Below are 72089 nucleotides of genomic sequence, written 5' to 3'. Positions count from 1 at the left end.
TACGGTTGGGCAATGGTTCAACCGCTTCCCTATGGTGGCTTCAAGTGGGTAGAGAATGTTGATAATAGTTTTGATTTCAATGTTGCAGACGATGCGCCTACAGGTTACATTTTGGAAGTTGATTTGGATTATCCAGATCACCTTCACGATAAACACAGCGATTTTCCATTTTGTCCGGAACGCTCGAAGCCACCAGGGTCAAAAGGGGAGAAGCTCCTAACTACCCTCCTACCGAAACGAAAGCACGTTCTCCATTATCGTGCCTTAAAACAAGCTATTGACAACGGTCTCGTGTTAGTTAAAATTCATCGCGTCATAAAATTCGAACAATCCACATGGTTGAAAACTTACATAGACTTTAATACCACGCGAAGAACAAACGCTAGTAATGAATTTGAAAAAAACTTGTTTAAATTGATGAACAACGCGGTATTTGGCAAAACAATGGAGAACGTGCGAAAACATGTAGACATTAAACTTGTGACAAAGTGGGAGGGTAGATATGGAGCTGAAGCCCTAATAGCAAAGCCTAACTTCCACAGCAGAGCCATCTTTAATGAGAATTTGGTTGCTGTGGAACTTAGGAAAATGGAGGTACTAATAAACAAGCCGGTGTATGTTGGCTTGACTGTTTTGGATGTGTCAAAAACGCTTATTTATGATTTCCACTACGATTACATGTTAAACAAGTATGATGAAAAAAAATTGAAATTATTGTACACCGACACCGATAGCCTGATTTATGAAATCAAGTGCTCAGACATTTACGCTGATATGAAGCAAGACATTATGAAATTCGACACTTCTGATTATCCGGTTAATAACGTGTACAATATTCCGCAAGCCAACAAAAAGATATTAGGTCTCATGAAGGATGAATGCTGCGGAAAAATTGTAACAGAATTTGTTGGCTTGCGGAGCAAAATGTACAGCGTCCGTGTAGAAGGGAAAGATATTATAAAAAAGGCTAAAGGTGTCAAAGCAGGAGTTGTTAAGAAAAATATCGACTTTGATGATTATGTTTATTGTTTACGAAATATTAAAATGCAATCTAGAACGCAATATTCAATTAGGTCGAATCTTCACAAAGTACAAACTTTGAAACAAACGAAAATTGCACTAAGTCCTTATGACGACAAGAGATACTTGATAGAAAAAAGCACCGACACCCTCGCATGGGGTCATTGTAAAATTCTTGAAATCGATGACGATGAGGATAAACTAATGTAAAAAAGAGAAGAGGAGGAGGAAATGGTTGTTTAAATAAAAGATGTTTATTTTATTATATGTCTACTTTATTTAAAAAACCTTAATCTAGTTACATTAACTTGTTATAATTTTTTAACTACATTTAAACTTATTTTAACTATATTTTAACTTATTTAAACTATATTTTAACTTATTCTAACTTATTTTAACGTTACTTTAACTATACTTTAACTTATTTTAACGTTACTTTAACTATACTTTAACTTATTTTAACTTTACTTTAACATTACTTTAACTATACTTTAACGTTACTTTAACTATACTACATATCAGATTTTTTTATCCAACTATTATGTGAGCTATCGAATCCAAGCCATTTCACGTATACATTATTACCACGAGTCTTGAGAATTTCTTCTACGAGGTAAACATCTGGATATTGGACTTTCAGCAATTCTTCTTCATAGAAACCACCTTCGATGGGTTGATTTTGGTAATCTTTCAGCTTGTATGTAACTGGTTTTGTTGATTTAACTTTTTCCACAGTGAATATTTCCGTTGTCCAGTTGGGAGTATATCCTTTTTCAAAGATATTTTTAAATTTGCTAACTCGAACTCTGTCTCCAACTTTGAATTTTGATCTTTTCAGCGGAATTCTACGTAGTTTACGAATACGTCTCAGCAGTTCTCTTGTATCTTCTACGGTGACATCTTTGGGTTTCATACCAATAGTACGATGCTTTTTATTATTGTACTTTGACATGAGAGTTGGTAAAAGATTAATCCATTTATAATTGCCTTGCAAGCTGAATTCAGGCCACATCATATTTTTTAGAGTGCGGTTAAATCTTTTAACAATTGAGGCTTTCAAATTACTATAGGTAGAATAGAGATTAATGTTAAATTCTTGCATTAAACTCTTAAATTCAGAATTGTAAAATTCTTTGCCTCTATCAGTATGCAAATTTTTTGGAATTCGACCTTGTTTGAGAATAGTTTTCATGGCCAAAGAAATATCCTTTCCATTCTTACTCTTTACAGCTACAGCCCAGGCATATTTGGAAAATATGTCTATAACTGTGAGCATGTATTTGAAACCTTTATTAGAATAAGAATAAGGTATCATTTCAACCAAATCTGCTTGCCAGGTTTCATCGATGCCACGCATTTGAACTTTTCGACGATGATAATTTCTTCTAGCTTGTTTATGCAGTTCAGTTACAACTGTTAATTTTTGATCAGCCATCACTGTTGAATAAATTTAGCCTCTTTGATGATATAATTTTGCTGTGATTCAATTTCTTTAAGTTTTTCGTTTACTCTATCCTCGATAATTCGGATATAAAGATTCAAATCATCAATAGCTGATCTTAAAGAAGATGTAATTTGAAAAACTGTTTTTATCTCGTTTTTAATAATTTTCTGTGCAAGTCTTAAATTTACAGCGTCTCGTTGCTCATCAGCGTCTTGAACGTTGCAAAGTCTTTTGTTATCAATGTCGTATTGTTCACTTGGAGTAATTTTAAAACCAATTCCAGAAGGTCCAGGAAGTCCACGACTTGCAAGAGGCCGTGACAAGGGATGTCCAAACACATCAATGCTCATTTTAATACTAAGCTCTATTTGCTTGTACTCTCTTAATATATAATGCGAGCTTCACGTAGTTCTTCGATGATTGACATAATTTCATTATTATGGCTTGGATTACCAGCTTGCTGTGATGCTACTAGCAGACGTAAACGGTCAACTAGTTCATTGGGATCATCCCAATAGATGTAGTCTGGTTCAAATTGTTTCTTTGAAATCATAAATTGAGGTAATATCTTTCCAAGCCTCTTCTTCTTTAAAACACCACTACCTTTTTTTGGCGTACCCTTAAAAAGTTTTGAAATGACAACAGTGTATTTAGAACTCCTGGTTACGTTGACAAGTCCACTGGAACTATAATTTTTTCGGTGTGCATTTGTAGCTACAAGAATTTCTTTATAATTTTCCAAATCATCTGAACTTATTAATGCATGATTAGGTTCTTGTCGAAATAAAAGTTCAAGCAACCCAGCAGTTTTTAAATATTTTTTCTTTCCAGCAAGTTGAATATGTGAACCTTCTTAATCAACTGGTGTATCACCAATAATAAAAGAACCATTAGGAAGCTTACGTACTTCATAAACCATGTCTAAAAAATTTTTTTGTTTTTATTCAATAATTGAATAAATTTATTTGTCAAATTTTCATAATTAAGTTCTTCTCGTTCTTCTTCAAACTTGTTGCTCTTATCAAATAGACTGTCATTGAGTAGTGTTTTATCAAATTCCTCTTCCTCATCAACAGCAGTTGAGAAAGAAAAATCATTTTCCTCCTTTTTAACTTTTTCTTTCTTAATATTTTTGAAAGGTATGTCAGTTATGTTCACCAACTTTTCCAGAGGTGTTACTATTGGTTGAAAAGTTTCTTTCAATACTGTTTCTGCAGCCTCTTTACCCATTTTGAGTAAACGATGTTTCCGCCTAATAGCATCACTTGCTTTTGCTATTTGACGAAGCGTTTCTTGCTCTTTTCGATACATGTTTTCTTCGAGACAAGATAAACTATACTAATGAAAAATTCAATGAACTTCTTGTATTTATAGTGAAATGAAGCAATCAAATCCTCTTCTATATCTTCCTTCATTAAAATTACGGTCCTTATCAATAACAACAAATCCATATTTGTCCAATTTCCAACATTCTGAACATAAATCGCGAAATTGAGTATAACTCATATTTGTATTAACATGATCTTCGTATACATGTTTCAGATTCTTTTCATCTTGTCTAAATAGAACCAATAAATTAACATTATCTCGAACTAGATGTTTAGGAATACGAGCATACGTTTGACATAAATAGAAACTGTCAACGTTTACATGTCTGCCCATACAAAAGAAAGCTCTAACATTATCTTGCTTTTCACAAGCAATGTCATTAAAAACGAATATTGAATTTGCTTTAGCATCTTTTGGAGATACTACTTCTTCATGTTCACTAAATGGAAAATACTCAACACCATCTACCTGACTGATTACATTTTCTAAAAATTTATATTTCGGTTGCTGTAGAGATTTAGAGTAGAGGTAAATATTTTCAAAACTTAGACCATTTGGATGTATTATTAGGGAAAGAAGAGCATTTGTTTTACCACAATTTGAGGGGCCACAGAAAACTGCACGAATGCTGTCTGAAAACAGACTACCGTGACGTTTAATCTTTTTTTCATTAGTTTCAACATCTATACTAGAGATTGGCAGTGCGACAGGTTGTTTCGTGAACTGCATCTTGACAGTAACTGCTCGAAAATCTATAAATACCTAGCTTTTATAGTCAATTTGTCAGTTTCACGTCAACCATTGTAGAGTGAAGTATGATTCTGCATCAGGAGGTGAAAAAAGAACGCTATCAAGGAAAAGGTATAATTAATCGTATCATCAATAGTTTACCGTTTGAGTTACATTTACCAGGATACCAATTCTGTGGGCCTGGTACAAAGTTGGCTAAGCGTTTGTCACGAGGTGACCAAGGAATTAATCCACTGGACGCTGCATGTAAACAACACGACATTGCTTATTCGCAAAATCGTGAAAATATTCAAGCTAGAAACGAAGCAGATAAAGTATTAGCTAAGAGAGCTTGGGAACGTGTTACAGCTAAAGATTCTGGTGTAAGTGAAAGAGCAGCTGCTTTAGCTATATCCGGAACCATGAAAGCTAAATCAAAGTTAGGCATGGGAATGAGAAGAAGAAGAAAATCATCTATAAAGAAGAAAAAGAGTAAAACAATGTGTAAGAAGAAGCAAATAGCGCTAAGAAAAATTGTTGATGCTGCACGAAAAAGTATGGCTCCTGGTAATAATGTTGAAGAATCAATTCGAGCAGCTATAGTTGGTGCACGAAAAGCAATAAAAAATGTTGGTGGTAAATCCAAAATTTTATCACCTAGAATTCTTCCTGTACCTACTAAAGTAGGTGGAATTTTACCGCTAGTTCCAATTTTTGCTGGACTTAGTGCTTTAGGAGCACTTGCTGGTGGTGCTTCAGGAATAGCAAGGGCTGTTAATAAGGCTAAAACAGCTAGTGAACAACTCGCAGAAGCTCAACGTCACAATAGATCCATGGAAGCCATATCACTTGGAAAGGGATTACACCTTAAACCTTATCCACAAGGACTTGGTCTCCACTTGAAACCCTACATTCAAGGAAAAGGAATTAAAAAACGAGCATCAAGAAAGAAGAAGAAACGAGCATCAAGAAAAAAGAGAACAACAAGAAGGAAAACAAAAAACTTGTTTTGAAGCTACCTCACCGTCCATTAACTGACTTTGATCTGTTGAAGTATGCCAAAGCTGCCAAAATACCTCATTTTCGTGGTATTTTTATGCGAAATGAACTACCTGTAAGTGGTCCTTGCAAGTATGAATCGGGAATAATTAATCTTGATAATAAAGAAGGTGCTGGAACACATTGGGTAGCATATAAAAAATTCAAAAACGAAACAATGTATTTTGATAGTTTTGGCAACCTTGCTCCACCAACAGATCTTGTCATTTACTTGGGTGATGGTAGCTTAATAAAATATAATCATAAAAGATATCAAAATTATGATACATTTGTATGTGGACACTTGTGTCTCAAATTTTTGTGTAATCAACTAAATATTAAGAGTTGTTTTAACCTTTATAAGACTATGTAACACCTGTAAGCTTTCAGTATAAAATCTGACAGCAACATGAGTGATTCGTTTACTTTAACGTTAACAGGAAATTCTTCAGTTCTGGGAGCTGAATATTTCCCTCCAATAGAACTAAATTCAAATAAAAGTTATGTACTTGGTCTTGTTGAACTATTGACTTTTAATTCAATTCCCAATATTGATAAAGGAAATAACAAGTTTTACGTTGGAAATCAAGTAATTGATATTCCAACTGGAAGTTATGAAATTAAAGATATTGAATCATATTTACAAAATTCTGTAAAAACTGGAACTGTTATTAGTATAAAACCTAATAATAATACATTACGCAGTATTGTTGAATCTAATTTACCAATTGATTTTAAACCTAAAGATTCTATTGGTAAGTTGTTGGGATTTACATCACAGAAACTATCATCTCATAGAGCACATAATTCTGATTTACCTGTAGCCATTTTAAAGGTTAATTCAGTTAGAATTGAGTGAAATATCACATCTGGAGCGTATATAAATAACCAAAAAGTTCACACTATCCATGAATTCTTCCCCAGCGTTCCACCAGGATATAAGATTGTGGAAGTGCCTGCACACGTCATTTACCTTCCGATTGTCACCAAGACAATACATAATATACAGCTGCGAATTTTTGATCAGGACGGTGATTTAATCAATTTTAGAGGAGAAACTATAACAATTCGATTGCATATAAAGTCTTTGTAATGGGAATCGTTTATAATCAAAGAGCTGTTGTTGGTGGAAACTATAAAAGTCAGACAACATGCAAGAATCCAATCAGTCTAAATTTATCTCACAAGGTGTTAACACCTCAGAATCGCCTCTTTCTGCAAGAACTAGGTCTAAAAGTTCAAGGAAAGAAAATAAGACAACAAGACAATTAATTTACATATTTTTTGGTTGCTGTTGCAATAAAAATGGACGAACTCTCAATATTCCAGCAGCAGTGAATTTTGATGAGTCAATAGCTCATTATGAAATTCATGCTGATCAACCATACGCATCTTCATCTTTTAACAATAGCGATGAAATTCGAATCGCAGTACAACATCAAGACTTGTGCATTTTACCTAGTAAAAGTTCATTACACATTTTTGGTAGATTAACTAAAAATGATGGAATTACTCTTACACAAAACGTACATTTAAGTAATAATGCTGTATGTTTTTTGTTTGATGAAATTCGCTATGAACTAAATGGTATTGAAATTGATCGCTGCAAATACGTTGGACATACTACAATCATGAAAAATTACACCTCGCAAACATCAAATCAGCTAAATTTTATTGAAAATGCTGGATATTCAAAAATTGCAGCTGATGCAAGACTTACTTTGGAAAATGGTTATTTTGATGTCACAATACCACTCAACATGATTTTTGGTTTTGCTGAAGATTATAAAAAAATCATTATGAACGATAAACATGAACTTATTTTAACAAGAGCACGTTCTGACGTGAATGCCGTAATTCAAACAGGACAAGGAGGGGATGAGGAATTCAAAATTTCTATCAATAAACTTGAATGGATGGTTCCATACGTTTTACCTTCTGACAATAACAAAGTTAAATTGTTAAAATATATTGAAAAGGATCCATTAATTTCAATAAGTTTTAGGTCGTGGGAAATGTATGAGTATCCTTTGATTCCTACAAGTTCAAAAGTTTTGTGGCAAATTAAAACATCAACGCAATTAGAGAAACCTCGTTATGTTATTGTTGGATTTCAAACAGCGAGGAAAGATAAACGAAAAAAATATGCCTGTCATTTTGACCATTGTAATATTATAAATGTTAAACTCTTTTTAAACTCACAATATTATCCTTATGGAAATTTAAATCTAAACTTTGATCAAAATCAGTACTCTCTACTTTATGAAATGTACGCTAATTTTCAATCATCCTATTATGGTAAAGATTCAAAACCTATTTTAACAAAGGATATTTTTAAAAGTCTATTTCCTCTAATTGTTATTGATTGTTCTAAGCAAAACGATTGGTTTTTGGAACCACCAAACCAATATATAAGTGCTATTTCTAATGGAATTGATGAAGTTGACTCTACTTTAAAATCTTTCTATGAAAATTGTGAATCTTTTTTGTAAAATTTAGTTATTAAGTTATCAAAAATAAATGTTATTAATTTGAAACAATGCTTCTTAATTTCAAAAACAACCTTTCCTTTAAAATTTAATTTAAATTCTTTTATAAATTCTGAAAATAAAAATTATTCTAATTCTGAAAAATAATATTATTCAACAACATTATACGGTCCTCCAAGATACTTCATTTGAAGTTTCTTCGATATCGCAGCTTCTTTCATCATGTCCAAGGTGGTGGGTTCATCCTCAAAGAGCTTGATGAATCTTGTTGGTAAGTATGTGACGAAATCAGCATCAATTTCGACAATGATCCTTGGTCCATATTTGGTCTGGACCTTCTTCATCTTTGAGACGTAGTACAGTCCATCTTTCATCAATTCCGCTAGCGGCTTCGTCGGCAGGTAACCTTCAAAACGCCCTACGGAGTAGCTGAAAAAGAAACTTAGAAAATAAAGCTGAAAAAGGAACTTGGAAAATAAAGCTGAAAAAGAAACTTAGAAAAAATGTAGCTGAAAAAGAAACTTAGATAATAAAGCTGAAAAAGGAACTTAGAAAATAAAGCTGAAAAAGAAACTTAGAAAAAATGTAGCTGAAAAAGAAACTTAGAAAATAAAGCTGAAAATGAAACTTAGAAAATCAAGCTGAAAAAAGGAACTTAGAAAATAGATTAATGTTTATACTTACTGCTAATTCAAGAACCTGAAATAATAATGACTTGGTGGCTTTGAAACTCGCCTTATATTGCTGCAATCCCCACTCTTTCTCTAACCCCACTACATTTTTGATTGCGCACGCAAATTATCCCCACCTTAATATGCGCTTACACCATGCGCGCTAAAATTTAAGGAAATAAAATTAATGCTTTAATTTAAAAAATATTTCTTTTTATTTAAAATAAAATTTAATAATTTTCAGGATAATCTTCAATATACTCCGACATCTAAAAAATTAAAAATATGGTTAAAGTTAATTTAAATGAAAGTAATATTTTTTTTTTAAGTTAATTTAAAATAGAATAAAAAGTATCAACTAACTTCTTCCGGATCGATGTCTATAATTAAAACGTCGTGGTCGTCGTCATCATCATCACTAATGATGATTGTCTCCCCCACACTGTCGTATCCGTCATCGTTGTCGTCATCGTTGTCGTCGTCGTCGTCATCCTCATAATTGTTATGGTCATACTCATCATAAATTATGATCATGGACGCATCATCATCACCATCATCATCATCCTCATCATGACTACTATCGTCAAAAATATTAATTTCATTTTCTTCTTCCTCTAGCTGATTTTAACAATTGGATGGAGGATTAAATGGATTCATTATTATTATTTTTTTTCTAAAAGAAAAGAAATTTTTTTTTAATAAAGAATAAAATTAATTTTAGAAACAAAAAATTAAAATAAACAGAAAAAAGATCTGTAAGAGTGAAAGAGAAACAAGATCTATACGAGAAAGAGAGAAAGACCTGGTGAAGAGAAAGAAAAAATTTAGAGAGAAAGACCTGGAGGAAAGAAAAAATTTTGAGTGAAAGACCTGGTGGAGAGAAAGAAAAAATTTAGAGAGAAAGATCTGGTGAAGAGAAAGAAAAAATTTAGAGAGAAAGACCTGGTGGAGAGAAAGAAAAAATTTAGAGAGAAAGACCTGGTGGAGAGAAAGAAAAAATTTAGAGAGAAAGACCTGGTGAAGAGAAAGAAAAAATTTAGAGAGAAAGACCTGGAGGAAAGAAAGAAAAAATTTTGAGTGAAAGACTTGGTGGAGAGAAAGAAAAAATTTAGAGAGAAAGACCTGGCGAAGAGAAAGAAAAAATTTAGAGAGAAAGACCTGAAGGAAAGAAAAAATTTTGAGTGAAAGACCTGGTGGAGAGAAAGAAAAAATTTAGAGAGAAAGATCTGGTGAAGAGAAAGAAAAAATTTAGAGAGAAAGACCTGGTGGAGAGAAAGAAAAAATTTAGAGAGAAAGACCTGGTGAAGAGAAAGAAAAAATTTAGAGAGAAAGACCTGGAGGAAAGAAAGAAAAAATTTAGAGTGAAAGACCTGGTGGAGAGAAAGAAAAAATTTAGAGAGAAAGACCTGGTGAAGAGAAAGAAAAAATTTAGAGAAAGACCTGGAGGAAAGAAAGACCTGGAGAAGAGAAAGAAACAAAGACCTTGAGGAGAGAAAGACCTGGAGGAAAGAAAGACCTGGAGAAGAGAAAGAAACAAAGACCTAGAGGAGAGAAAGACCTGGAGGAAAGAAAGACCTGGAGAAGAGAAAGAAACAAAGACCTAGTGAAGAGAAAGACCTGGAGGGAAGAGACCTGTAAGGAAGAGAAACCTACAACGATGCAATCTGAAAGTAGAATGAGTGTGGTGGCTGGCGCACCGCACTCATTCACTGTGGCGATCCCCACCACGGCGCTCCCCACTATGCATCGCTACAGTAGTGAAAGCAGCATCTCTATGCGGCGGTTCTCCGTAACTATTATTTGTATTGGCGCGAACTTCAAATCTTCCATACATTTAATTTGCAAAGATTTATATTATAAATTCTTTAAAATTATTCTTATTATATGCATTTACAATTTTTAAATTTCAGCACTATGTATGATAAAAAGTAATTTTGAAACTTCGTCTTCATTTTTAGATTAAAAATATATTTTAATGTTTAATTTAATATTTTTAAAGAATTTAGAATATTGTTTTTCTTTTAATAATCATTGTTTTTTTTTAAATAACACTGTAAAAGAAAAGGACTAATTTACTACCAATTTTGGTTCTATTATTATGTAAGTAATATTCACATTAGCATTTATGGTAAATATTCAAAAATAAAGTTTGAATTGTTTATTTAATCAAATTATAAGTTAATTTTAGGTTAAATTTTGTCAATTATACAAATAAATTTTGTTTTAATAAATATAATTTTTCTCTTCTTTTTTAATGAGAAATTTATAATAATTTATTGGAAATCAATTTTTTGTTTTTGAAATTCAACTACTTTTTTAGTCAACTGAACTAGTATTTTTAACTATGTCAAAAATAGTAAAATCAACTACAAAATTATACAACTTCTTTCCACACACTACATAATAGAATTTGCATTCCAAAGTATATTATTTAAAAATAATTTCAATGGAAAAGAGTATGTATTTTAAAAATAAATTGAAAATTAAAACAAAGAAGAAGCATTTACTTTATTCAAAATAATATTCTTTTTTTTTACATATATATTCTTAATATACAACCAATTTCATATTGGTGATAAAAAATAACGAAATAGAGATTTTTTTAAAAAAATATACAACATTTTTACTTTCAATTTCTTACAATGAAGACATTTGTAAAACCACCGTAATACTGAGTTGTATTTTATATAATAGAAGTTTCTCCTATCAAAATCGAACATGTTTCACGTTTAAATTATAAAAGTAAGGAACTGACATAAAAATAACGAATGAAAATAAAAGTAAAATGAAAATAAAAAATAATGAAAATAAAGTAAAATCAAAATCAAATTTTTTTTTCCTTGTGACAGCCCTTTCTTTAACTTATATTTTAAATAATAAACTCTATATTGTTCAAAATAAAAATCTTCCATATCACCTATTTTTTTAGGTTTTTTTTGTTTACTCTTATCATCCTTGTTCTCCTTATTCTCATTATCATCCTTATTCTCCTTTTCAGACCTCTTCCTTTTTCCAGTTACCGTTTGAGGTTTCGTCACTTTTCTAACATAGGGACTCTGAATTTCATCATTGGACTCTGAATTTTTCGCAGGCTTTACTTCCATGGGTTTAACAGACCCTGGAACTTTTTCCGTAGGTTTAATCGACGTTGAAATTTTTTCCGTGGGTTTAACAGACCCTGGAACTTTTTCCGTAGGTTTAATCGACGTTGAAATTTTTTCCATGGGTTTAACAGACCCTGAAACTTTTTCCGTAGGTTTAATCGACGTTGAAATTTTTTCCGTGGGTTTAACAGACCCTGGAACTTTTTCCGTAGGTTTAATCGACGTTGAAATTTTTTCCGTGGGTTTAACAGACCCTGGAACTTTTTCCGTAGGTTTAATCGACGTTGAAATTTTTTCTGCAGAGAACAAATCTTCAACAGAAGGCAATGATTTTAAAATTGGTAATTCTGTCACTGTTGCTGAACTTTTAGAGGAGGATGATGACGATGAACTTGAGGAAGAAGATGATAATGATGATGATGAAGACGATTTTTGTAAGCTGGGCTGATCTTCAATTTTTATTTCTTTTTTTATAGGTTTTGGAATGTAAATTTCTTCTTCATTATTTGTTGTTGTTGTTGATGATGATGATGTGGACGGTGGAACATAAGGTTCTATTGGACCCCATCTAGAGTTTTTTTGTCGACTGGAGTCCGTTTTTTCTTCCTACAAATTTAAGTATAAAATAATTATAATTAAATAAATTAATAATTAAACGCAGATAAAAAGGTAAAAAGTAAAAATAAATAAAAAAAATTATAAATAGGATGTAAATAAATAAATAAATTGTAAATAAAGTGTAAATTAATTGTAAATAAATAAAGTGTAAATAAAGTGTAAATAAATATTTAAAAAAAAATGTAAATAAGATATAAATAAATTGTAGATAAAGTGTAAATAAATATAATGTAGATAAATTGTAAAGAAATAAATAAATTGTAAATATAAAAAAATGTAAATAAATCAATAAAAATGTAGATAAATTGTAAAGAAATAAATAAATTGTAAATATAAAAAAAATGTAAATAAAGTGTACATTAATGGTAAATAAATAAAAAAATGTAAATAAGATGTAAATTAATTGTAAATAAATTTGATATTTAATTAAATTTTTATAATTTACCTGGTCGACTTGTTTAGTTTGCAATGGCTGTCGATGATGCAATTGCTGTAGCTGGTGCACTTGTCGGGGTTGCTGTTGCAAGTGAACTGGTTGCTGTTGTTGGTGCACTTGTCGGGGTTGCTGTTGCAAGTGAACTGGTTGCTGTTGTTGGTGCACTTGTCGGGGTTGCTGTCGCAAGTGAACAGGTTGTTGGTGCACTGGTCGGGGTTGCTGTTGCAAGTGAACAGGTTGATGGTGCACTGGTCGGGGTTGCTGTTGCAAGTGAACAGGTTGATGTTGCAAGTGAACAGGTTCAATTTGTGGAGGTTGCATTCTAGTGCATTGGAATGCACCCATCATCTATAAGAAAAAATAGATTAATTAATTTTTAAAGCGATTTAAAAAATAGGAGAAACAATAGAAAGTAATTTAATTGTTAGATAATAAAATAGGGGTTAATAATAATTTTTCTTAACAAATGTATAATGAAGAATAGTACTTACAAAAGGATTTGATGCCATGTATAAGCAAAAGCAACATCGCCCGCAAAATCTTATCATTTTTGAATTTCTTAGAAAAGAAAAAGAAATGGTTTATTATAAGAACACATGAATATTTAATGGGAAAATAAATATGTATTATTACATAAATAATTATTAATTATAAAATATAATAATAAATTTTTTTTTTAATATAATATATAATTATTATTTATGTAATAACTAAATATTAAAAACAATAATTAATATTTTAAATAAAACTAACCTCTATTTGCACTGATGAAAATTTTTAGATTTAATCCACGTGCTCTCAGGAAGAGGTCCAATAGAGAAAGAATATACAGAGGAGTATTATTCACTGTTTGCTGCTACCAACTTTGTATTATTGAAAATCTAGGAAAATTCATTTTCCATTTGAGTAACTATACATTTCAATTTTTCCAATCATAAGAGTTCTATCACATGTAGCAGATTAAGGGCCAAACTTATTGGCGGGAAAATTCAAAAAGTTTAATTTCTAAAAAAAAAATTTAAACAATTAAAAACAAATGGTTTTATCTAATAGTTGCAGACTAAATTAAAAGATTTTAGTGTTATTTTCTAATTGATAGTAGCGCCATCTGTTAGTGGCTGCCTAAAATAATTAACCACCAATAGACTTGAAATTATTAAATAAAAATTAAAAATATCCTGCCAAGGGGTTTGAAATCATGAAATTTAGGCGCGAAATTTAAAATCACCTAACACAAACAGGATTAAAATTATTAAAATAAAATTTAAATATCCCGCCAAGGAAGTTCAAATTCACATGTGGCGCGAAATTTAAAATTATCCCTTCTAACCCACTTGAAAGTTTGAAAATAAAAAATTTAAATTTCCCGCCAAGGGGGTCAGAATTCACATGTGGCGCCATCTCTCGGTGGCAGCCTGAACATAGATGTCGGTAAAACAGAACATCCCTTCTAACCCACTTGAAAATTCAAAAATAAAAATTTTAATACCCCTCTAAGGGGGTTTAAATTGAACAAAAAATAAAGTGGCGCCATCTAGCGGTGGCAGCCGGTACTAAAAACTCGGTCGGTAAAACAGAACATCCCTTCTAACCCATCTGAAAGTGAGCTATTAGGAAATCTACCTTACCGACGGTCGGTAACTGGGCCAGAACCCGCCTAGCTCTACTACTAATATCAATTTTTTCGAAATTCAATTTACCTCGTACAAGAAGTTTTCAATTTTGAAAATCTGATGTAAAATTTAAAATTAGTATCAAAATTTGTTAAATTTTTTTTATGTACTTTAAAGTTTAAAAATATAATATAATTTGAAAATTTAATTCTAATTATTAGTTTTTTAGTTATGTGTCATAATAAGTATTTCTTTAAAAATTACATAAATTAAAATGGTTTGAAATGGTTTACAATAAACATTGCAATACAACATTCCCGCGCGCGGATAATTTGGCTAGTTAAATAATAGAAGTAATGACTTATTATTTTTGTTGATCATCTACGTCCCTACACTACCATAGCGTAAACACTTTCATCACGAAAACGGTGCAACCTGTTATGGTCGGCCATGTCCTACATCGAGCTGTTGCTTTGTTTTGTAAAACGCGGATTCATATTTACGCTCCTAGAAACATCTAATCGTCATAAGTAAGTTTGAATTATATTCTCTATTAAATATTATTTTTCCTTAAATCGCCCTTTTTTTCATTTTCTGTCTAAATTTTTAAAAATTAATTATCAAAGTCGAAAACTTCCCCTCTTTTGGTGTAATTTTTGACTTTGATAATTAATTTTTAAAAATCCATACAGAAAATGAAAAAAGGTCGATTTAGGAAAAAATAATATTTAATAGAGAATATAAAACAAGCTTTCTTATGACGATTAGATGTTTCTATGGGCGTAAATATCAATCCGCGTTTTACGAAACATATCAAACCGATACCCTGTAAAAAAAGAATTGGGTGGTCCGGGATTTCGAATTGGGATGTCGTTTCTTGAATTCGAGAAAACGACTTTTTCGAATTGGACTGATTTCTGAATTCAGAAATGTATGGTTCCGCGATCAACCCAATTCGACAGATATTTTAAAGATGAAAATAAAGAGTTTAACACTTCACTGGACATTGAACAGTAGTTAATTGAGACGGTGCACGTTATTCACGTAGGTGAATACATTTCTTTAAGCAATAATGTTAATTTTCAATAAAATAGAGAGAATTAAAAATTTGATGTGGTCTTTGTTTACAATAGAAAAAGTTTTCTACTTTTAGGGTTATTAAAACAGCTTACTTACCGACAGCTGAGAAGTATTATGATAACAAATCAAATGATGATTTCTATACGAAAGTATCATTTACGTCGGTAATTGAATATTAATAAATTAATTTTAAATTTTTGTTTTTTAAATGTATTTAAAAGTCAACAAGTTTGCTATGCAAGTTTTAAAAAAGTCTATTTTACTTTACGAGGAATTTTTCTTTCAACATTTTTAGTTTTGTTTCTGAATAAATAATGAAAAGAAATTTACTTCCGTGAAGGTTTGTTGTTCTAGGACATTTCGATTTCAACTTTGGTGCTCATTTTAGTCTCCATAATTTTTTTTAAATTTGATTAACAAAAGCTTATTTTTTAAAAAGAATTGGCTTTACTGTACAGCTTGATTTGATTTTTTTATGTTAATCAAGAAATGTTAAATTAAATATAAATTTCTCTTTAGTTCAAATGGAGCAAATAACAATAATTGTATCATGAAAATAAATGAGGCTAAAGCAGAATTATTTTTCTTTACTCTTTATTTCTCTTGTGAATATTTACATTTAGGAATCATCTATATTAAGTATATTTAAGAGAGCATCATTGTTGTCATCGAAATGTATTAAAATAAAATATTTTTTTCATACTGAATAGAATTTAATTTTATAAAACTTCAGTGTCACAGGAACCAGAAGGAGAAAATTTATGAATTAACATTTTATGCAGAAATTTTTTTTAAATTTATATATAAACGTTATTTTAATTGTTTAACAAGATTTTAAATAAACGAAATATTTTAACATTATTTACTTATACTTAATTTAATCCTAATTTATAAAATTGAAGAATAAATAATTTAAAAACGTTTTAATTATGAAAATCAAGAAAAGAAATTATTTTTTTGTTGATTCAAATAAATTGTTTTAAAATTATTATTTTTATAACAATCATATAATTATATTTTGAAGAAAATATTAATTACAGTAATTATTGTAAATTTTTTTTTAAATATTCTTAATAAAAAATTTTTAATCTGTTTAAAAATTTAAAATTAATTTATTAATATTCAATTACCGACGTAAATGATACTTTCGTATAGAAATCATCATTTGATTTGTTATTATAATACTTCTCAGCTGTCGGTAAGTAAGCTGTTTTAATAACCCTAAAAGTAGAAAACTTTTTCTATTGTAAACAAAGACCACATCAAATTTTTAATTCTCTCTATTTTATTGAAAATTAACATTATTGCTTAAAGAACCCACATAGCACAATAGTATGAGGTAAGGTTATGTTCAGTACTAATCGTAAGGCTCATAAGGTTACACGATATTGCTGTGGTAGACCTAACGTGAACTAAAAACTTCCGCCATGGAGGTAAGGTTATATGTTAGAGTGTGGTAAGTATATATGATAAGGCTATGGTAACCTTACACGTTAAGGTTGAGATAACCTTACACGTTAAGGTTGATGTAACCTTACACGTTAAGGTTGAGGTAACCTTACACGTTAAGGTTGAGGTAACGTTACACGTTAAGGTTGAGGTAACGTTACACGTTAAGGTTGAGGTAAGGTAATTATTAAGTTGTAAGGTTGAGGTAAGGATAAGGTAAGGTTGTGATAAGTTTACCAGTTATGGAAAATATTGATAAAATAATTAATAATATAATAAATAAATATTAAATTAGAAAGTTAAGTTTGTTGCTCTTCTCTATTTTGGAAACCTGACATGAAGCAGAAAATTTTGAAAACAAATTTGGGGGGACTGGGATTCGAACCCGGGATCGACGCGCATAAACCAATCATTCTAACTAACTGAGCTAAGTGCAGAACTGTCAGAAGGAAAATCAATTTTGCCTTTAAGGTGAAGCAAGAATATGATTAACTCCTTAAAGGCAAAATTAATTTTCTTGCTACCAGTTCTCCACTTAGCTTAGTTAGTTAGGATGTTAGGTTTATGCGCGTCGATCCCGGGTTCAAATCCTAGTCCCCCCAAATTTGTTTTCAAAATTTTCTGCTTCATGTCAGGTTTCCAAAATAGAGAAGAGCAACAAACTTAACTTTCTAATTTAATATTTATTTATTATATTATTAATTATTTTGTCAATATTTTCCATAACTGGTAAACTTATCACAACCTTACCTTAACCTTACAACTTATTAATTACCTTACCTCAACCTTGACATCTAACCTTAACTCAACCTTAACGTGTAATGTTACCTCAACCTTAACGTGTTACGTTACCTCAACCTTAACGTGTAAAGTTATCTCAACCTTAACGTGTAAGGTTACCATAGCCTTATCATATATACTTACCACACCCTAACAAGTAACCTTACCTCCATGGCGGAAGTTTTTAATTCACCTTAGGTCTACCACAGCAATATCGTGTAACCTTATGAGCCTTACGATTAGTATTCAACATAACCTTACCTCATACTATTGTGCTATGTGGGAAATGTATTCACCTACGTGAATAACGTGCACCGTCTCAATTAACTACTGTTCAATGACCAGTGAAGTGTTAAACTCTTTATTTTTATCTTTAAAATATCTGTCGAATTGGGTTGATCGCGGAACCATACATTTCTGAATTCAGAAATCAGTCCAATTCGAAAAAGTCGTTTTCTCGAATTCAAGAAACGACATCCCAATTCGAAATCCCGGACCACCCAATTCTTTTTTTTTACAGGGTAGCTCAATATGAGAAGTTGGACATGGCGGACCATAACAGGTTGCTCCGTTTGCGTGGTACAGTAGGAATGAACGTGAGAAACAAAAATATTAAATGTCAATTACTCTTATTGTTTACTATTATATTTATTATTTATTTATTTATTATTGTTATTATATGTATTATTATTTATTATTATACTTACTTTTAAAAAAAAAATTTTTTAACAAAATTATTTCAAATACCAAGATTAATTTTTTATAGACAATAATATATAATATTGACATATTAAGAAAAACTGCTGCCAAGTTGTACATTTTTATAATTTTGGTGTTCATTTCATGAACACTTTGCTTCCTCATAGAAATAATAATAATTGAAATATAAGAATTACTTTTTATAAAAGGGTTAAAAAACATTAAATCTTGGTCTAAAAAATGTGTTTTTATATATTCTATAAGATGGTAATAATAGTTTAATAATTACACATAAATTAATAAACAAGAATGTTGAAAAAATGATATTTCTCCAACACTTGCTCTGAAAGGAGTACTTTTCTTGGTAGAAAAGTGTGGCGAAAGTAGAACTTTTTTCAACTGCTCTGAAGAGCGTGGCGAAAGTAATTTTTAGCGTGGCGAAAGTAAATTTGGCGTGGCGAAAGTAAATCATGAATTTATTCTTTTTTCTTGTTCTTTGACCGAGATTTATTTTGTATCTAACTTCTTCCCCACTCAAAACATTCGTCTTTTATTATATTAAACATAAGAACATTTTTAATTAAAATTATACAAAACTCACGAAGAAACCTTTCCTCGCAAGGCGTTGGAGAAAACGTAGTGCACAACTCGTGGTGAAAGAATGATTTTTCTCGAGTGATTGCTGCTCTCGCTACGCTCGAGCCGCAAACTTCACTCTCGAAAAATCACACTTTCGCCACTAGTTGTACAATGTACTATTTCCACAATTTTTGATTTTTCAAATACCAATAATTTCATAATTTCTGCCCGAATCAGGTTCAAAAATAAGTATATCGAAGCGTTTTTTAATGCTCTTTAAGTTGGTAATAATTTTTTTAAGTTACTTTTACATAATTAAAAAAAAATTTTATAAGTCTTATTTTTCAAAATTTTAGATTTTTAAAAGTTTACTATCTTCGGTTAATATGGACAAAAAATGTTCAATTGGGACTCAAAAGATGCGTCTGAAAAAACTCTACAAAACTAAATACAAAACTAAACTTCTACATATTTAAAAAATTTTTTAAAAAAGTCTTATTTTCCAAAATTTTTGATTTTTAAAAGTTTAATATCTCCGGTTAATATGGACGAAAAATGTTCAATTAGGCCTCAAAAGATGCGTGTGAAAAAACTCTACAAAACTAAAGAAAAAGATTTAAAAGTGTCCTAACATTTTTTTAAGTTATGTCTAAAAAACGTTTTTTTACTAAATGAAAAATGCAAAAAAATAGTTAAACTTCATGAATCGGGATAAAAATACTCTTATTTTATGTCCCACATGGAGACCTACAATTTAAAAAAAATTGAGGCCTTTAGCTCTTTCTCGTTCTGAGATATTGAGGCAAATGTAATTTCAGTACACACACACATACACACATCGCACAGTGGGCCAGGAAGCATCAAAAAGCGGTCAAAAGTCCACTTTAGAATTATAAACTTTAGATATAATAATCTTAACCTATAGTATTTTATGTAACTTTTTGTAGAATATTATAGTTATTTATCAAATATTATAGCGGTGGTTGTATGTTCATTAAAAAGTTTGATTAAAAAATTTTAAGTTATCCGCTGACTAAAATATTTATTTATTTTTCTATAAATGATTATTTTTCTTACTTTTAAATTTTATTTCTTTTAAATGATATGTATTGTTATGAAAAATATTTATAATAAATTCAAAAATACTATATTTTAAAAAATATAGCACTTTTAACGTCGGAAAATGTTAATTTTTTTGAAATGCACTTGTTATTATCTGTGAGTTCCTCTAACTTCCACGCGATATAAAACAAACTAAACGTGGAAAGTCTTCTAAATTAAATGTACTTTTCATTAAAGTTGCCCATTTTTGCCCATTTTAAAATTTGGTGGAGTTATATACAAATAAGGCAATAAATTTTTCCTTAGATATCATTTTTTACAAAGGCAAATTTTTGTCTACGTACGTCGATGCTCTTTCGTTTTATTTATCCTTCTTTTGTTTTTATTTCTCTCTGCATATAGAAACGTCACATTTTATTGTATATTCTCTGTTGGAGCAGTTAATAAAAGTATTATAAAAGTACGTTTTAAAGATATGAGAATTGTCTAATTATTATTTAATTTAATTATTTCGAATTTAAAAGAAAGTTTTGGTTTTGTATTCTCCTTTATGGTAAAATCTCTTACAGTTATTAAACTTCTTTGTGTTGTTTAGTTAAAAGTTGATTGTAAATGTAAAAAAATGGGGGAATTTAGTAAAAGGGAGATACTTCTAAAACTTCAAGAATTAAAGAATGTCGATTTAGTCGTGAATTATTTAATTGAAAAACCCCGATGATTTTAATTACTTGTTTTTATATATTACTCTTGTTTGTGAGAGGCGAGGGGACTCACATCAAAAAGCACCCCGATGTTTTTAATTACTTGTTTAAAAGCCCTTAATCAGTTTGTATAAAGAAATCAGATAATCATATTAGTTTTGACTGATTTTGCGTGGCTTCTAGCCGACTGTGGCTAGCCATATTGGATCCGACATTTTAAATTTTGAGAAACTAACATCGGATTTGTAATCAGCAACTCCAAAAACCCCCGAGTAACGATTTGCAAGTGATTTAAATTAATTTTATCTTTGACATCCGCCATATTGGATCCTCTATTTTAATTTTGAAAAACTGACGTCGGATTTGTAATCAGCGACCCCAAAAACTCTCGAGTAACGATTTGCAAAATTTCAGCTCTCCATGTCGAATAGTTTAGAAGTTAATGGGGGGGGGAATGGTGACTTTTTATGCATTTTTGGCCAAACATTTTCTTATTTCCTTGACAACGCTATTACCATCACGTCCAATCACATGCGCTATATTTTTCCTGTAATCTACGAGTGAAAATACATATCTGGACCAAATTTGAGCTCTTTAGGTCAAATAGTTTAGCTGCTAGGGGGGGGGCACAATTTGGCTACGGACACAAGAGTCTCACCAATAGGGTTCCTCCGATACAACGTAGGTGTACGGAACCCTAAAAATAATAATTTTCAATGTTTTACCAAAATTTGAATAACTTCTAATGTAATGAACGCTATTTCATGATATTAAGCTTATTTTAAAGGTCATTTTTTACAGAATGAGGATTATTTATAGTCATTAACGTATAATTTTTTTCTTTGAAAATGCAGGTCGTCAAAGTTAGACCAAAAAATTTTTAAAAATTTGAAACAATCTTTTCAACAGAAAAATAATTTTTAAAATTCAAACATATTTTTTTATTAAATTTTCTTAAAAAATCTACACCATATCATTAAAATTATTATTTTTTAAAAATATCTAAATAAAATACTGGCCAAATTACTTCTGTAAGGTCTTATTATTTCCAAATTCCCACGTGAAACGATTCTACGGAAACCGCTCTACGGAAATTCCGTACGGAAATTCCGTAAAGAATTCCATACGGAATTCCGTAAATGATTCCGTACGGAATTCCGTAAAGAATTTCCGTACGGAATTTTTGAAAATATTCCACATTGTATTTTTTTGGAGTTTTTAATAAGTTTTAAAAAACTGTTACGCCAGAATTTTTTTTATGATATAATTGAGTGTATAAGAGCCTAGTGTTTATCCGATTATCATTAACTAATATTTCAGGGTATTCTTCAAAATTTTATGCAATTTTCCTCGTATGTGTGGTATTATTTCTTAGGTCTTCATTTGAGAGGATTTTTTTCTCGTATATTATTTTAAAATTATGGTAAGAAAATCTATTTTGATGCACTAAAATAATTATTTTTAATTAAATAAATTCAATTTAGCATTCTTTGCAAACATTTATTGAATTATAATACTTTTATTATTTCAGCACAATAGTACATATAAGTAACATTAGAATATGTAGCAATTTTGTTGAAATGTATAAAGATTAGTCGGACTTGTAGACTTGTTTTCAGCTGCTTTTCTATCCGTTTTTAATATAAATACTCCACTTTCTTTGACTAATTCGACTGCCTACATAATAAATTAAATGATAAGAATCAATCAAATTTATAAATAAATAAAAGGAATTATATTTGCTGATATAAAAATAACATATTTTGAATTAATAGATTAGCAATTTATTTGCAGATAGATAGTTATTGAATAAATTTTATTTTACTCAAATGAAATTAAAATTAAAAATTAAATAAAAAATGCCTATTTTAATTATAAAATCAGGAATTATTTGCCTTATTTTCTTGAAACTCTTTCGCTGTCACTTTCATCATCCATAATTTTTCTTTTTTGATTTTATCTACTATTATTTCTTGACTATCATCAACTAACGACGAATTTTTGTCAGAAATTTTACTTTTACTTCCTTTTTCGATATTATCTGCTGTAATTTTCTGACTATCATCAACCAACGACGAATTTGTGTCACTAGTTTTACTTTCATTATTTTGAATTGAATCATTATCATTTGCAACTGCATTAATATCTTCTATTTCTAAATCAATTGGTGTGTCCATTCTTATGTTCAAATTTTTTGAAGATTCTGATATTTCTTCATGTTTTTCGTTATTCAAGTTTGTACCATAATTTTCCATCGACTCAATTGCCTATAAAAATTAATAAAAATGTAATTTTACTTTTTAATACAACAAATCTAAGGTAAGTGCAAATAATTAATCTTTGAATTAATAATATATTATTATTAATGAAATAATTTATTAAATGAATTTAATTTACTTCTTAATTTATTAAATGAATTTAATTTACTTCCTGGTGGAAAACTTTAATTTTTAATTTTTTTAAATTACAAAATTTTATTTAAATCATCGACGAAAAGTAAAACATTACCTGGCTTATTCTTGCAATTTTGTCTAACAAGGATAACCCTATGTTACGCAGTTCATTAATTTCTTCTTTCACATTTTTTATTGAATTATTTTCACAAATTTTCTTTTTTTCTATATCACCTATCAATTCCGTAGCCAATTCCATGTTTGCCTTTCGTTTTAAATTTATTGCGGTTTTCTGTAACACCAATAATTTATAAATTATTATTGTGAATAAATAATAAATTGTAAATAATTGAAAATAAATAATAAATTGTAATTAATTGTAAATAAATAATAAATTGTAAATAATTGCGTAAATAAAAAATAAATTGTAAATAATTGTAAATAAATAAAAAATTGTAAATAATTTTAAATAAATAAGCAAAAAATAATAATTTATAAATTATTATTGTCAAATAATTTAGATTAATAAAAATATGCAGAAAGAAATTAATTTTAAGTAAAATTAAACAAAATAGAAAATTATTATTCATTTAAGACTATTTTTGAAAAATAGGAGTCACAGAATTTTACCTCTTTGTTTTCTTTTTTACTATGCTTTGACAAATTATGCATATTCTTAACTACTTTCTTATTTGATTTACTTTGAGAGGAACACAATTTATTCATTTCATATATCAATAGCTGCTCACTTTCTGAAAAATAAATAGCAAGTATTTACATGTTTTATTATTATTATTTAATTACAATTTTTATTTGTTTATTTATATTATACTATATTACATACATTTATATATATATATATATATATATAAATATTAAACTTACCGGATTCCATTATGATTTTGCCTTTTCTAATTTTTGTATTAACCGCGTTTTCAGGATATATGAATTGAAACTCTTTACCGACTTCAATTTCCGGTAATTCTGTTACCAAAATCGATAATTTTAACACTATGTAATAGTAACCGTCAACTGCACTTATTAAATATAAAGTATCTGACATTTTGATAAAATGTTTGTTGTCAGTTGGTTAGAATGCAAAATGACAACTATTAGTGTTTTCAATAAGACGAAGTTAGTTTTAGAACTTCATTTTTTATATGAATTGATTATTTCGTATCGAATGTCAAATCTATTCTTCCATTTACAAAAAAACGTGATTAATAATCTGTGAAATTACGCAATATAAGAAAAGCTACATTTTTATTATCGAAATATTATTTTAAGGTATAAATTATAAAAGTTTAATTTTTCTAATCAATGCATAATTTTTAAACCTTACAATTATTCCAGAACTTTTTAGAAAACTATAATTTTGATTAAGAAATATTTTATTAATTATTAATATTAAATTATTTTCGTTTTTTAGTTATTTGCAAGATTTAACAAAATATACATAATACTATATTTTTTCTTCTCATAAGAAATTAAAAAGTCAGAAGTTTTTAAATAAAAAGCGAAACAAGTCAAAAAATTAAATAAATAATACTTAATAATTAATAATAAATAATTCAATATATATTCATTAATTATAATGTAATAGCTACCTGCATCTAATATTCTCATAAATATATGTATATAATTTTTAATTAGATTACATGGATACAAGTTTGGAACTTTTATCAATATGGAAGATAACATTGAAGAAATGGAAATAGATGATTTGACGATACGTTATATATCTATAGATAACGTTCACAAATTATGTCACGCTTTTGGGAGTAGGGGGTCTCTATTAAATGTGACACAGTGTATTTTTCACGTATGATTTTGCATGACATAGGGGGGGTGAAAATTTCAAAAAACTGCGTGACATCATTTGCGAACGCTCTCCTACATATATTTGGATTGTTTCATAGAAGTTCTTCACATAAAAAATGTCTTTATAGATATCAGAGTCTGATGTTAAAACTGATGATGTAGAAATTGAGGAGTTTTCTGATGTATTTGAATCATCGCTATCCGCTGCTTCCTTAGTATCATTATCTGGATCAAATGAAACTACTGGATCATTGCTGACGTTGTCATCATTGCCTTCAACTTCTGACCAAGTTGTATATCAGACATCGTTGTCCGATACTTTTTCATCATCTTCGAGTCAGCCAAATGAAAGTACAGGATCATTACTGTCGTTGTCACCTTCATCATCTACCGAATTCGGTTCATCGTTGTCATTAGTGCCTTTCGAAGTTGACAACGTCAACATTACAACTGATGACGAAATATCAAACGTTTCATCGATTTCATCAGTTTCGTTAGACGATATACATAATGATCAATTTAACATAACACACGAATTTCTGACGGAACCGATTTATGAAAATTCTACTGTGAGTGGTGGAGATGCTTTGCTGCGAATTCTGAAACTTTATGTTGAAAATAAAATGACAAAGAAAGCTTTAAGCTATGTATTAGACACCTTAAATTTTCTTCTACCTGCTGATCATATTCTTCCAAAATCGAAACACATGCTTCTGAAAATAGTAGATAAAATATTACCTCATTCACAAGAGAACGTTGTCATTAAACATCGAATTTGCTCTCAATGCTGCAATTACATAGGGGTGTGGTTGGAAGAACCTTCAGCTGAGAGATGTGAACAATGTTATAGTGATGATCTTCAAAGTTTTTTTTTGGAGTACTCTTTGGAATCAATATTAAAAGATGCTTTTGAAGTCACACACAGAAGGAGAAGCACAGAAGGAGTTTTTAGTTCGTACGCGGGTTATATTACTGCAACCGTACCAATCAAAAACCATTAATGAATTCATACTTACTTCCCTTTGCTAAGGCTATGCAAAACTTGTACGCAAATGGAATAGAATGGTATCATCCGACATTGAAACGAACAATTCGAAGTAAAGCTATTGCTCCTATAGCTTGCTTAGATGCTCCTGCAAAGGCTTCCGTACAAAACACAATGCAGTACAATGGAGAATACGGTTGCGCTGCTTGTGAGCACCCAGGAGAAACAACTGAAGTTGGCTCGGGAACTAATAAAGTATTTCCTATACTTGCAAAAGATCCACCTTTGCGGACAAACGATCGCATGAAAATACAGGAAACCATCGTCAGTAGATTCTATCAGTTAATTAATTTTAGAGGTGTCAAGGGGAAATCAATTGTTTCTGAAATACCACACTTTGATAGGGCAACGGGATTTGTGCCTGAGTACATGCGTGCCATTCTATTAGGAGTGATGAAATTGCTTTTACTTCTGTGGTGTTCGAGCAAAAATCACGAGGAAGATTACTATTTAAAACCAGAGATCTTAACTACCATCGACAAAGATTTAGGAGCAATATCACCTCCAGACAATATAACTCGAACACCAGGAAAACTGAACCGGTTAAGTGATTGAAAAGCCTCACAGTTTAGAGCCTTCTTGCTCTATTATGGACCAATTGTACTAAAGGGCAGATTGGTAATGGTTTATTATGAACATTTCTTATTGCTTTCAAAAGCTGTGCACATTCTATGTAAAAGTGAAATCACTCACGAAGAGTTAAATTTGGCTGAAATTTTACTTTATCTTTTTGTACTGGATATGGAGAAGCTTTATGGCCGTAATAGATGTTTGTACAACGTGCACCAACTTCTCCACGTTACTCATTTTGTAAGATTGTGGGGTCCATTGTGGGTTTGGTCAGCATTTTCTTCTGAAGATGGAAATTGGAGAATTGCTTCGTTTAGCTCATGGGTCAAACAAAATTGACGTTGAACTATTTAATACTATTAAAATTGTAAATGCCTATAAAACAATTAGATTCTTAATAAACACAGAAAGACCGCATAAGTTTAACGAACCTGAACTGATGGGACCTCCAACACAATATAATCTAACAAATAACGATATAAGAACCCTACGAACAGTGATGGAACTGACTGATGAACAAATTAGATAAAAATGTACTTTCAAGTTTTATTTGTAATTCGACAGAATATGTAAATGTTTTTCTCAATATGATGCAAATTTGGTTTAAATTAATATATATATATATATATTGTTATATATATATATATATATATATATATATATATATATATATATATATATATATATATATATATATATATATATATATTGTTATTTTGTGTATTAATAAATGTTAAGATATAAAAGTTAAAAGTAAGGTGTAATTAATTAAGTAGCAATTAATGCAATAAATAATGTTATTTTTGTAAAATGTGTTTAATTACTATTTAAACATTTAATTAAAATTGTGTCATAAAGTTATCTCAAAGTAATTTTTACAAACTCAATAAAATCGTAAATAACATTCTGAATTAAACAGGAAAATATTAAAAGATTTTTTTTCTTAGAGTTGGTAACAGTTTTTTAAAAGTTATTTAAAACTCTTTAAAAATGTACAATATAGAATATTTTCAGAAATTACGAACGCAAATTCCGTACGGAAATTCTTCACGGAATTCCGTACGGAAACATTTACGGAATTCTTTACGGAATTTCGTATGAAATTTCCGTAGAGCGGTTTCCGTATAATCGTTTCACGTGGATTTTATCATCTTTCAAACCATATGTCGAAACAAATTTTAGTTTTCATAAATTTTATTTTTAAAAACTTTTTTTATTTTCTTGAAAATGGATGGACTTACAATTTTGACCGTGGTACGGTATTTTTTTTTAAACTGTCAACATAATACAGATTTTATAATAAAAATTTAAAAAACCATTTTGCATTTTATGTTAATCTATTTTAAATACACATTTTGCATTTTTCATTTTAAATAAGAAACAGAAAATCATTTTCCATTTTAAATAGGTTTTATGAACCTATTTGGCGTTTTGTATTTTAAATAGATATGAAAAACCATTTTACCCAGCTCTGCTCTCTCACCTCTACTGCCTGCCTGCCTGCGCAGGCAGGAGCAATAAGAGTAAGGGAGAAAAAACATTTAATATGAATTTTCTGACTCTCTTACTCTTATGTGTTACCATGACTACCTGCAGTCAGTAGAGCTGTGCGAGCGCGTTCAGTTTCTGAGGCCAAAATAATATGCATTTAAATATCATTTTGTCCATAGCAACTTAAAATAAAGTACTTTTATTTTAAATGTATAGCTTTAAAGAAAATTGTATTAAAAATTGTTCAAAATAATTTTCTCAACATTTTTAAAACATTAATATTTTCTTAAGTGATAAATAATGACTTATTTCACAAACGCGCAGAAATTTAAGCATCTGCGGCAATAATTAGCGCACTTATCCTATGTCTGTTTACTATCGTTTACATTGAAGTGATAATTAAATATATAAGGACGTTTTCTATATAGAGACAGCAATTTATTTGTATTGCTTTGTTAAACCCGGATTCATATTGACGGTCATAGAAACATTAAATAATTAAAGAAAACATTTTTTATTGACTGTAGTTTATTTCTAAAAGCCAATTTTTTAAAAAATGTTTTAGGATTTTTTAAAATAAATTATCAAAGTGAAAAATTTGGGAAAAGAAGCATAAAATTTTAAATCATTAGAAATAAAAAAACCAAATTTTTTCTCTAAAAATAGTCTTTTTAGGAATAAACTATAGTTGATAAAGAATAAAGAAAAAAATTATCCATTAAAATTTAATTTTTCTAAATATGTCAATATTATATATTATTGTCTATAAAAAAATTAATCTTGGTATTTGAAATAATTTTGTTTAAAAATTTTTTTTAAAAAAGTAAGTAAAATAATAATAGATATAATAACAATAATAAATAAATAAATAAATAAATAATAAATATAATAGTAAACAATAAGAGTAATTGACATTTAATATTTTTGTTCCTCACGTTCATTCCTACTGTACCACGCAAACGGAGCAACCTGTTATGGTCCGCCATGTCCAACTTCTCATATTGAGCTATCGGTTTGATATGTTTCGTAAAACGCGGATTGATATTTACGCCCATAGAAACATCTAATCGTCATAAGAAAGCAAATTTTTGCTAACAATTTTTGAAGTCGATTATTAAATTTTCGTCTTTTTTCAACACATTACTGCTTTTTTTATTAAAAAGGGCATTTTTTTAAATTTATTTTTTTAAATAATTTCATATCATAATTTTTATTTATGAAAAATAGAAAATACAGAAAAATTAAGATCAAATTTTCATCAGATATTAAATAAATAAACAAATAATTTTCCATATAGAAAAATTGAATAACAATGTTATTTTTAGAATTTTCAGTTTAAAAACAAAGATTTTTTTCAAAACAATACTTTTTTAGGTAATTATGAAAATCATCGATTTCATTTGGAATTTTTTTTTATAGATTTAAAAACATATTTTCTACCAAATTACGCGTGTGTTTCGAAATCCACCAATTTTTAAGCAAAATGAAAATTGAAAAAGGGTCAAAATATTTTCTTTCCGCTTTTATTTTATGACCGTTGAATTCCTTACAAAAAATTACTTTAAAACTAATTTTGTCGAATATTTAAATTATATTTTTCTTATACCTACTTAAAAATATCAATAATAAAAATAACAATAAAAAATTTAAAAAATTATGCACTTCATAATTTTTTATTATTTATTTTTTTTTGTTTACTAAATTTATGTTTATTAATAATATTGTCATAAAAAATTTTCCTTTATTGTTTTAATACTTTTTCATAATAATATTTTTAAAAAGTAAGTATAATAATAAATAATAATAAGATATAATAACAATAATAAATAAATAAACAAATAATAAATATAATAGTAAACAATAAGTGTAATTGATATTTAATATTTATGTTCCTCACGTTCATTCCTACTGTACTACGCAAACGGTGCAACCTGATATAGTCGGCCATGATTAACCTCCCATATTGAGCTGTCAGTTTGCTATGTTTTGTAAAACGCGGATTGATATTCACGCCTATAGAAACATCTAATCGTCATAAGAAAACTTGTTTTATATTCACTATTAAATATTATTTTTCCTTAAATCGCCCTTTTTTTCATTTTCAATCTGGATTTTTATTAATTAATTATCAAAGTCAAAAAATTGCACCAAGAGAAATGAAAAGAGTGGAAGTTGAGGAGAAATCGCTTGCTACGCCTATGCGTACTTTTAAATATTTCCCACCGTGCAGCGTCTTTAAAATCACTTTATCACAATAACACAATAATCCAAATTAAATTTAAAAAATTTACTTTAAGATTCGGCACTGGAATTATTATGACGATTACATACACGACAGAATTTTAGGTATTTTTATTCCTTGGTTGGTTTCGGCACTCACCCAGGGTTAACCCCGAGTTAAATATTATCCAATCATCAAAAACATTCTGTTGGTCTAACCAATCACCGTTAACTCGGGGCGAGTGCCGAAAACAGCCTTATACACATTACACTTTTGAGGTTACGTTCTTCTACAAACTGTACAAAAGTTTTTTCACGGAAAATAATAAATGACAAATAATAATCAATTAATTTTTGGATTCTATTTAAAAAAAATTTGACCCGGTTTCCAATGTATTTATTAATTTAAAAAATTGATCAATTACCAAAGCCTCGTGTTAAAAACGTGTTCTAATAAATGAATGTATAATATCTGTGGGCATACTAAAAACACCCAACGAAATGATTTAAGTATTAATACAGTAAATTAAATTCATTTAATAATAATAAAAGTATGGTTTTAACTTACCTGTAAGGAAGATTTTGCGGATTTGTTTATTTATTTGGCTTCTTAAATTAACATACCAGACGGCATTTTAACACACGATCTAGTAACGCGAACCGCGCATGTGCATTTACACATCAAATATACGTATATTTGAATTAAATATATATATATATATATATACTAGGTGGCTTCGCCCCCCTGCGCGCTTCGCGCGCCAACCCCCCCACCTCTATTTTTATATTTATTTTAATTTTTATAAATTTAAAGTAATTTTTTCTTTATGAATGCATCTTAATAAATTACATACAATACATATATGACAAAATACACATAGATTTCGACGCAATGTAACAATCGTTATGAACCTTTTTTTATCTATATGTCAAAAATTAGAATAAACTTTGACATATATTTTGACGATAAATTTTAAATAGATTTTGACGTATCCTAGATACGTTTATTGTCCCTTTTTAAGTTGTAGGTAAATAAATGTCAAATTACACATAGATTATGACGTAACTAAATGAGAGAGTAAAAATAATACGTCAAAATTAGGTCAAAATGATAGGTGTAAGAGCAAACACAATTTTAAAACTACCTTACATTGTTAGGTCAGATGGCAAACTTCACCTCATCATTAAGTCTGCGCGCGGAAATTTTTTGACAAATTTTGACGTCTAGGTCAAAACTGCCCTCAAACTTGACCTAAATTTTGAGGATAGCGGGAATTCTTTGTCAAATTTTGATTTGTAGGTCAAAAGTGCCCTCAGAATTAACCTAAATTTTGAGGAAAGCGGAAATTCTTTGTTAAATTTTGACGTCTAGGTCAAAACTGCCCTTAAAATTGACCTAAATTTTGAGGGTAGCGGGAATTCTTTGTCAAATTTTGATGCGTAGGTCACAACTGCCCTCACAATTGACCTAAATTTTGAGGATAGCGGGAATTCTTTGTCAAATTTTGATGCGTAGGTCACAACTGCCCTCAAAATTGACCTAAATTTTGAGGGTAGCGGAAATTGTTTGTCAAATTTTGACGTCTAGGTCAAAACTGCCTTCAAACTTGACATAAATTTTGAGGGTAGCGGGAATTCTTTGTCAAATTTTGATGCGTAGGTCAAAACTGCCCTCAAAATTAACCTAAATTTTGAGGGTAGCGGAAATTTTTTGTACAATCAAAAATTTTAATCAATTAATATTTTCAAAGTTGTCAATAAATAAATTCTTGAATATTATATTTCATGAATAAGTTAGTCTTAGTATAATAAGCAAGAAAAAATAGTAAAATTGTTACAAAAAAAGATTCATAATAAATTTCTAATTGAAACAAGTAAATATAAATATAAAAGAATATTTATTGTGCATTTATATAATATTCCTTACTAAAAATTTCCACGTGAGTACAAAATATAACAAAAAAATTTTAAAGTTTCAGGCTTTTGGACATCCTTTCTAAAAAGAAGCATAAAATATTTTACAAAAAAAGTTAACCGCGCGCTTCAGAGCGTGAATTGTTACCGGTTATCATTATAATAAATGACAAAGGAACAACATATTTATGTATAAAAATTGCAGTATATACTAAAGATTAATTGTGGGCCCTCGAACTTTTTTGTCTAGAGCCCCTTAATTCGTTATTACGCCACTGATCAGATACATATTCAGGTTTGACCGCTAGATCCAAAAACGTCTTACCTAACTATCCGTGCTCCATCCTCCCCTACTACAAAAATTAGAAATTTTACATTAAAAAATTATTGAAAGAAATAATAAATATACTTATTTAAATAAAATCATATGGAGGAGAATGTTTATGCAACTGAGCAATTCCACGGGAAGTGATCTGAAGAATTTTCGATGATTTTAGCAATATTAATAATACTTACTGAATTTGTTCCCATATATACATGGAATAAAAATGTATTTGTATATATATAATGTATATTATATTATTAATATTAATATATTTATAATATTATTATAATATAATATTATATAATTTGTATATATATAATAATTATTTATAATAAAATTTTTGAAAATATAAAATGTATCGATACATCAACATCTAAACATAAAATATAGTGCACAAATAATTTTGAGATCAAATAATATACATGTATACAAAACGATGTTTTAGTTAGAAAATATTACGACTGTTCGACTGTGTTAAAATTCTTTTGTGTAGAAAAGAATTAAAATGTGACAGAATACACATTTAACGGCTATACGTTTTAATGAATGTATGTTTCTATATTCTATTAATTTTATTATAACTATATAGTTTATCAAAAAGTACTTTATAAATAAATATTTAAGTATTTATTTAATTTATTATTTGACGTCGTTAACAATAAAACGCTACAACGAACGAAGGACCGAAACTAGAGGTTATTTTTTAACGAAAAGTTTTATTTTCTTCAGAATGACAGTATTTAATGACGATGTGTTATAAACTCTTTATATTTCATTTATAAAATTTTGAGACACATGAAACCGTTTTTCTGGGTTGTTTCTTTTTGGACGGAGTTGTGTTCATTCCCGATAAACTGAAACAACTAGGTTTGTTTTTCGTAACAATCGATAGTAACGAGGGTTGGAAAAATGAATCAGTTCCAAATCATTTTAGCATGTGTTCTGTTTTAATGGTTTAGGAGCAGACAATCTTTAAGCACGAAAAATATTTAATGACAGTTTTTCTAGTTTTTGACAAATAACGAATGTTTATTTTAAAATATAATTAACAATTTGTTTTTAAGGTACCATTCACTTGAACAGCGAATTGGACATTACAAAACGAATAGATAAGTGCGGAAATAAAAGGTCAAATCCAGTTGGCGGCGACGTCCAATAGCGTTGGGAATTTAAAACTTAGTGGATCTTACCACAAATAATAAGTCTGAATATGCGAGAAGGTTGACGGAAAATTTATTTTCTGATTCAATCAAGGAAACAAATTGTTTCGATAATTCAGAATGTTATAAATGACTTTATAATTTCTACAGGTGATAAACGATTGGTAAACGAATAGAAAACGTATTGTTTACGACAGTATGCGAATAACGACTGTGTATACGATTTATTAATATCTAACGACTGTACGAGTGGGTTGTCGACAACATAAATTTAAATGACTGTTTTATATAAACTTTTTAATTTGTCTGGTTAATGTGTCACCAGAAGAAAGTAGAGGTCCTAGAAGCAGCTACTACGAAGAAAATTGATTAACGAAATGATTGATATTTTGATCTCTCAGAACGAAACTGAGACAATTAGTAACGACTGTTATTCATAGACAACACTGTCAAAGACGGTTATAACAACAAATTATAAAACGACATGTGTTATAACGACAGTAGAGACGATTGTTAATTAAATAATAATAATAATTAATAATTTTTATAAATTAAACAATGTCATACAATAGGAAGACAGTAAATACGAAAGTTAATCTGAAGACAGTAAATAATAAAGAAAATTAAAAAACGAATGTTCATAAATACGAAAGTTAATATGAAGACAGTAAATAATAAGGAAAATTAAAAAAAGAATGTTCATAAATACGAAAGTTTATATGAAGACAGTAAATAATAAAGAAAATTAAAAAACGAATGTTCATAATTTAAATGATATGCAATATAAATTTATAAAAAAAAACGAAAGTATTGTTAATAAAGACGATGGTGATCACGATAAGTTGAAAGACAGTATTGACGATCAATCAGAGACGAAAAAGGCGGAAAATCAGGCAATAACGAAAGGATATTTGTTAATTTTTAATCATAAATGACAGTTTGAATATAAACGATAGTGCTGACTCAAATTGACTGAATCTTACCCCCTTTTTTTATATGACCTTGACGATGCATAAAAAAAACTACAGATTCAGCAACGAATGAACGATGATGAATAGCTGAAGCGACTTAGAATTATAGATAAATCTATTTGTCCAGTACTCTAAGATAATGACTGTTCCTTTAATTCAGACGAAGTTTAAAAAATAAATAAATTTAAAAAAAGGTACATAAATAAACGAATTGTTAACGAAAAATTAAACGAAAATTACTAATAATAACTTTAAACCAAATGACTGATCTTCCATGAATTCGCTTCAGAGAAAACTTAAAATAAATTTTTATTAGCGAATTAGTAACGACAGTAAAGTATTAATTATTTAATAATTAATAATGGTTTCAATAAATTATAATTAGTTTTTAATTTAATAATTAATTTAATTGTTAACGAACAAATAATTGAACTTTAAATTAATCTACAACCTTTTGTGTATTTTTACGAGTTGTTGGCGGATAAATTACAAACGATAGATTTGTTTCATATTTTAAATACGACAGTTATTTCCTTAAAATTCCTTTTAAAAATAAATAAAAAGAAAAACGAATTTAAATTGCAAGCAATTCTTATAAATGGAATAAGTATAGTTCACTGTATGGTATTTTTTTTATATATGGGTGATTCTCCTGAAAGTGGGCAATTTCATGTCTTTGAATTATATCTTCTAAACAACTTAACATTTAAATATTAACATTGGACAAACATATTATTTAAACATCACTTATTATACCCTTTATAAAAAACGATAATTTTTTAACACAAATTTAGTGGAAAACAACATTTAACAGCTGGAAAACAGCAATTCAATAAGTCTTTACCTCTGAGTACCAAACTTTAAAGTACTATTACTTATAAAAAAAGAACTATCTTTAATTATTCAATAAATATTATAAAAGATTAACTCAAAAGCTTCAATTTTTATCGATGAAATTTTTTAATACATCAATATAGTTATTGATAATTATTAAAATATAAGTGTCTTTAAAAATCTCCATGCTGGCACGACAAAGGATAAACGTGTATAAATAAACTATAAGACGTGCACTTTTTATATAAAAATCAATTGGAAATTAAAGAAAAAACATGTCACTTTTAAAATCTCCAAGAGAAATTGGAAAATAAATTATATTTTTCATATTTTTAAGAAAAAAACACTAGAAAAACACTGCGTATTTTTATTCATTCCTTTGTCGTGCGCTGTCATAACTTTAATATTTCAATATAAATATCAATAAAAAACGGATGAAAACTTACAGTTTGGTAGGACAAAAGTGTATACCTAGCCATTTTTTTATTTACTTTTGTTTAAAATATGTATTAATGGATTTCGTACACATTTCCATTGTCGTGGAGTCCTTTGTCGTGTCAAAACATTTGCACGTGGTAGGTGCGAGACAAGTAAAAAGTGTGCCCGTGCCTAAAACTTTTTTTAAAATAGGTAATAAAGTTGAAATTTATCTAATCTTTTCATATATTTTTAAATATAATTTTAAAAATGATAAAAATAAATCATTTAATTCAATTAATAATACCTATATAGAAAAAATATGAATTTCAGTGCCCCTCGATGATACGCCTCTGATGAGGTTAGTTTTCCTGATTACTTTTCACATCTCATTTCAATTACGCGAAAAGTGCTAATTACACGAAAACTAATGTTTATTAATAAATGTAATTTAAAAAACATATAGTTGATATGGATTGTCTAACATAAAAGAATAATTAAACAAACAGAAAAAAGCAAATGTCGAAAAAGAGCGACGTGAAAAAATTCAAAATGATCCTGGTGAAATTTAAATAATTTTAATATTACTAGAACTAATTTTTGCGCGCGACGCGCGCCTATTTTGTGATTTTTAACTTTAACTACTATTATGAATGAAATACAGTACCGTCCGAAATTGTCAGTCCACCCATTTTCAAAGGAATGACAAACATTTTTTAACATAAAATTCATAAAAAGTAAAATTTTTTTTGGTTTATATTTTGAAAGACGATAAAATTTTGAAAAGAATAAGACCTTACAGAAGTCATTTGGCCAAAATTTGTAGAAGATATTCTTAAAAATCGTCATTTTCAATGTTTTACAAAAAATTGAATAACTTCTAAAATAATGAACGCTTTTTAATAATCTTAGGCTTATTTTAAAGACCATTTTCTACAGAATAAGAATTACTTATAGGCATTAACCTGTAATTTTTAACTTGGAATAAGCTTGACGTCAAAGTTGGACAAAAAAATTCAAAAAATTTGAAATAATATTATTAAAAGAAAAATAATTTTTGAAATTCAAACATATATTTTTATTAAAATTTCTTAAAAAATCTACACCATATCATGTTTTATATATGTTCTAGAATAGTTTTTAGTACAAAAAATTGATTTCAAATTTTTCCAATTTTTTTGTCTAATTTTGACGTCATGCTTATTCCAAGTTAAAAATGACAGGTTAATGCCTATAAGTAATTCTTATTCCGTAGAAAAAGACCTTTAAAATAAGCCTAAGATTATTAAAAAGCGTTCATTATTTTAGAAGTTATTTAAATTTTTTTATAACTCAGTCATAAAAACGGCGTTTTTTGGTACTCCGGAGATAAGTAGAAAACTGCCTTTTCTTGAACGGACTGTTAGGAATCCACTTATTTGTGCGGAGGAGTGTGAACAAGAAAAATAATGTAACGCTTGCGACTCATTGAATGCCGCTTATTGAGAACGAGCACAGAAGACAGATCGAGTCAATGTTTTTAACGACTGTAGTAGCTATAGTAGCACAAAACGCGTTTACACACTTTCGCGCATGCCTTGATTTCTCGCATTTCTCGTAATTTCATTGCATTAATCAGTTAATATTTAATTTCGTGAATTAAATATTTTATTAATTAATATCGAGGATACAACAATAATAGGTTAAATTGAACATTTTAAACTTTCGTTTGTAATATTTGGCGCTAGATTGGAAGGTAAGTGTTTTACTAAAATTCAATGTTACTCAATTGACATAGATTATAACCTAAAATTATTAATCTAAACTTTATATCCATTAATTACATGCTTATTTTATAATTAAAAATGTGAGTAATTGCTGAATAAAGATATTTTATTTTTACTTGGGATTTTTTATTGTATTTTTATTGTTTAATGCTTTTTAGAATTTTTAGGTTATGATATGAAATATTCATTGCAAAAAATTTTAAAACAGAATTGTTTTATAATTAAAATAAGTATTATAATTAATTAATAATTAATAATAATAATTAATCTTCAACAAAATATGGTCTTTTTTAGAAAATGTCGGATGATGAGGAAAATTGCACTCCGCCTGAAATGCGCGAAGCAGCAAAGGAAATTTCGAAGGATTTATTGCCAAAAGATTCCAAAGAAGCCTACGAAGAGACATACGAAAAATTTGTGCAATGGAAAAGCGCGAACAAAGCTATTACTTCCGAAAACTGCTTAAAAGTGTACTTTAAGACACTCATGGAAAAATATAAACCGACTACGATTTGGTCCATCCATTCCAAACTAAAAAAAACAATCCAAATTCACGAAAATATTTCCATCGAGAACTTTAAGGAACTGGCAGCACTAATTGGTCAAAACTCACGCGGTTATCATGCCAAAAAATCAAAAATTTTCACGTCGGAACAAATCAATCAGTTTTTGGAAACTGCACCGGATGAAATTTATCTTGCTTATAAGGTAAATACTATTTTAGTTTAAAAAAATATAAAATATGTTTTAAAATTTCGTTCAGAAAATTATATATATACACTACCATTTTTTATTGGTTTTTAGGTTGTCGTCGTTTTTGGTGTGAGTGGATGTTGTCGCAAAGGAGAAATTTATGCAGTAAAAGTCGATCACGTTAAGAAGCAAGGAGAACTTTTTGAAGTTGTCGTGCCCGACACTAAAAACAAAGTTCCTCGCAAGTTTATTATTGATTCGAGATTTGTACCACTTGTAGAAAAGTATCAAGCGCTGCGTCCTCCAAAGGCAAAGAGGGACAATTTTTTTGTACAGTATCATAAAGGCAAGTGCAGCAACCAAGTAATTGGTATCAATACCATCGGTAACATGCCGAAAAAAATCGCTGAGTTCCTGAAGTTGGAAAATCCGGAGAATTTCACAGGGCACTCGTTTCGTAGGACTTCCGCTACCGTTTATGCTGACACCGGAGCTACGACCTTAGACTTACAGCGACTCGGAGGATGGAAATCCGCTACAGTAGCACAAAGCTACGTTGACGAATCGATTAAGCACAAAGAAGCGACGGCGGAAAAGATAACTAAATCCATTTTAGGATCGACAAAAAAAACCTCAGAATGTGACTCCGAAAAAGCTCCCAAAAAATTAAAAAAGGATGATTCTTTGGAAACTTTTGACCATGTGAAAGAGTCAATGGAAAAATCTTTCGTTCTCAACAATTGCAACGTAACTATAAATTATAATAAGTAATAAAAAATTGTATAATGTTTAAAAAAAAATTTAAGACTGTTATTTACTTAAAGTAAGTTATAATTACATGCCGTTGCAGTATTTAAAGTTAAAAAGTTTTATAAATAAAAATAAAATATTTAATAAACAATATAAATATTTAATAAATAATATCTACTTTATTATTGAAATTATTATTATTTATTATTACCGTTTAAAACGGTAAACTAGTCAAAACATTTCCTCAACATAACCTCACTTTTTTTTTTATCAAATATCAGAATAATTAAAATTTTAAGATGGCTATTTGAGAACGGGGGGCTTAACTCTTTTAAGTTGGTTTTTTTGTGGTCGGGGGGCTCCGCCCCCCGAACCCCCCGGCCGGGGCTCCGCCCCTGGACCCCGTCGGGGGGAGACCCCCCGAACCCCCCCGCGCGACAAAACGTTTTTGTACGTTTGAATGTATATCGGTAAACTAGTTTGGTGACAAATCTGGGTGTCTCGTTTTTAACGCATTTTTTTATGACTTTATTATAAAAAGTATCGTTCGTAACTTGCGTGAACTGCTTTTTGAATCTCGCGCAAGTTTTTGAAACTCGTTTCCGGCTCGGCGCCTTCGGCGCCTCGCCTACAACTCGTTTCAAAAACGTTGCGCTCGTTTCAAAAACGCCATCAGTTCACACTTGTTACGAAATGTACTATTGTAAAACATTGAAAATGACGATTTTTAGGAATATCTTCTACAAATTTTGTCCAAATGACTTCTGTAAGGTCTTATTCTTTTCAAAATTTTATCGTCTTTCAAAATATAAACCAAAAAAAATTTTAGTTTTCATGAATTTTATGTTAAAAAATTTTTGTCATTCCTTTAAAAATGGGTGGACTGACAATTGCGGACGGTACTGTAGCTTATAGGTACCATCTATTACAACCATTGTGATGATTAAATATTTTAAAATAACCGAATTTTCTTTACCTGTTTCTTATTTTATATTTCAATATTTAATAAAATATAATACCTGACAATTTCAAAAAGTCTGTTCTTAGTATTAACTTTAATTATTATATATGAGGAATTCCACATGAGATTTACCTATGACCTAAAAAATTCGGATAAACATATTTTTTTTTAATAATTTATAAAAAAACTTGAAATACGTATTTTTTATTTTTGACTAATTGAAATATAAATATGAAAGAACAAAATTTTTTGATGGAGAGAAACTAAAGTTAACTAATTTTAACTAATATTGTTTAGCTAAATTATTTTATGATTTACTATTTAATCTGGAGGTCATATTATCATTAAACGCATCGGTTAACTCTAGGACTTTTTGGAAAATCTCAATATTGTAAAGTGTAAATAAATTTTAAAAAAATTAAAAAAAATCGTGCCCAAAGTTAAAAAAAACTAAAACTTTCATTCTTTAAAAAGGTTTTTCTAAACTCAATATAATAAATAATAATAATAATATAATACTTTTCTTATAATTACTCGTTTTATAGAAGGATTTTAAATTAGAAGCATTATTCTGCAACTTTTTGCATAATTTTTTATTTTGAAATATCGAATTGTAAATAATAATTGAATACATTCTTAAATGTAATGAAACTGTAAAAAAAATAACATAATAAAAATAATATTTTCGTAAACTTAACATATTTTTATATGCAATATAATATGTTGCATGAATTATGTCTTTTAAATAAAATTATCACATAATTCCAGTCTCCAAGTGAAGGGTGAGGATCTTAAAATGGCACATGTTTATTGAAAATGTGTAATTTAAGGGGTTTATCCACATTAGACGCGCTAAAAAGGCTATTTTTGTAATTTTTTCAGGTTTAAATTGTAAATATTAACGTGTGAGGTAATACACATAAATAAATACACTCTCGAAATGTAAGAAAAAAACAGTTTTAATTTTTTTCAAATATATATATTTTTTAAAATTATTATTGAAGAATATTTTAGAAAAGTGCTCCATTGTTGAAATTTTTGGCATGGATGGTCTAAAATAAAAAATCAAAACAGTATTAGATTCAGGATGTTATTAGATATGTATATATATATATATTATACATTATATTAGATTTATAGCTACAGCGCATATCAAGAAATTAAAAAAACTTTGATTTTAAATATATTTTTAGGACCCAAAACAGTGTAAAAAATAAAAAAATTTTAATATAATTTTCGAAAAATGTACACTATTTTTTAATTTTGCAAAAAACAAAAATCGTATGATATGCACTATAGCTATTAACATACTGAATCTAATATCGTTTGGATATTTTGTTTCAGACCATCCACGTCAAAAATTTCATCAACAGCGCACACCCACTTCTTTTTTAAAAATATTTTTCATTAATTATTTTAAATAAAAAAAAACAATATTTAAAAAAAATTTCTTGCACTTCGAGACTGTATTTATTTATGTGTAAAACTTCACATGCCAATATTTATTTAGAATTTAAACCTAAAAAAAAATTTCAAAAATAGACTTCTTTTAGCGCGTCTAGAGTGGGTAGACCCCTTAATACACAAACATTTAGAATTTTAGTCGAAATTTATAACTTTATATGTTTGCCATTTTAAAATGTATATCCTCAATTAAATTAATAATCTATCTTTTAATAATACTGTTATTAAGTACAAATGTTTATAATAATTATAATTATAACCCAAAAATGAAAATAATCAAATAAAGCGAAAAAAAATAAGTTTCTTTTATGCAAATCAACAATTATAAATAAAAAGAAAGTTACTGAATTAATATAAGCCAAAATAAGTGAAACCAACCACTTGAAAAACTTTGATTTCCAATTTTCAAGTAATCTATGATTTTTCGTAGATATATAAGTACATTTTTCCCTCTACAATATTTTTCAAAAAAAAAATTATTTTTGAAGTAATCAGGTGTTGAATTTTTGGGTCATTTTATTTTCATTTTCTGATTACTCTAAAATGAATAAAGATAATTAAGTGAATTTTTTTTAAATTAAAGCTTAGAGTGAAGAATGTTCTGAATTTTTTTGATAAATTAAATTTCCATGTATTGATACGCAAAACTATAAGGATTAGTTTAAAAAAAGAAAACTGAGTAACCTCCAATATTAAAGAAATTGTGTAAATTTTTCTGACAAAATGTTCCTGTAAACAGATAAAATTGCAAATGAATAAAAGAGATCTTCTTTTGTTTTGTTAAAAACTTCACGCTTTTAAGCGGATTTTCAAGATCAGAAGTCTATTTTCGCTTGCATTTTGGCGGAAAAATCTTCACAATTTCTATAATATTGGAGGTTACTCAGTTTTCTTTTTTTAAATTAATCCTTATAGTTTTGCACATCAATACATGGAAATTTAATCTATCAAACAAATTTAGAACATTCTTCAATTTGCAATTTTTAAAAGAATTGTTAACAGCAATTAAAAAATTTTATTGTTATGCAATTGCTTTATTTCATCTTCAAAGTATTGACTCTAAGCTATAATTTAAAAAAAATTCACTTAATTATCTTTATTCATTTTAGAGTAATCAGAAAATGAAAATAAAATGACCCAAAAATTCAACACCTGATTACTTCAAAAATAATTTTTTTTTGAAAAATATTGTAGAGGGAAAAAAATGTACTTATATATCTACCAAAAATCACTTATTTTGGCTCATATCAAATTAAACAAAAATTATAAATTTTTTTTAATTTTCTGAATGTTGTTTTGTGATTTGCCCTGAGTTGATAAAAAAAGTTACTGAATTGATGTCGAAAAAAAATTATAACTTTTCTTCAATTTCTGCATTTTCTTTCGTGATTTGCCCTGAGTTGACTCTCTTCATTTCTCTAAATCCGCCGATAACTTGAGAAAGAGATAATCCTTTTTCTTCTAAAACATCAATGTCGTCTTCTGTTTGAAGTTGTAGAAAAATTCTTGCCCCTTAAAAAAATTATTTCTATTTTAAAATATACACTATTAATATTCATGCACTGAAAAAATATTATACCTCTTAAACTGAACCAGAAAATATGTTTGAATTAAACTTAAATATGTTTGACTGTATAGCAAAGATATTTTAAGTTTGATTTAAAAAAAATTTGTTTGAATCAAATAATTTCTTTTCTCAGTGTATTTTTAATATAATGTATTATTATTATTATTATTATTATTATTATTATTATTATTATTATTATTATTATTTTTATTATTATTATTATTATTATATAATAATTTTTTTTTTTTTTTTTTGCTTAGGGACTTTTGGGAAATCTGCTTACAGATATTATTATTATTATTATTATTATTATTATTATTATTATTATTATTATTATTATTATTATTATTATTATTATTATTATTATGTATAAGAAGTTATCAATCCTCCAAGTCAATCAATATTATTATGTTTTTAATTTTAATTACCTTGTGTGTTAATCTGACCAATTAAATGCAAAGGATCTCCTTTATTACACTTTAATGTGTTTTTAAAGGATGCAATACGGACTTCCATTTTGTACACCCCATCCGTTATAGATCCACAGCCGTATGTTCCAATGTTTTTAAGAGTGCCTACTTTTTCTTCCACGAATTTACTTTTTAGATATCCGAAAACTTCTGAAAAAAATAATAAACACATTAATTATGAAAAAACTAAAATAATATTTGAACAAATAATTCATTAATAGTTTAAAACAAATTATTGCAAGTTCATGTGTAATAATGTTGATTTTACATTAAAAAAAAGAATTTAGCGGCACTGTATGCAAATATAATATTCATAAAAATAAAATATAAGGGATACAACAGTTAAATATTTCACATATTTTATATAAAAGTAACTTACTTAATCTTTCTCCTTCGTGATGAATAACATCTGCGAGTAATATTACATTAAGGTCGAACGATTCAACATCTTCAATTGCATGCATCCCTACTTGATTTATGACTGTTTTAGCAGATAATTGTAGTTCAAATCTGACATTTCCATAGTTGTACTCTGGTTTTGCTGGAACTCGAGCACAAGCTCCATCAATGTGGAGAATCTGAAATATTTAGAAATTAATATTAACAAAAATTTCTAAATTACCTGTGAAATTGGTAAGTAAATTTTAATAATAGCCTGTTAAGAAGTTAAAAATATAATTAAGAAGTAGAATGAAATGCAAAAACGTTGATGTTTGTTAAATTAATTATGAATTAGAAATTTTTAGAGAATTCAAATGGTGACGTCACATATAACCACACATTTCCAAATAATTAATAATAATTAATTTAGTACATTAATATTTTTGCATATGTCTGTACTTTGTATTTATATTTCTTTATATTTTATAGGAATCCATTCATTAAAGATAAAAAGCAGTTGTAAAATTCCATTGAAATATGCCTATTTTAAGGTACCATTTTTTCAGCTCCAAATGATTATTTTCCATCATACTCTTTTTATGCTGATTTTATATACAAAGAACTAAAATCTGATCGTTTGATAAAAAAAAAATATTTTTGAATTTTCTGTGCCATTTTGAAAAAATAATTACTCTTTTTTTTGTAATTATTTTTTCAAAATTGCACAGAAAATGGTACCTAAAAATAGGCATATTTCAATGGGATCTCACAACTGCTTTTTCCCCCTTAATCTACAAAAACAATAGTGTAAAAATGAACATAGCGAGAATCATGCGACCTAACATTTACATATTTTTAGAAAAAATAAAGAAATTCAAACATTTTTTAAGATTGATGAATGTAATAATTTGATATAACATACTAACCGCATTTTTTCCAATTTTATCTTGCAAGACGTCAATGTCATCCTTCCCCCAAACAACGCATTGGATTTTCCTTCCATAATTGTTATTTAAATAAAATTTGAAACATTCGGTTTTGCCGGCAGATCTTCTGGGCACAACGCTTGATACATATCCAATCAATTCTCTGAAAAAATAATTATTTTATGGTTCCGCAATTTGAAAAAATTTGTCGTATACTGAAAAAAATTCAGCTTACGAATATTTATGAATAGAGACCCGAACTTTATGCAAGTCACATAATCGCATAATCTTCTTAAACTGAGCATAACTTTAGTTTTTTGTATATTATTAAGAATTCATGCAAAATAAATGTGAATTTTTGTCTAAAAATAATATGTCTCTTTTTTATTATTTTAAAAAAATTTTAAACGTTAAAACTTTCGCCATTCAGGGAAACAAGTTTTTTGTCAGTAAAGTCAGGAAAATGTCAGGAAAAAAATTTTGTGAAGGAAATTAAGACAATTAAGACTTTTTTCGACTTATTTTAAAAAATTGCGACTTTTTTTTATTTTTTTTCAAAACATTGCAACAAAATACAACAATTTTTAGTGAAAAATTGCAACTTATTTTGATTTTTATATGTAATGTGAAAAATAACTATAAACAAATCTTTCAAATTATTAAATAATTCAAATTGTTTTTGAATTCTCTTTTAACATAATTAAATTTTTCAAATATAATAAAAATCTTTTTGAATAGTTGAAATTTTGTCAAATTTAATTGAAAATAATTAATTTTTTTAAGTATTTTGTTCCAATTTTTGAAAATAAATTTTTTAAGAATTTTAATGGCAAATTTTGAAAATAATTGAAATTTCAAAAATTTTAATAAAAAATCTTTAAAGGTAAATTTAAAAATGAAAATTATTGAAAATTAGCTTTTAATTTTTTAAAATTCAATATTTTTAGAATTTCCAATTACATCTTTCCCAAAAATTCAAATACATACAAAAATAATATTTTAGAACTATTTTTAACATTTTGGAAAAAACAATCATGTTTCAGATTTTTAATTATTGTTATCAAAATATTAATTATTTTTTTAAAATTACACAAAAATTATTTTAAGAAATTAAATTATTTTCGAAAATTTACATTAAAATATTTTTCAAAACCAATTATTAGAATTGTTTTATAATAATTTTTTAAGCTTGAATCATCTTCGATTAATGTAAATAAAATTTTTTGAAAATTTACTTTTTAGACTCATTAAAATTTATGAGAAATCATGGTCCTGTTTATAATTAATATTCTTCAAAAATTTAATCATTTTTATTTATATTTTTAAAAAATTTAATTATTTCTAAAAGATTATACCAAATTTTAATTCTTTAAAAAATTTTTAAAATTGAAAAACTATTATCTTGCAAAAATTATTTTTAAATATTAAAAAGTATTAATTTAAAAAATTTCTTTATTTTTTTAAAATTGTATATATTAATAACTTAAGAGAAAACTATGGAGAGTTACAATTATTATAAAAACTTGAGTTTTTGTAATTAAATAATTGAATTCTAGAAGAACTTTTGGAAAATTATTTAAATTAATTGATTTAGAGATGAAGTTTTGTTGAATATTGTTAAAAATAATTGAATTCAGGAAGAGTTATAATTTTAATTTTTATAAATTCATAAAATTCATAAATTTTACTCATTTTCCGTAAAAACGTTTATATTTTTCTGCAAAAAGAATTTTTTCAGAGAAAGTAATTCTCTATTTATGAAACATATTTAATCTTATCAAAAATTATACATTACAATAGAAATAAATATTTAAGATACATACACTGTTTTGTCCCAAAACTCCACCGCATCTATAGCTTCATTTGTTGACATTTCCATATTTCTATAAATAAAGTAAGTTGGATAGTTATAAACAGTACTAGTGGGCATATAACAATGGTATGTATGTATGTATGTATGTATGCTATTGTATGTTGTATGTATGTATGTATGTATGTATGTATGTATGTATGTATGTATGTATGTATGTATGTATGTATGTATGTATGTATTATGTATTGTATGTATGTATGTATGTATGTATGTATGTATGTATGTAGATGTATGTAATGTATGTATGTATGTATGTATGTATGTATGTATGTATGTACTGTAGTATGTATGTATGTAGTATGTTGTATTTTGTATGTCTGTTGTATGTATGCTATGATATGTAGTATGTATGTATTATGTATGTATGTAGTCTGTATGTATGTATGTATGTATGTATGATGTAGGTGTATGTATTTATGTATGTATGTCTGTAGTGTATGTATGTAGTATTTGTATGTATGTATGTGTATGTATGTCTGTATGTATGTTAGGTATGTATGTATGTAGTATGTATGTATGTATGTATGTATGTATGTAGATGTCTGTATGTATGTATGTAATGTTATGTCTGTCTGTATGTAGTAGATGGTATGTATGTATTTGTATGTATGTATGTATGTATGTATGTCTGTATGTATGTATTGTATGTATGTAATGTATGGATTCTGTATGTATGTATGTATGTCTGTATGATAGTATGTATGTATGTATGTATGTATGTATGTATGTATGTATGTATGTATGTATGTATGTATGTATGTATGTATGTATGTATGTATGTATGTATGTATGTATGTATGTATGTATGTATGTATGTATGTATGTATGTATGTATGTATGTATGTATGTATGTATGTATGTATGTATGTATGTATGTATGTATGTATGTATGTATGTATGTATGTATGTATGTATGTATGTATGTATGTATGTATGTATGTATGTATGTATGTATGTATGTATGTATGTATGTATGTATGTATGTATGTATGTATGTATGTATGTATGTATGTATGTATGTATGTATGTATGTATGTATGTATGTATGTATGTATGTATGTATGTATGTATGTATGTATGTATGTATGTATGTATGTATGTATGTATGTATGTATGTATGTATGTATGTATGTATGTATGTATGTATGTATGTATGTATGTATGTATGTATGTATGTATGTATGTATGTTATATTAATAACGATATGGCAATATAGCAGTACACTAATTTACTTTTGAAATAAACAATATATATATTAATATGAAACAAAATAATAAAAGCAATACAACATTATTTCTTAATGTAACACATCTGTACTGCCAGGTAACAATAATGTCTTTAAATTTATACAGAAATATAATTTTGGAATTAGAATGAAATTTTATTCGAAATATATCACATTTCACAACATACGTTCTTCAATTTTGTAAAGGATAATTAAATTTATAAGGCTTTTGAAGAAGATAAGAAAAGTAAATAAACTGATGTTTACATGAATATGAGAGTCTTAACCTTTAGAGTGAAATTAAAGTTTTATTTTAAAATAGATGTTCTTACTCAATTTAATAATAGTTACTGATTTACTATTTTTAAATTAAATAATTTTATTACTTCTCTAATATAACGGAAATCGCGTTCAATAAAATAGTAAATGTACAAAACAAATTCATTTCCTTACATCCGTCTTTATATTTCGTTAAAAAATATTACTTTATAATAAAATATTAATACTTGGTTTATAAATAGTACAATGTCACAAAATTATTTAAACAAACACAAAACTTACCTCAAATTTCTCTTGAAATGGAACACACACTTTTTTGAAATAGATCACAATTCTTTTCTTATAGCAACAGGGTGCTTATAGTCCCTTAAACGTACTTTCTACAGCTCAGTTCGCGAACGATAGAACAGTTTGAAAATGCCAGTAGTAGGAAAGACCAAAAGAAGTGAATCACATTATATGAAAAGAGGGGATAAAGGAAGAAACCAGGAAAGTGTTATGACTTAAAATTTTAAGTGCCTTAAATAAGAAATTGTAATATCTTAATGCTATAATTTTTCAATAATATATTTTTTATCCAAATGATTCCCTATTTTTATCCAAATGATTGTCAAAAATTATTACATAAATTTTATAAAATTACAATTGTGTTAAAATTTTCATAAATTAATGACAACATTTTTAAAAACAAATATTTTTTTTAATATTTAACTACCAAAATATGAAGTTTATGAATTTTGAAGTATCTTTTGTATAAACACCTATTTATAAAAGATTTTAACTATAAAATTATTAATTTTATGAAAATTATCACATACTTAAATTACGTTTAATTATTCAATAATTGTAAAACAGTTTCATTATTTTGTAAGTGCAGATGCAATTTTTGAGAAAGTAGTCACATTTTCTGAAATTTAAAAAATTATTAATTTAATAGACGAAATTTAATTTGGTAATTTTTGAACAAAAAACTTTATTTTTCGACGTCAAAATTTAAAATTAAATATTTAATTGTATTAAATATAAATTTATTATTTTTTCCATTACTTAATTTTGGTATATTCGGCGGAAATGCAAGAGCATTTTTTATGTCCACAATCTGTATGAAGAATATTTTCTATAAGAAAGTTTTCAAGTCGTTACATTTTAGAGTATGTAAAAATAAAAAAAACTGAACAAAAAGTTGTGTCTTCATTGCCAAAAAATTAATTTATTTTTAAGAATGTATTATTTCTTAAAAGAAATCTTCAAAATTTGATTATTTCTAAACTTACTTTAAAGTCGACTAAAATAATAAACATTTTTCTCTTAGCAAAAATACTTACGTAAAATAATTTTTTTTGAATAAGTGACTGACTAAATAATGACCTTTAAATGTATTTTAAAAAAGTAACTATTTGATTTATAATGATCTTAAAAATTACCTACTTTTTAGTTGTAAATTGAAATTTTTCATACAATATTACCTATATGTTGATAAAATATTTTTTTAAAGAAAATACAACTTGTTCAAAAGAATTATGTACTCTCACAAAATGTTTGTGATATTTCTGGTAAAATTGATTACCATTAATAGTTTTAAAAATTGCTTTTCCATTTAAATTTTTTAAAATATTTATTGCAAAAATTCTAGCATTTTAAAAAAGATTTTATTCGTTCAATTACTCTAATATGAATCAAATAGTACGGTTTATGTTAAATACTTTAGTCTACTCTTAAATTCTATAAATCCACTAAAAATAAAAAAAACTAAAAAAAACTACTAAAAAAATTAAAACGACGAATAAATATTAATTTTATGTATTAAATACATAAAATGAAATTTTCATAAAAATTGTTACTCCAATAGTAATTTTGAATAGTTATATCCGACTACTATTTGAATAAAAATAAAATTTTGTTGTATTTTATTTATAAAATATCCTTTCAAACTTTCTTCAGTAAATTTGTTATTTAGACTTTACAGTCTGTCTTCTATTTCCCAAAAAGTTCACTCTTTAATTTTGACCCTATTTTGAAAATTCCCCTTATGTTTTTTTAATCTTTTAATGATAAATTTACACTTAATTTATCAATGTGTCGTAACTTTCAATTGGAAACTTTCGTTTTGAAAGTTTCAGATCTAGAAATTTATGATCAATAAAATATTTCATGAAATTTATAAAATTTGTAAGGTTAGTATTTTGGTGCAATCAAGTCTTAATTACGTTTAGAATTTGGTTTGTATTTGTGTGTATTTTAAATTCTTATAATCTGCATTAACTTGTTATGACATACTTTATTTTTAAAAGACTAAATTATTTTTAAAAGTGTAATAATTCGTGCAATTTAATTATGATTATGTAGATGTTCTTTAAGATGTGAATAGATTAAAAATTTGTTTTTTGTTTAATTAATTCATGTGTTCAAAAAGAATCTTAGTTTAATATTAAACTTAAAACAACATTTTATAAAAATTAAAATTAAGAAAATAAATTTTTGTAAAAATAAATATTTTAAATTAAAACATTTATAATAGTTTAATACTAATGTATTATCGAAAAATTGACAAATTATTTATAACATCTACTGTATTAATTAAAATTTTCGAGCTATAATAATGGTACAGAATTTGCGCAGAAGGTCGCATTCTGTTATTTAGTGAAATAAAATAAAAGTCAAAGTGAAATGTCAATGTGAGAGACAAAATTGTATTTTTTGCATGAAGACGAACCGATAGGTCCATATAAAGTATAATTTATATTGGAAATTTAAAGAATTAATGCCAATTGAAGCTTAAAAATCAATTTTTTAACTAAAAATCCGATGTATATTTTTTAAAATAATGGCGAATCAAAAATTTCAATTTAAAAAAAAATAATCTGACTCGTTTAAAACTTGTCACAAGAAAATTATTAAAATTGATGATTACATTTATGATGTCAGTCTTTTAAAATAAAAAGTTGCGGATCCAAAACGACAGCTACTTTTTAGAAAACTCGATGTTATCGGGTCCGTAGTTAGAATTCACAAAAAAACAAATAATTATGGGAGACCATGAAATATTATTACAATATTGACAATTTTTGTCTCTATTGTACATTTATAACAAAGAGTTTTAAAAATGGAACATATTTAATTAAAACTTTAAACATTTTCATGAAATTAAAGTGATTCATTACGCCCCTGATCCATTACTTTCTCTTTTGCAACCCCTCTATTTATTCTTCTTCACCTTCAATCCTCTCATCACTCAACCACTACATTCTATCAGTATATATTATACATCCATTTAGGCACCATTTTGGTTCTATTTTTGGTTAAATTGTGAATAAATGATACCTGAATTTTTATTTTAAAATAACGTCTCTTTAATAAAAAGAAGTGTGCTATTTCTTAAAGGATTTTTAAAATACTTAAAAAGGTATGTTATATATATTTTATATAAAAAATTACATTGAATTATAAATTGACGAATGTGATACATAATTTTCTGACTAACAAATTTTTTAATATTTTGTCAAATATTTATTTTAAATAAGCCTAAAAGTAACACAAGATTTGAGTTAAATTTTGTACAGCAGTATTACCAATGTTGCTTCATTATTGAATATGTCCACCCTGTAGACATTGCCTGGCAATATTGCGTTTATGTTATCAGAATCAATGTTAAAGCAACATTGCCGGGCAACGTAAGCAATATTGATCTTAGATGTTGAACTATGTGGGTATAGATTTATTAAAAACTTGTTTAAAACATTTTATATCTGTACACATAACTTATATAAGTTCCTAATTGAATACTCAGATGTTTGTTTGTGTTTATCCCAGTGTACACGTTCCACGTGAAACGATTCTACGGAATTCCGTAAAAAAATTTCATACGAAATTTTTGTAAATATTCCACATTGTATATTTTTGTAGAGTATTCGATAATTTTTTAAAAAACTGTTTTTTTATCAGCTAATGATTTTTTTCCATGTAAGATAATAAAATTAATCAAATTAATAAAGTTACTAAAATTAATAAAGAAAAAATTAAAACTTAAAAAAATATAACAATAATGAAATAATATTAAAAAGTATAAAAACTTCAATTGGAGTTGGTAGCAGTTTAACCGTTTTTTATCAACGATTATCAACGAACGATTTTTTAAGTTGCACGCAGTGCAACAGAATTTTTATTTCTGAGATCGGATAGGGTGATTCTTATAGATTTTTTGATGCTAAGCGCAAATCCGTAATTAGAATTGTTTTGTAACCCTATGTTTTTGATAAATTTGACCTTGAAAATTAAAAAATTCTGTTTTTGAGGTACTTTTTGGTTTTTTATCAAGGTACAAAAATTTTTCTATGGTTTTTATGATATGCGTCCAAAAGCTTATATCCTCCTCAATAATTTCCAATTTTAACATTTTAAAAATATCAATTTTTTTATTAATTATCCTTGTTTAAAATTCGCGTCGCAACATTTTTTTTGTTATAACAATTTTTTAAACAAATTAGGTGGTTTCGGTCTGTTTAGAATCACCAAAAATTACAGACTACAGTTGTAAAAATGAAATCACTGAATTGAAATTACCTTCTTGAAAATAATTTGTTTATAACAGTTTTATAAACAAAATACAACAATTTCTTTAAAAAAGTAATAAAAAATCAAAAAGTACCCGAAAAACTTCATTTTTCAATTTTCAAGGTCAAATTTCTCGAAAACCTAGGGTGATGGAACAATTCTTGAATAATCACCCTATGCGATTCCAGAAATAATAAAAAAGTAAAATTCTATTGCACTGTGAAATTAATGAAAAAAATTTTAAATATATAATAATAAGGAAATAATATTAAAAAGTATAAAAAACTGTTACCAATTCTAATTGGAATTTGTAAATTCATCTTAATAGTTGAAGATTTTTTTCCGTATAAAATTAATAAAATAAAATTTTTAAAATATAATAATAAGAAAATAATATTAAAAAGTATAAAAAACTGTTACCAACTCCAATTGGAGTTGGTTGGGGATGTTGACTCATTTTTGTTATAAATACACAAACTTGGAAAAGTTTTTACGAATTTACTTTGAAATATATTGGCATATTCATCCTATTAATATCTCAAAATAGTCACAAGAAATTTAAAAAATGCTTTAAACATATTTGTTACCACTTTCAAAAAAATTAATTTTTTTAATAAAGTTTTAATACTTCTGATCATTGATGTAAAATTTTTTCATTATTTACACATTCTTACTTATAAGTCAGAAAATTGTTTATTGCAAAGAGGAAATGTAATTAACAGCTGAATTTAAGATAGATGAACTTTTTTAATATATTCTAAAATTTTATTAAAATATCACTTTTTTTAATACAGAATGGAGAATTTATTAATGACACCATCAGCAACTATTGATGAAATTGAAATGTTTGACTCAGCAATGTATGTTTCTGTATTACCTATATTATATAACATTACAAATATTATTTAAAACTAATATTTTCATGTAACTCTAACGTGAATATCATATTATATCATACATCTGTTATTGTTTTAGAGAAGTAATTGGTTATATTGTGGATGTGTCGAAAAAATGTGTTATGAATCAGGAATTACTGGCATTTACTCTAGCCAATGGAAAAGGAAGAAAAATATCCTGCGTCGCTTGGGAAACAGAAAATGTTAATCGCCTTCATTCTATCATTCTTAAAAATAAAGTAAGTTGACAGCATCATAAAAAAAAATTTTTAAGTTAAATAAAAATATTTATGAAATTTCGTTTGAAATTTTGGTATAAAGTAGCATCATTTTCAGGCCATTTTTTTAAATCGAAAACTTTGACAATTTAAAAAAATACTTTCAAAAATGTGTGTTCAAAAAAAATTTTTTTTTGTGCCTAAAAGATAACCAAAACATTGTGTTTTTATTCAGTATATTACAATTTACCATACATTATTCGGTTTGGATTCTAGAACATTAAACCATGTCTATCTTGGAGCCTTCTCTCCTAGAAAATATAGATAATAAAGCATGCAAAATAAAAAAAAAAAAAAAACTTTTATCATGTTATATATAATAAAATCATTTAAATTAAATTAATTTTTATAATTTACACAAATCATTGAATTTAACTATCATCACTTATATATTTTATAAATTTTATGTCTATTAGCTACTTATAAATTTTGGTATTATTACAAATATTTAAATTTAAATTATTTAAAATACAGATATTACAGATAAAGGGTGCTGTTGCACATCCATTAGGAAAACCTGAATATCAAAGAGGAAATGCTCATTTTCTATTATACGTAAAGATGGATACTACAGTTACTTCTATTGGACAACACATTAATGAGTTTTAAATGCCATTGGTAAATATTTATGAAAACTTGTTTTTTATTAAAAATTAATTTTAAATAAATCAAAATTTAAAGTACCGTAAGACGCATTTACTTGACTCTCTGATTTAAATGTATGTAAACTATCTTCTTTAAATTAAATTTAGAAAAGTCTATTAACCGTCTTGACGGTACATAGTTCATCAATATCAAGAATTACACAAGCACACTAAAAAATAAAAGTGGTCTATTTATTAAACCAGGTCTATATACAGATTATATTGCAAAACAAAACCATAAAATGCACTTTTCTTACAACAACTCAAAAACAATGTCAGAATTGCTCCATCACCCTCTGTTTTTTAATAAAAAAACTACTGGGTAAGAATTCCTGAAGTGGCCCCCAATTTTCTTTAGGGTAAGGAACGTAAATGATACCTAGTGTTTTTCATAGTCCATGACGGCACTAAGAAACCCCTAAAACGATTTTTCAAAATTTTAATTTTTTTAAAAGTTATAAACAATTAAAGTTTTTTGCACTTTTTTTTAAAAATTGAATATCTTGAAAAGTTCTGGACCGATTTCAATAAAATTTATATTTTCAGAAAGCTTAGGAAACGTACTTTCCATAAATATATGAAATATAAATAAAAAGTGTAATTTGTTTAAACAAATTATATTTTTTATTGTTAATTTTATAAATAAACAATGTTCTCGGTCGATTTTACCAATTTTTTTTTATAGAATCATGAAGAGGGACTTTTCATGATTGTATAGCAAAAATAAAAAATTAGGATTCTCTAAAAGTTTAGAAGATTCAGTATTTTTAGTCCCGCCGCGCGCGAGCCGTCCGAGTTGATCACGCTCTCAGCGCAGCGCGTCTCTCGCGCCTACAGACTACCCCAACCCAAGAAAAATTTCTAACTACAATAGTTAATTAAAAAAATAGTTACTTATTTTATAATACGTATATTATTATAATTTTTATAATAATAATAATACACTCAGAAAACGAATTATTTGGTTCAAACAAATTTTGTTTAAATCAAACTTAAAATATCTTTGCTATACAGTCAAACATATTTAAGTTTAATTCAAACATATTTTTTGGTTCATTTAAAGAAACAATATATTCAATTCAAACATAAGTTAAGGTTGATTTTAAATTATTTATAATAAAATTTTAAGTTTGAATCAAACACAAAATTTTTAAACATAATTTTTGTTTAAATCAAAACAGAAAATATGTTTGAATTAAACATAATTATTCAAACAAATAATATTTTTGAATCAAAGCAGTAGATATTTTTTATATATTGGGATTAACCTTACAAACTAATTTCAATTAAACAAAATCATTTAAAATTATTTTTCTATTTGAATTAAGTATAATGTTCTCTCAGTGTAATAATAATAATAATAATAATAATAATAATAATAATAATAATAATAATAATAATAATAATTATTATTATTATTATTATTAATTAATTAATAATCCTGCATTACAAAATAAAAAAGTCTATAACCCTAAAGCAAATGTTAGTTATAGACTTTTTTATTTGTAAAGTTGAATTGTAAGTCTATCTATTGTATTCATTGTGACGAAGTGAATTTTCGTTGTGTCATTAAATTGTCGAAAATTCTGAATCGTCGTGTCATCCGTCGGAAAAACCCCGAACTAACATCAGCGTTCAATGGTAATTAGGAAGAGTAAAGGCCGCCGGCTGACCTACTAGTAGTAGCGGAAGTGGGTCGCGCGGCCAGCCGCCGGAGAAAGTGATAGATGGCGGGGCCAGTACTATTTTTAGAACACAAGAGGAAGAAGACGAGCCACGTGCAGCGAAAAAGCCAAGACGCGACAGGTGTCCTGTACTTTCACCGCCATTACGAAAATTGATACTTTTTCGCCGGTACTATAGTCCGTCGTTACAATTTAATTTTCATTTTTGTTGTAGTTGAGTTAGTTGTTGGAGTTCTTTTTTTGAGTTGCCGAATAGTGTATAGTGTTGAGAGGTGGAGCGTGAAGCTCAAAACTATTAAAACAATAAATTGTGAGTAATTTGGATTGTTGTGTGTGTGGATTTCTGACTTCCCCTTTCTCCTCCTAAATTCTGGATTAAGCCGACTCTCCGAGGAGATAATCGCCGATAAGCCGAATCACGGGGACACAAGGAAGCCAGAGAGTGATCATCGTGGGTAAGTCGTTTTGCCGATATTGTGCCAGTCGTGTCTCGCCGTTGGCATTTTCTGCTTGCCAATCGTTCGAGCAGAATTTCCTCTGAGTGAGAGAGTAAGTTCAGAGGAGTTGAATTTTGTTGGTAGCCGAGCCGAGTAGAAGTTTATTAATTATCTTTAAAATTAATTGGCGCCTGACGGCGAGATTTATTAACTTAAATTTCAAATTATTATTTTGTTGAAAGCGTCGGATTTTGCTTGACGTAAAGCAGAAACTATTAAACTAAATTCTAATTAGTTTAAATCCTACGTCACAAAATTTGGCGCCCAACGTGGGGCCAGGCTCGAACCGAGACACGACTATAAACATAAATTTGACATTGTGTTGTACCAAATTTTTGCCAGAATTCTGAACATTAAAATTGCCAAAGCCGACAAGTTCTTGTCAAAAGCCGAAAGTTCAGAATTCAATAGCCAAAAGCCGAAATTTTTGAATTTTATATATTTTTTTTTGAGCCAAATATATATTTTTTTTTTTTTTGCCAAGAAAATTCAAAAATTAAGTTGCCGAATTGTTTGCCGATTTATTTTGCCAATGCCGAAATTTATTTATTCATAAATTATGAGTAAATTATTGTCGAAAACTGCGTAAAATAAAATTGTAGAGTGCCTTTGCCATTTAATTTGAAAATTTCTTTTCTTTTAAGACTGTAAAAATTTCCTGCCGTGATAAAAATTGAATTCAGCAATTTAAAAATTTTTTTTGTTTGTCGAAAGCCAGTTCTGTGAGAAAAATCCGAGTAAAATTCCCAACAAACTCGTGCAAAATCAAAATTTTCCCCAAAAATTTATGCCGAGCACATGTTAGACCGGAAATAAAATTCGAATTAGTCACGTGACTGCAAATAGTGCGCCGGACGGTCGAGAGAAACGACGCGCCGGGAGATTTAAAAATTTCGACAGCCGAGAGAAAGTTTGCGCGCGCCAGGAAAAAGTGGCCCAGTAGTAGTAGTAATAGCGGCTACACAGAGAAAGAGAGAGAGAGAACGAGAAGAAGAGACAGAGGGAGAGTCGAGCCACCAGTCCGCCAGAAAATTAAAAATTTCAAAAGGGGGCCCTCGTTGAGTAGTCACGTCCTTGCTTTAAGACAGCACAGTGCCGTATATACAAATCGTGCACCCCCCTGAAAATTAAAAAATTTTTTTTACTTAGAAAATTTTTCTTTAAAAATATTTTTTTTAAAATGGCAAAGGCAATTGATGATATGCAGGACTACAAAAGACGCATGAGTGAATTAATTGAAGTACCGTGCGTAAGCCGAGCATGGGAAAAAATTAAAATCATGCAAGTTGGCCAGATAGTGACGAACTTACTGAGACACCAACTGTGTATCAGTGGTTCGCCACAAGTTTTGAAGGAGAGGCTACTACGAGCGGAAATGAGATTAGCACTAAACGACGGTAGCGACGTGCCATTTTGCGATCGGTATGACTTAGGAAATTCCGACAAAATCTTTTTGTTGGAAGCGTTTCCGGAGCCAGAAATGGAAAAATTTCCATTTGTGAATTATCGTCGGGGTGGCCAGATGTCATCGGCAGATGACGAAGATTCAGACAGCGGGGCAAGTCAAGTCATAGAGCGTATTAGTGCCAAGAAAAACATAGGAAGTGGGGAAAGTAAAACAAGGGACAGAGCATCGTACAGTAGGCACAGTCCGACCAGCGTAGCATCCGCCCCAAATTTTACACCCCCAACCCCAGTCATGACAACCGCCAGCATGACGACGTTTTCCCCCACCATGTCGAGTGCTCAGCTGAGCATGACAACGAGCACGGTCATGACAGCACCCCATACCATTCAGTCAGCCACGATGGCCCCAGTGGTCCAGAGCCTCCGTGATTCAGTCGCGCGCTTGGGTTTGTCACCCGAAATAAAAAAAATCATGGAGTACGCTGAGAAATTGGACCGCCAGTATTCGGGAGGGGGGTGGGAGCTACGACAAAGCCAATGTAGGGCTGAGGTTGCAGAGGGGCACCATCTGATTCACCACCAGCAATCGAGACTAGTGTCCCCTCAAAGAAATTCCCTTCTAGCCGAGACCTCACACTCACATCATACTAATGATAGAGTGAGGCCCACACCCGCCCCGAGAAGCCATTCTAGCCGAAATAGTGTGAGTGACGTTGATGTCACTCATCGTAGAGTGCCGAAAAATGGAGAGCCGATCACGGAATTTGAAAATAATGATAGCGCGAGTAGTAGAAGGGGTAAAAGAGACAAGGTAGAGAGACGAATCGAGTATGATGATAGCGAGGAGAACCGTGGAAGTGAAAAGTGTAGTTGTGAGAGTAGAAGCGAAAACCGAGTGAGTATAAAAAGCGAACGAAAAGAGAGAAAAACACGAAAGCCGAAGAAAGCCGCAAAGGAGAGCCGAAGATCAATCTTAGATGACTCTACGAGTGAGTCCGATTCTGAGAGTGATTTGAGTCAACGCCTAAGTAGTGGGGGAGAAAGCGAAAAAATTAAGCCCGGCCGGAGGTCAAAAGTGATCAAAACCCTTAAGGACTGGGACCTAAAATTCTTTGGAGATGAAGACGATGCCGAAGAATTTCTGGAGAGACTGGAAGACTGTAGAGCCAACTCAGGTTTCTCAGATCAAGAGATCTTACAAGTACTGCCGATAATCTTACAGAAATCCGCCAGTAGTTGGTTCAGGTCACTGCGCCGTGAAATAAGTTCTTGGAAGTCATTCCAAAGAGCCTTTAAAAATGAGTATTTGGTTGTGGTCGACGATGATGATGTCATAGACGAATTAAGAGCCAGGACTCAGGGCAAGGGAGAGAAAATTTCCCCATACCTGACGAGTTTCCGACTAATATTAGGTCATATGAAACGACCTTTGAGCCAGAAACAACAAATCAAGGTGGCTTACAAAGGCCTGACTCCAGCCTACAGACGCCAACTGGAGAGACTGCAGTTCGAGTCATTGAGCCAAATGGAGAAGATCCTAAGGAACTACGAGAAGGCAAAGGACTTGGACGAAAGATACGCCCCGCCCCCACCTAAGGAAAAGATGCGTTTTCCGTCAGCGGCCGTAAAAGAAAAGAAGAATGGTCACAAACACGTAAAGAGCGAAAAAGTGGCCGCTTTGGAGAAAGAGCCTGAGTCGAGTGAAAGCGATCACTCCACTAAAGCCGAGAAGCCGAAGAAAAAGAAGAAGAAGAGTAAGAAGAGTAAGAAAGAAAACAGTAAACCAGAAGAAGAGAACGTCGAAGCCATTAGTCCAGCAACAACAAGCCAGAAGCCAGCAATGTCCCAGGGCCAAGTTGCCAGTACTACGCCACCCCAAGCAATGCAAATGCCAATGCAATTTGCCTACCCAATGATTTACCCAGGGATGTTTCCGCCTGAAATGAAACCAAATTACCCCAGGCCAAATGGCCCTAAAGGACCCAAACCGGGGCAAAATGGTACACAAACCCCAAATACCCCTAAAGAATTCGTTGGGGCATGTTTTCACTGTCAAACTACAGGACATCGAGCCAGAGATTGCCCTCAGAGAACTTGTTTTTCTTGCCAGCAACAAGGGCATTATTCAAATCAATGCCCTCTGAAGCCAGCCCAAACAGAAGCGTGTTTGGTATGTAAGAGGCCAGGATGCAATTTCCTAAATTGTCCAAATTGTGTGTCAGTCAGAGCCGCTTTGGGAAACGGTGTGTGGGGGGCACAGAGCAGCCCTGTACCCCCCTCAAACCCAACAGGACAGTAAATAATACTGTTGAGGGATGTAAAGCCGAATTACGTGAGCCGAGTATAGTAGAGTGTAAAGCCGAATTACGTGAGCCGAGTATAGTAGAGTGTAGAGCCGAATTTCGTGAGCCGAGTGTCGTAAAGACAAGAGCCGAATTACGTGAGCCGTGTGTAGTAGAAAGGAGAGCCGAGATAGTTGAGCCATGTAGAGTAGAGATAAATAGCGAGTATAGAGATAGATTTACGCCCAGTTGTAGTTGGGTAAAAACTGAGAGAGAAGTAGAATTAGAAATAGAAATGAAAGTTAAGAAAAAGTTAGAGCCAGTCATAGGTAGGGACGACTTGACAGAGGACAACGCGTTCAAATTCGTGCCAGAATTTAAACAAGAGCGGTCGAGTGAGGAGAGCTTACTCTACCGAAACGAAACAGAGAAAATGGCCGAAGAGTGTGGGACAAAAGGTACGGATGTGATCCCGGTACCTATAGTCCAGGGGAGGGGAGAGGCTGTGAGAGTCACAGCTGACCCGAACCTAAGTAATGAGGAGGACATCGACGGATCTAGAACGGAGAACAGATACTTCTTCGACATGACTATCGGCGACCAACATTACGAGGCACTTTTCGATCCTGGTGCTATGATTTCAGTAATCAACATCAGAGTCGCAGAGCCATTTAAAAGCCGAATTAAGCCATGTGGTACAGTTGTAAGAAGTGCAACAGGAGGTATCACAGAAACAGCCGGTATCCTGGACCTTAACATAGTGGTCGACGGTTACGCACAAGGATTCGCAGTCAAAGTAATGAGTTCTTTGACTCAGGACATCATCTTGGGCATCGACTTCTGTAAGGCCTGGGACATGGAAGTGAAGCTTAAAGAAGGACTGTGGAGAGTTTTTAGAGGAGAATGGCATGAGTTTGGGCCAAAAGAGAGAGAAGAGGACGAACAACTAATATTCGCCGAATGCGCCGGTATTTCCGCACTCGATGACGAACAAAAGAGTATCATTCAAGCCCTAGTAGACAAATGGGTATTGCCAGAGTCAGAAGAACACGGAATGACAGACTTGACGGAACATCATATACGTGTTACGGACGAAACGCCAGTACAACATGGAATCAGACGGATGTCGCCAGCCATGTTAACCTGGGCCCAAGGTAATGCTGCCAAACTGTACAAGCTAGGGATCATCGAGCCATCTGCCAGCCGTTGGAGGAGCGCGCCAGTAATAACGAGAAGAGGAGAGAACGACTTTCGACAGTGTAATGACTACAGAGATGTCAACAAAGTTACGATCAAAGATGGATACCCACTGCCATCCATTGATTATATTTTGGATAAACTCCGAAAAGCCAGATATCTGTCGAAGGTAGATCTCAAGCTGGCATACCACCAAATACCAATGGCCGAAGAGAGTAAGAAATATACTGCTTTTGCCATACCGGGGTCAGGACTGTGGCAGTTTCGCCGGATGCCCTTTGGACTTATGAACGCGCCGATGACGTTTCAACGTCTAATCGACGCATTACTGGGGCCGAAAGTAGAGCCGCATGTCTTCGGTTATCTGGACGACATAATAGTAGTCACAGACACTTTCGAAGAACATGCTAAGTGGTTGGAGTTCGTCCTCAAGAAATTGAACATGGCGAAATTGATAGTGAATCCAGATAAGTGTGAGTTCGGGTGCTCCGAAGTAACTTACCTGGGTTACTTATTAGACAGAGAGGGTTTGAGGCCAGATCCGAGTAAGACAGAGCCGGTGAGAAATTATCCAGAGCCGAAGAACGTGAGACAACTCAGACGTTTCTTAGGCATGGTCGGGTGGTATTCCCGTTTTATTCCAAACGACAGCGAAATAAAAATACCATTATTAAAGTTGCTACACAAAGGCCGAACGTGGGAGTGGGAGGACGAGCAACAAGAAGCTTTTGAACAGTTGAAAAAGAAGCTGACATCTGCGCCAGTCTTAGCCCGACCTGACTTCACGAAGAAGTTCACAATTCAGTGTGACGCCAGCAACTATGCAATTGGAGCCGTACTGACGCAAGAGTTTGAAGACGGAGAGCATCCAATAGTTTACATCAGCCGAGTCTTGACGGAGCCAGAGAGAAACTACAGTGTGACAGAAAAAGAGTGTCTGTCATTATTGTGGTCGATCAAGAAGTTCAGGCCGTACATCGAGGGGTACAAATTCCATGTGATCACGGATCACAGTGCCCTAAAATGGCTCAGGAACTTGAAAGATCCTACAGGCCGATTAGCCAGATGGGCCCTAGAAATGCAGCAGTGGGACTTCGACATAGTTCACAGACGAGGTGCACAACATCATGTCCCTGATGCATTGTCCAGACTGCAAGAAGATGAGGAAGAATTAGTAGCCGCGTTTGAATCCATTGAGGATCAGTGGTACCTCAAACGCCGAGAGTTAGTGAGCCAGCATCCTCAGAGGTTTCCAGGGTGGATCGTCGAGAACGAAAACCTATATCGTCATAGAAGTGACCCACTTTTATTGCCGATAAACGGAGATGAAGACGGTTGGAAGCTGGTTGTGCCAGAAGAATATCGAGCGAGAGTTATGGAAGACGGACACGCCCAAGCATCAGCCGGACACTTGGGGATTGAGAAAACTTATGATCGGATAGCACGAGAGTACTACTGGCCAGGTATTTGGAACGATGTGCACAATTATGTGACACACTGTCTTCAATGCCAAATACATAAAGTATCTCAAGCCGGACCAGTCGGACTGATGGGCCAAAGAATTGTCGAGAGGCCCTGGGCCGTAGTAGCCGCAGATACAATGGAGTTTCCACCAAGTAAGAGTCATTGTAAGTACTTGGTGGTGTTCCAGGACTTGTTCTCGAGGTGGATAGAGTTGAAGCCACTGAGGTCAGCCGATGGGAAGTCGGTAGCCAGAGCATTCGAGGAGTTGGTCCTATTCAGATGGGAAACGCCGGAGTACTTATTGACCGACAACGGTAAGGAGTTTGACAACAAATTCCTCAAGTCAGTACTTGAGGAATATGGAGTCAAACACATCACGACACCACCTTATCACCCACAAGCCAACCCAGTCGAAAGAAGTAACAGGACTCTCAAAACGATGATCTCCACTTTCATTGGTGTTGATCATAGGAACTGGGACATGCATGTTCACGAGTTCCGCCACGCCGTGAACACAGCAACCCAAGCGGCAACGAAAACATCTCCAGCGTTTCTGAACTATGGAAGACATCCGAAGCCAGTGAAGAGCCTGCGAAGAGAAATAGAGAACAAGAGAGGAGTAATTAGAATAGAGCCAGAAGATTGGGTAGACCGAATTAAGAGATTAGACGCGCTGAGAGACATGGTGGCCAGACACGTTGATAAAGAACGGGCGAGGCAAACCAAGTATTATGATAAAGGTAGGAAAGACGTAACTTTCAAAGTTGGGGATTTAGTGTTGCGAAAAAGCCATAAACTGTCCAGTGGGGCACAAAAGTTCGCGACGAAACTAGCACCGAAATACGAAGGTCCTTTTGAGATCGTCGAGGTCCGGTCGCCAACTGTGTTCATTTTACGAGATAAACAAAGCCGAAGAGTCCCCAAAGTCCATATTACAGACCTGAAACCTTACTTACCTGTTTCAAACTTGTAAATTACCATGTTCCCCTTGGTAAAATAACCCAATTATTACAGATCGAAGGAGAGTAGTGGAGCCGAAAGAACGAGTCAGGAGAGAGAAAGAACGAAGAGCCATGCCTTACCCTAGAATTGGAAGTAGAAGTAGAGGTGGGCGTCAACCGAGAACTCCAGGAAGGGAGAGACACCGGATGGAAGGGAGAGGGCAACCCCAACCGAGGCACCGTCCATTCCCTGAATTCGGATTAGGAGATGTCGAAACTGAGGCCCCCTCATACCTATCTTTCCCAATCACGGAGAGAGTTCTCCAAGACCCATTAAGAGTTCGTCGTACGTTACCGGAAGAAGAGACAAGAAGACCAGTTGAAGAAACCGAAAACGTCACTGAAGAAGAGGAAGGTGCCGTTGGTGGAGCAATCGAGCCAATACTGAATCCAGAGGACTGGGAAGACCTAAGTGTCCTAGAGGAGATTCGAAAAACCCCGAAAGCCAACATACGGCCAGATGGAGCCGAAGTCGTAGTACCCTATCGCTGGCCAGCCGACCGTGGACCAAACGAGAGCGAGGAATCTTACGAGAGCCGATTAGCCGAATACGAACTTGATAAGTTCTTACGCCTGCAAGAGCCCCTAACGTCGGTAGCCCTGGAGAAAATTAGAGCAAAACAACGCCGTGAAATGCAGAAGAGGAAGGGCAGGATACTGTGCGTAGAAGATTTGGAGAGCCAGGAGCCAACCCCTAGACAAAGACGTTCTCACTCGCCTCACCCCGGGCCACCGAACAAGCCGAATGAAGAACGAAGAACAATGTCCAAAGGAATAGCCCCAGCCGAATCAAAAACCAGAACTGCCGAAACATCCTATAAGCCACGCCTAAGAGGGATAATATTCGGAGGGCTAGAAGCGATTCCTACGGTGGAAGGTCTGGACCCTCCACCGTACTGTTGCTTCAATTGCTGGAGGAGAGGCCACCGGGCTACTGATTGTGGGTACCCGATCCTACATCAGTACTGCCAAAATTGCGGTCGACGAAATGTCCTAGTTATGAAATGCCCAAGATGTGCAAAAGCATACCTTAGTTTCACTGGAAAAATCCACCTCGTCTCTGTGGAAACGGAGGAGTGCGAGACGGAGGAAGCAGTGTCAAACATGGAGGAAGCAGTGTCAACATTGGAGGAAGTAATGTCAAACACGGAGGAAGTGTTGTCTAGCACAGAGGAAACTCAAGACGAGACGAGGGCATCGACGGAGACCCCAACAATGAACGAAGAGACAGGTGAAACTGCAGAGGAGTCATCCGGGCCAAAGAAGTGCACTGAGAGGGTAGAAACGAACGAAGAAGAAGAAGACGATGACTTAGTAGAGAAGATTATCAAGCTCACTAAAATCTTTGAAGGGTTGCCAGTTTCAACACTAGACCTGGCAATCCGTCAATTATTGGAAGAGCGAAAACAGAGGAAGAAACCGAAAGAATAGTAGAAAAGAGAAGAGCCGAACTAAAGAAAGGAGTAAAGCCGAACGAGAAGAAAGGAGTAGAGCCGAACTAAAGAAAGGAGTAAAGCCGAACTAGAGAAAGGAGAAGAGCCGAACGAGAAGGAAGGAGTAGAGCCAAACGAGAAGGAAGGAGGAGAGCCGAACGAGAGAAGATAAGAACTGAACAAACTAATATAGAGCCGGACAAATTTATAAGGCCAGTCTTCGAGATCATCATATGATGACGGTCCTATATGAAATAGTACCGGTCATGGGGAGGGGATTGTGACGAAGTGAATTTTCGTTGTGTCATTAAATTGTCGAAAATTCTGAATCGTCGTGTCATCCGTCGGAAAAACCCCGAACTAACATCAGCGTTCAATGGTAATTAGGAAGAGTAAAGGCCGCCGGCTGACCTACTAGTAGTAGCGGAAGTGGGTCGCGCGGCCAGCCGCCGGAGAAAGTGATAGATGGCGGGGCCAGTACTATTTTTAGAACACAAGAGGAAGAAGACGAGCCACGTGCAGCGAAAAAGCCAAGACGCGACAGGTGTCCTGTACTTTCACCGCCATTACGAAAATTGATACTTTTTCGCCGGTACTATAGTCCGTCGTTACAATTTAATTTTCATTTTTGTTGTAGTTGAGTTAGTTGTTGGAGTTCTTTTTTTGAGTTGCCGAATAGTGTCTAGTGTTGAGAGGTGGAGCGTGAAGCTCAAAACTATTAAAACAATAAATTGTGAGTAATTTGGATTGTTGTGTGTGTGGATTTCTGACTTCCCCTTTCTCCTCCTAAATTCTGGATTAAGCCGACTCTCCGAGGAGATAATCGCCGATAAGCCGAATCACGGGGACACAAGGAAGCCAGAGAGTGATCATCGTGGGTAAGTCGTTTTGCCGATATTGTGCCAGTCGTGTCTCGCCGTTGGCATTTTCTGCTTGCCAATCGTTCGAGCAGAATTTCCTCTGAGTGAGAGAGTAAGTTTAGAGGAGTTGAATTTTGTTGGTAGCCGAGCCGAGTAGAAGTTTATTAATTATCTTTAAAATTAATTGGCGCCTGACGGCGAGATTTATTAACTTAAATTTCAAATTATTATTTTGTTGAAAGCGTCGGATTTTGCTTGACGTAAAGCAGAAACTATTAAACTAAATTCTAATTAGTTTAAATCCTACGTCACATCATAAATAGTATTAGTTTATGTTTTTAAGGGCATGTGAAATCAGCCAACTTCAATTAATACATGTAATAATATTCCCACCGGTTTTCTTAAAAAATATTAAATAAATCTTGACAAAATATAAGAAAAATAATATTTTATTTATTGAGACTTGGATCTCTAGTCCAATTAATACAAAAATTTGTTTTTAAATAGGTATTATTTTTCATTGAATAAAAAGTTTGATATTTTTCGAGAAAAAAAAAGAACACAAATTAACATTTAAAAAAATGAATAAATTTATATTTTTTTATTCAAAGTTTCATTTTTTTGATAGTTTTCGAAAAGAAAAGACAATCGAATAAAAATTGTCATTGAAAAAAATGAATGTTTAAATAGCAAAATATAAATTTATTGGGGCGGTATCGATTGCCCAAAATTCAAATGTATACAGGAGAACTGCACACGTTCAAGTGCACAAGGGAAAACTGTATACAAGCAGATTTAAAAAATAAAATCATTAAAATAAATTTAAAAACCGTCCAAGTTAAACTGCATACCGGTAAACTGACCACAGGAAAACTGCTGATTCCACATGCCCTTAAAAACATAAACTAATACTATTTATGAATACAATAGATAGACTTACAATTCAACTTTACAAATAAAAAAGTCTATAACTAACATTTGCTTTAGGGTTATAGACTTTTTTATTTTGTAATGCAGAATTATTAATTAATAAATAATAATAATAATAATAATAATAATAATAATAATAATAATAATAATATTTATTATTATTATTATTATTATTATTATTATTATTATTATTATTATTATTATTATTATAAAAATTATAATAATATACGTATTATAAAATAAGTAACTAATTTTTTAATTAACTATTGTAGTTAGAAATTTTTCTTGGGTTGGGGTAGTCTGTAGGCGCGAGAGACGCGCTGCGCTGAGAGCGTGATCAACTCGGACGGCTCGCGCGCGGCGGGACTAAAAATACTGAATCTTCTAAACTTTTAGAGAATCCTAATTTTTTATTTTTGCTTTACAATCATGAAAAGTCCCTCTTCATGATTCTATAAAAAAAATTGGTAAAATCGACCGAGAACATTGTTTATTTATAAAATTAACAATAAAAAATATAATTTGTTTAAACAAATTACACTTTTTATTTATATTTCATATATTTATGGAAAGTACGTTTCCTAAGCTTTCTGAAAATATAAATTTTATTGAAATCGGTCCAGAACTTTTCAAGATATTCAATTTTTAAAAAAAAGTGCAAAAAACTTTAATTGTTTATAACTTTTAAAAAAATTAAAATTTTGAAAAATCGTTTTAGGGGTTTCTTAGTGCCGTCATGGACTATGAAAAACACTAGGTATCATTTACGTTCCTTACCCTAAAGAAAATTGGGGGCCACTTCAGGAATTCTTACCCTACTCTTAAATGTACAAATTCAAAATTTAACCCTCCTACGATTTTATGATTTTTCAATTTTGCAGGAAATAAATTTATAATTATTTTATTTAGCTTCAAGTTACACTGCGAGTTTTATTTATATGACTCTCGAATTAAATTTTTTTAAATAAATAAATTAAAGATACACCCTAACTATATTCGGGTTAAACCGTAGGGAGGTTAAAAAACAAACTCTTATTTAATTTTTTTCTTTAAAGTTTGAAATTCCACGTTTAAGGGTGATTTTTTCCATTAAAAAAGCAAAGAGTGATGGAGCAATTCTAACATTGTTTCTGAGTTATTGTAACAGAAGTATATATGTCATAGCCACATTGTGAAAAACCGCACTTCATGAAATGCCTAGACGTTTCATGAAGTGCGGTTTTTCACAATGTGGCTACGACATATACATTTATTGTGCTGTTTTTCAACATAATCTGTTATTTATTTATTTTTTACTTTAAAACAGAACAATAAATTTATATACTTCTATTCATCGGCTCAAAAACAATGTCAGAATTAAAACATCACCTCATGTTTTTGTTAAAATTAACCATGCTTAACAGGAAAGAAATAAAAACTACCTTTAAAGTTGTGAAATTTCGATTTTTCAAACGGAAATTAAAAAAAAAATTGTTTATAAACTTTATTTTATTTTAAAGGATAGAAACAAATACACATAAAAGAAAAAAAAATTAATTGGTGAGTGTTGAGTTGGAAATAATACACAGAAATATATGGTTTTTAATGGTTTTAATAGTTTTTTTAAAAAACTTACTTTAAAATTGCTTTTCTTTTAAGTTTAAGTTTATCTATATGTAAAAGCAGTTTTTTCGATTTAAAAAAATTAAAGGGTGATGATTTAATTCCGTCGCTGCTTTTTAGTTGTGAGAACAAAAATGTAGAATCGCAAGTTTCTGTTTAAAAAAATATTTTCTTTTATTTTCTTCTGGTTAACTCTGGGTTCTTCTTTTTTAAGGTAGTTTTTTATATAAAAAATTTGATTTTTTGAGTTATGAAAATAAAAATACATAAAGTATGGTTCCATTTAAAAAGTTATTATTTTTTAAATTTTTTTCCTGCCAAGTTTGAGTTTATCCTCTTAAGGGTAGTTTTCTTTTATTTAAACAAAAATTGCAGTTTTTTTGAGTTGTTGTAAAAAAGTACATTAATGTATTGTTCAGTTTTAAAGAAAAAAACTATTGTTTCATTCTTTTACTAAAAAATTTGAATTTATACATTTAAGCGTAATTCTTGGTTTAAAAAAAAAAGGTTAATATTTTAATTTTGACATTGTTTCTGAGTTGTTGTAAAAAAAATTCATAAATTTGTAGTTCTGTTTTACAACATAATCTGTTATTTATTTTTTTTTACTTTAAACTTTTAATTTGTACATTTAAGGATAGTTTTTTTTCGATTAAAAAAACAAAGGATGATAGAGCAATTTTGAGTTTATATTCGTTCTCAGCAGGCAAAAATATTATAAGACATGTAGGACTGGTTCAAGAAACAGATGACTTTTATTTTTTGTGTGCCTATGTTATTTAACAAAAAATATAATTTATGTTTAAAACGCATGAATAATAAAAATACAAATTTTACAATATTGTTAGATATTGAAATGGTTCATCATACATTATAATAATATCGTTATTTATTTTTCAGATGATACTAAATGATACATCATGAAGAAATATATAAATATGGCTGTTTCATTTGTAAATTAAAAAAGAAATTTTACAAAGAGAATAAATGAATTAATAAATTACTGTGTGTAAAGTACTTATTTATATGGGCGAATCTCTGGAACTTTTAACCTTTATGTCCCTCACATTATTTTTTAACTTAAACAGCCTAAATATAAAAACTAATGATTTTTAAATATTAACATTTTTTTAAAAAGAAAATAAGGATTACGATTTAACCATTGATATAAATTATTTTGTTCATTTTTTCTATGTTTTTCTTTATTAAAGTTCACAATACCATGATTTTGCAAGTGTTACTTTCACTTTTTCTATAACTATTTTAACTGTTTAAATAAGATTTTTTTGGAAAACAAGTTTTTTTACTGTTATAAACTATTTAAAAATATCTTAAGAATTCCATAACAAACTTAAAAAAAATAAAAAGTAAAAATTATAAAAGATATAATCTTCTAAAAAGTGTCCCTCAGTTTTTGTGTCGCTGGTCAAATCAAAATGGTTTTATAAAATAAACATTAAAAAACTAAATGAAAAAATTTGAAATAAAAGGCACAATTTAATTGTAATTCAAATGTTATGTGCGTGATTTATTTTATTTTCAACTATATTTTAAGCAAAATAATTGTTGGATACTTGTGATACTGGTGTAGTACGAAAAATATGTCACTGGTCAAATCTATAATTTCTCCAGTTTCTTATTTAATTTGCTTCAAAATTAGGGTACATATTACTTTAGATATATTTAAAACTGTGCATATGTTTTTATTTATTATAATATTTTTTTACGTAAATATTCAAATTGTCGCTCGTCAAATATGTCGCTTGGTCAAATCAATCGTTTTCTAATCAATCTGAAGTTTCGCATTTATATGTTTCATGTTATTTATCACGAAGTAATTAAAAATATAATAAAAAGTGACAAAATGAAAGAAAATCAAAGAAAACAAAAAAAAGCGAAAAAAAGGAAACGCTGAATGGAAAATTTATCAACGGAAGGCACTTAAGTAATATTTATTTATTTTTTTATTAAACGTTCATGAAACTATTAGTGTTTTTTCAAAGTTATATTAAAATCCTCGATATTTTTTCAAAACAATTCAGCCAATCAAATAATTAGAAAAGTTGAGGGGCCGGATGTATCAACTGCCGCTACGCGCCATCGTAAAGGACTATACCAGTCAGTGAGCAGTGAGCGCCTCTGGGCCTCTCACTGCTCACTGACTGGTAAAGTCCTTTACGATGGCGCGTAGCGGCAGTTGATACATCCGGCCCCTCAGTTCATGTTACTAATTCAAATAATTATACGTAAAAAATTTTTATTAATTTTTTTCTTGTAATTTTGTTCTTATTAGTTGTATTAGACGTTTATTATATTTATTTTCATGTTTAATTATGTTTTTGTGATACTGAGAAATAACTTACTTAAGTGTAGGAGATAAAATGTTTATGTGTATCTTGTTACAGATTTAGATAACCTAACATTTTCTTTACAAAAATTTATATTTTAAAATAGAAGGCAAATAAATAATGGTTGTACAATAATAAAAATGAAATTTATTTTGGTCGAAGATGTAATACTAAAAATATCAAAATTGTGCACACAAAAAATTTGTTTAAAAAAATTAAAATTCAAATGTTAAAGTTTCCAGAGATTTGCCTATATAACAGTGTGTAAAAAATTACTTCACAGATACATAAAATGTTTTGAAACTGTAATAAACTGTTTTACAAAAAATGATAAAATCCTAAAATATTAAATTTTTTAGGAAAACAAACTGAATTAAGTAGAGTCCAAAATTTCACTATAAACATAATTTTTTATATACATAATACATCTATTATCTCCTAAAAATATTTTTACGGAATCAAATGATTTTACTCTTGATAATGCAACATACATCTGACCATGATTAAAAACGTCTCTTCTTAAATCAATAAATATTTTATTAAATGTTTGCCCTTGCGATTTATTAATGGTCATTGCGAAAGCCAATTTTATAGGAAATTGTCGTCTTTTAAAAGTAAATGGATATAAATTTTCACAATATAAGGTTACTCGATGTA

At 29.8% G+C, this 72089-nt stretch overlaps 5 protein-coding genes across 6 annotated transcripts in view; 3 read left to right on the top strand and 2 right to left on the bottom strand.

Annotated features, from left to right (window-relative positions):
• Positions 1-1230, top strand: part of LOC122506291 — a 3093-nt gene extending 1863 nt beyond the window's left edge. The window contains exon 1 of the mRNA XM_043618387.1: positions 1-1230. This exon is cut by the window's left edge and continues 1863 nt beyond it. Within this exon, the coding sequence (XP_043474322.1) occupies positions 1-1230 (1230 nt within the window).
• Positions 1231-8198: 6968 nt separating this feature from the next.
• LOC122506290 (general transcriptional corepressor trfA-like) lies at positions 8199-24129 on the bottom strand. Its single transcript, XM_043618386.1, has 8 exons — positions 24120-24129; positions 23865-23986; positions 22737-23108; positions 12888-13226; positions 11665-12430; positions 9084-9334; positions 8982-8989; positions 8199-8478 (listed from the first exon to the last, which is right to left on the bottom strand). The coding sequence occupies exons 1-8, from the start codon at positions 24127-24129 to the stop codon at positions 8199-8201; spliced, it is 2148 nt and encodes a 715-aa protein (XP_043474321.1).
• An 18651-nt stretch (positions 24130-42780) lies between these two features.
• On the bottom strand, positions 42781-48741 carry LOC122506282. Its single transcript, XM_043618375.1, has 6 exons — positions 48640-48741; positions 46804-46863; positions 44981-45143; positions 44053-44251; positions 43632-43823; positions 42781-43148 (listed from the first exon to the last, which is right to left on the bottom strand). Exons 2-6 carry the CDS (start codon positions 46857-46859, stop codon positions 42988-42990), a joined length of 771 nt encoding a protein of 256 aa, XP_043474310.1. The 5' UTR covers positions 46860-46863; positions 48640-48741; the 3' UTR covers positions 42781-42987.
• On the top strand, positions 44202-54915 carry LOC122506283. Of its 2 annotated transcripts, none has more exons than XM_043618378.1 (4): positions 44202-44306; positions 53703-53768; positions 53884-54043; positions 54557-54915. In XM_043618378.1, the coding sequence occupies exons 2-4, from the start codon at positions 53704-53706 to the stop codon at positions 54689-54691; spliced, it is 360 nt and encodes a 119-aa protein (XP_043474313.1). In that variant the 5' UTR covers positions 44202-44306; position 53703; the 3' UTR covers positions 54692-54915. The 2 variants fall into 2 exon arrangements, with proteins under 2 accessions (XP_043474313.1, XP_043474311.1); XM_043618376.1 differs by lacking the exon at positions 44202-44306 and adding an exon at positions 51066-51760.
• Positions 54916-56310: 1395 nt separating this feature from the next.
• On the top strand, positions 56311-66637 carry LOC122506285. Its single transcript, XM_043618380.1, has 2 exons — positions 56311-56866; positions 64273-66637. The coding sequence occupies exon 2, from the start codon at positions 64332-64334 to the stop codon at positions 65688-65690; it is 1359 nt and encodes a 452-aa protein (XP_043474315.1). The 5' UTR covers positions 56311-56866; positions 64273-64331; the 3' UTR covers positions 65691-66637.
• The last annotated feature ends 5452 nt before the right edge of the window (positions 66638-72089 follow it).

The sequence above is a fragment of the Leptopilina heterotoma genome, unplaced genomic scaffold, assembly GCF_015476425.1.
Source record: "Leptopilina heterotoma isolate Lh14 unplaced genomic scaffold, ASM1547642v1 Lhet_402, whole genome shotgun sequence".
NCBI lineage: Eukaryota > Metazoa > Arthropoda > Insecta > Hymenoptera > Figitidae > Leptopilina > Leptopilina heterotoma.
This window is presented reverse-complemented; position numbering and strand designations above follow the sequence as displayed.

Bases quoted from the DNA above. Each gene is read 5' to 3' on its own strand.
- LOC122506290 (XM_043618386.1), bottom strand. The intron at 23,109-23,864 runs GTAAAATTCTGT...TAATTTTTATAG, and splicing joins GTAAAAAAGAAAACAAAGAG to GCAATTGAGTCGATGGAAAA. The intron at 13,227-22,736 runs GCAAATAATTCC...TTTTTCTTATAG, and splicing joins AAGAGTTTCAAGAAAATAAG to ATGATGGGTGCATTCCAATG.
- LOC122506282 (XM_043618375.1), bottom strand. From the start codon at position 46,859: ATGGAAATGTCAACAAATGAAGCTATAGATGCGGTGGAGTTTTGGGAC. The intron at 44,252-44,980 runs GTTAGTATGTTA...TAAATATTTCAG, and splicing joins ATAAAATTGGAAAAAATGCG to ATTCTCCACATTGATGGAGC. The intron at 43,824-44,052 runs GTAAGTTACTTT...TATTTTTTTCAG, and splicing joins TCACGAAGGAGAAAGATTAA to AAGTTTTCGGATATCTAAAA.
- LOC122506283 (XM_043618378.1), top strand. From the start codon at position 53,704: ATGGAGAATTTATTAATGACACCATCAGCAACTATTGATGAAATTGAA. The intron at 53,769-53,883 runs GTATGTTTCTGT...TTATTGTTTTAG, and splicing joins GAAATGTTTGACTCAGCAAT to AGAAGTAATTGGTTATATTG. The intron at 54,044-54,556 runs GTAAGTTGACAG...TTTAAAATACAG, and splicing joins CTATCATTCTTAAAAATAAA to ATATTACAGATAAAGGGTGC.
- LOC122506285 (XM_043618380.1), top strand. From the start codon at position 64,332: ATGCCTTACCCTAGAATTGGAAGTAGAAGTAGAGGTGGGCGTCAACCG.